A 72,089-nucleotide genomic window follows, 5' to 3' on the forward strand; every position below is an offset into this window, starting at 1 on the left:
AATAATCCAAATGCACTTTAAATTCAATTATCTTCTTTCCATTTCTTAAATTTCTTCATCCACCAAAAAGAAGAAAACCACACATACATTTTGGCTTTATGCTTTCCTTCAGTAATTTAGATATATGTAATAGGATCGGGGTTAAAACTGTAAACATATCCTTTAATTTTGAATAAAGATGCCTGAATTTTACATTACACGCATATTAGATGATAAAATAATTAACAGTCAGTGAAAGCAGATGTGGTAACTGTAGCTGGCTGAAGGTAATATTCGGTCAAATTCAGTCGGCACATCACATTGTGATTTCTGCTATAAGGGGTCGTGACCTGCTTCCTGTGCTGCCGCTCTCCCCAGACCTCTGCTGGCAGAGCTGAAACAGCAGAGCCACACTGGTAGGTTGTGTGAGAGGACAAGTGGATTTGGCATGCACATCAGAGCGTGATACCCAAGCATTTTGGTCCTATCACATGCCACACACGCTCACACACAAGTACGACACACACACAGAGCATTCTTGGTCGTGTAAAATGGATTGTAACACTGGCCACTGTAATGAAATGATGCCAGCAACCCACAGTATTCCTTTACAGCCAAACTCTCTAAAGGTTTCAGTGTACTCTCAGTGTCCAGTGATGTTGTTACAGCCTAAAAAGGAGTTTTAACAACAGTATTTTTTAAAGACATTGTAAATAATCTGCCTGTTTCCTCCTCTGACTGCAGAAGGGGGAAATAGCAAAGCAGCCATACTTGATTTCACTTATACTCAGGAGAGAGAGCGTAGATGAGTTTAAATATGACAAATGTTAAAGTATATTTTGGTTTAATTTGACCAATAAACAACATTCTGATTAATAGAAAACCCCCTGTGGTTGTTTTAGTCAAACCTTTGAAGGGATTTTTAGGCGAGTGACAAATATCATCAAGGACAAATTCTTCCAGTTTGCTCGTTCACTGATTTAGTCTCAGACGTGTTCATGCACGCTTCAGGGAAATCTGTTCATCTGTGATCTTTCACATTTAGGTGTTAGTGTAACCTGTTTATTGAACACCCAGTAGCAACATTAAGATTACTCCTTGTGTAACTGTAATGATGAGGAAACTGACACTAAACCAAGAGCAGCCTTATCTTGGGGACATCGTAGGCGGCCATGACAGGTTATACACCATTTAAAATGTTGCATTATCTCAATGCGTTCGTGCCGGTCTGAGGCGAATCATCAAAGACACGAGATCAGCGGTTGGCTATGACATGGTACCTTGTTTATGCACAACTCAGAGTAGCAGGCGTCATGCTAAACTCTCACGACCGTCCAACGCCATCCTTACATAAACAAACGGGTGTTGCATTCGAAGTGGAAGTGTGATTTCATGTGACAGTAAAACAGAAAGAGGTGCTTTATTGGTTTTCTTTTGCGTTAAACAGAAGAGGACAGGTGAGCTCTGCTGTGGGGTGATAAGAGCCTCGGGATATTCAGACAACAGGTTTCCAAACATATTGTTTAAGGGGGATAAAGGAGCACTGTTGAGCATCCCGAGACGCCGAGGAGACAACAGTCATCAGCAGTGCTTTGTCATGTGCCTTGTATTTTCTACTTATTTGTTCCCAGTTACTTCCTGGCTTCAAAGTGTTGGATCGCTCTCATTTGCAGACTTCAGATTGTCTGTCTTTGTGCAGCACATTGTCCACCATTTCCATTATCTTCCACCTGTTCCTCAGGGATCAAGCCGGATTTGCGCTCTCTTCCCTTCTTCCCCAGACCTCCATCTCCAGTGTCACGTCACTAGTTTGCACCGCTTGAGCCAAGTGAAGGTGTTATTGAGGATACACAGAATTCACACTATAATGAGCAGTGACAGGATGTCACCCACTCTGCCATAGATCAACCCCCAGCCCGCTGCTGCCACCCCTGCACCCACCTGCACCCATCCAGCTGAGTCTGCCTGTTTGCGTGATGTCACCCGCACAACCCCCCCGCCTCACTTCTGCAAAACCAATCGGCCTATTGATGGTGTTTGCAACAAGGAGGCAACATTCACGCTCAGCTCCAAGGCTTGGCTGAATATGAATGTGTTGTCTTCACATTTAATACTCCAGTTTTACCATCTTTTGTTTCTTGTGTGTCCTCGTCCAGTCTGTCCTTCCTCTGATACCTCTGATCTCTTTGGAAAATCCACAGAGCGCTGCCCTCTCTCTCTCTCTCTGTGGCCTTTGGCTGTGTTTGATCACTGGTTGAGTTATAGTCGTCTCCGTGACTCATAACTCAGACACCAGACTCAGATGTCAACATAACATATGTTGTTTTCCCTCTCCCCTGCCACACATTGTGTGTGAACAGACGATGTAGGGAAGAGTTACGTTGTTGTGGGAAGTCTTGTGATCTAAAGCAGTGGTTCCCAACCTTGTTGCCTTTGGATATCTCAAAATAAAACAATGTCAACTTGTGACTTGGGACATGAGTTGGGAGCACTTCATCTGGAGTGATTTTCTCTCCTCTGATTGTTTCATTTTGATGAATTTTAGATGCTTGAAGAGATTAAAGCTTCCAATATTTATTAAGAACAACAAAGTTTTGTGTAACTGATTTTTTTTTCCCACTCTGGGCCCCTCAGATTTGTTGGGTCCTGACTCAGATTGGGAACCTTTGCTTCCCTAAAGAACCATTTCCAAAAGAGTGCAGTGCTCAAATGGTTCTACACACTGTAGAGTCTTTTTATGAAATGACTTTCTCTGTTGTTCTTTTGAGTTTTTTTTTTATTAAGAAACCTTTCCTTTGCCTAACTTTATTTTATTGTACCTCTGTGTTTCCTATATGTACTGTATAGAGCCAGCTAGGTGGAGCTTGAACAGTGGGAGTTCAGGCAAGGTTCACACGTAGGCTAACTTGTTCCAAATGAGTGTGAGGAATTCCTGCGTCCTCGCTCTCCTTATTAACCAAACATCACCTTGTCAGACCCTCCATGCTGGTTCAGAGCTCCTCCCTGTGCCACACATAATGAGATGAATATCTAAAATCAGCTTTCTTTAATTTAAGTTACAACACAAAGTAAGCTCTTCGTCAGTCTCCTCCTAAGAGTGTGTTTTATACGCTCTCTCTCTATCGTGATAAAATAATTCCCATAAGGAAGTGATTACACATTTGGATAATTCTGAGCAGATGTGAAAATGTTTCAACAAGTTAACAAGACTGTGGTGGAAGTGCAGACCTTGTCGCTGTTGAAGCAGTTTGCCGCGACATCTTGCAAACGGCCTCCAGAGCCGTGAGCCTGGCAGTGGAGGGTAAACTGAACAGACACAGGATGATGGTAAAAATGGACAATTGTTCAGTATTTTTTGCAGGGTTGTGGCTTTGTGCACAGAGCAACTTCTTCCTCTTGAAATCTTTAGGTGGCAGTTCATCATAGAGACCAGTGTTTTATTGCATGCAGACAGATTTTGCATGCAGTTCTTTCAACTTTAACCGAAGTGAGGCCAGCCATCATGAGAGAGAGGCATGGTTCACGTAGTGAGTATTAAAGATTATTTTTAAAAACATCTGCCTTCTTGTCAACAGAGACAGAGCTTCCCTTCAGTATTAATATGCCCCTGACATGGAAAAAAGTTTCAGGAAACAATCAAATTAGATTTATGATTTTATTTTTCTAGTGTGGGCCAGTAGGGATTGGAAAACTGCAGGAGACAGAGTATTTGTCTGAGTGTTTACTGTGATTTTGGTATGTTTAAGATCTAAACTGTGTAATGTACCTTTTTGACATCCTGTTTACACTTGTGTGTGTTTTTTTACTGTCTATCCTCTCCCTTTAAAGTAGGACCTAAAAAAACAACAAAAAAACAAAAGAAGGTTATTCCTTTTTAATTTTGATTTCATAGAGTTTATTTATTGTACACAGACTGAGCAGAACAGAGGTTTATCAGCTCTGACAGGCATCTCTCAGAGTAAACTGGCCATTGTAACATCAGCTGCAAAGCAGAAAATGAAAAAATATATAATCTAAATATATTCTGCACACCATTCACCAAAGACAAGAAATGTTGTTTGTTTAGATCCAACACTCCACCCTCACAGACTGGAAGATAAAAGATCTTTTCAGATTTAAATAAAATAATGTTTATATGCACTTAATGCCTGTACGTCTCGCCTTTGTTCAGCTCAGAGAAAGATAAAACCTAAATTGGCGATGCCTCTCAACAAAGGTGTTTTCTCCTTTGTGCTTGTGAACAGCTAAATGTTGTGTATAGAGAAAATACATGTAGATAGGAGAGGGGTGGGGAGGGGAGAACAGTGTTCACCTACAAGCAAAAAAGAAACTTTGGTAATTGCCATAACACAAATAATGAGAGGCTATGTAGGAAAGTGTTTGAAGAGCGGCCCTGATCAAGATAAGATTGGAGACAGTATCATGAGAGAGAGGAAGTGTTTTTCTGTCTGCTGCAGCTGAGAGAAAAACTTAAGTGACAGAGTTACTTACATGAGCCAGACGCTGAGCTGAACCCTGCAGAAACGACCAGGATAAATGCAGCTGGGGGTGTGACGAGGACGAGTGTGATTCAGATGCCAGTTGTGGTCAGATAATACCGAAACAGAGTGCATTAATACATTACATTAGGTCTATAAGAACAGTTTAAAACTCACAGAAAGGTGCCTAATGGTGGTTTTCTGCCCTTTCAAACAAAAATCAACTCATAGAAGAAGTGAAGCAGCAGTCGCCCACTAGTGGACATGGTGCCACGGTCTTTATGGCAACTTCTTATCCCAACAAAAACAGATTTTTTTTCTTTAAAAAAGGGGGGAAAAACGAAAACACAGGCCAGCTACAGACTAAAATCAGCTGTTTTTGCTGCAGTGTTACACTCTTGGTTTTTTGTTTCCAAAACTTTTTACTTTATGACCTGACAAATAAACTATGAAAACTCTTAATGAGGAAGCTGTACAGCATCTCTAATCCCTGGATTACTGTCACTTTAACCGAGGTTCGTGGTTTTTGAATTAATCAAAATATCAAGAAAAATGCCAACATAAACAGCTGCAGTATAGTGCAGTCCAGGCAGTGCAGTAAATGCTGCCTTTGTGGAGCTTGTAGTGTTTCTTTCTGTGTCTGTGACTGCTGCAGTTCAGCTCTGAAGGAGTTTGTAGAGTTGTTGTTCAGCTGTTCTTCTCATTGTGTGCACATCCTGCATGTTTGTCTGAGAAGGAACTTGTAAATTGTGAATTTGGGAAATTACACATTAAACATCCTGCTTAACTTTTTTATTTGGAGTGCAACAGCAAATAGACTGTGAAATAACTTTAAAAAAATTAAATCCAATTGTGCAGGATATATGACACATCTCAGTCCACAAAGCTTTGACCTACAGGCGAAAAAGCACCTGTGTCTTTATGTTACAAAGTAAACAGCACCACACTTAAATTCATGATAATGTAAACGATGCAAATTTCCCCTGCACACTCTAAACGCGTTTCTTTTGGGTGTAATTATCAGCAGCTGCATAACAAATGAATATCAGGGTAATAATGATTCGAATAACAGAGGCAAGACCTGGTGGCGGTGAACCAGTGATATTTGCAAGGATACTGGATTATTAGCTTCATGTGCGTGTCTGTGTGATTCTTAAAAACATACCTGTTGTTGCATCAGAGAGAGAGAGAGAGAAACAGAGAGGTGGAGTGTTTGTAGAGGAACACGCTCTCCGTAAGAGAAATTTGCCATTGTTTGGGTTTCACATGATTGATGCTTGACTTAATCCAGTGCTCTTTGCGCCTTCCCAGGAGGGTGAGGCGGTCTCTTTGTGCTTTTCTGTCCCATGTGAAGCAAACCAAATGCGGGAGAGTGAGGGTCATAGCTATTCGGCAGGGTACCAGATCCTTCCCACCGGCACATCTGCATGTGAAATCGCCATTTCACCCCTCCACACTCCCTAATTGTTGCTAAAATTATTTGTGAAATTGCCTTCCACCAGGAGTGTTTTCCACGGCAATTGTCACACAATTTTATATGCACGGTGGGCCCACAGAGTTGACACATGCACCTCTTCTTTTCTGCCATATGTGCTCTTTTTATTCGAGTTTAATAGCGGCGCATTATTTTTTTCCTTCTAACAATTACCTTTAAGCAATTACTCTTGTGTGTACTCGGGGGCAAGTCAACCTGTTGTCATCAATAGCGGGTCGATCCAAGTGTTGTAATTACCACAGGAACTATAGGAGTGATTTAGATGTTCATGCTGCTGCGCGCATTTACTTAATTGAAAGGTTAACAAGCCAGAAGCGTCTTATAGCCTTAACCTTCTCCAAGCAGAGCCGCTTTAGTGCAGCTTTGTCCATTCAGAAACAACACCATAAATTCCTGACTCAATCATTTTTGGGCCGTGATTTTTTTTATTTATTTATTTATTATAAATTCACACGAAGCCCCGCGTGTGCAGAGGTGCATCTGTGGACGAGTAACTTTGGATTTAGACGTTTATACTCGTAGAGTTTTTGATTTTGGTCAAAGAATTCAGATATTTTTTTTTAATAAATATGATATTTTGATCTGGGTCTAATTATCTACCTGCAGATTATCTGAACATTTTTAACAACTTTAAATTAGGCTTTTTAAAATGATTTTTATTTCTGGTTTTGTTATTGTTGTTATAGAGGTAGTTTAAGGGGTTCATGTTTTTTTATTTCCTTCACTTTCTCCTGATCAAAGAAAGAAAGAAAGAGAGGGGGAAAGGTGGGCGCGTATCATCATTTAAACAGCGTTAATATTCCACAGGTTTGAACAGCTGAATATCATGGACGCAGACACATTTAGAAAAGACAGGATTTAGAATAACATTTAGATAAAGTAACATTTTGAACTGGCTGGTTTGGTGTATGGGGTCTTATGAGGGAGGCAGCAGTGAATTAAAAGTGGAATGTGTTGCTCTGATTGGTCGGCCGGCTCCTGGCTAAACCCACTCTCTTTCATCCATAAAAGAAAGGCCAGGGAGCCTATGGGAGCGCTCGGCTGTCTCCTCCTACGACATGCACGAAAGTTGGCCACTTAAACTACTTCCAACCAGCCAGCAGACATTATACTGAACCCAAACTACACCAAGGGAAAAGAATAACAGTGCAGTTTTTTCCAGTTCAGACACACAACTTTCGCTGCAACTCCTCCATTTTGCAGACTTCCCTGCTTGAAGAGGTTTTTAAATTTTATTTGTTGCTGCTTTTATTTTTTGTTTTCATATTTTGGCACATTCATCGCACCAGAGGAGAGCATCACTTTCATTTTTCCCCCGGTGGAAGAAGGGCTTCTCCGCCTGGGATTTGGGATTTGACAGCAGACTGAGCATCTTTTTGAGCATTTTTTGAAGACGTTCCTTTTTTTTAATTTAACTTGGACTTTGTGTGAGGGTAGCAGGTCTGAACCGAGTCCGGTTTGGTGTTTGTCTGAGTAGCTGCAGGATGGCTACTTTACCAGGAACAGTGCCTCGGATGGTGCGCCCTGCGCCAGGCCAGAACTACCCCCGAACCGGCTTCCCTCTGGAAGGTAAGAAAAGACACAAACAAACAAATGACAGCGTGTGTTTGGTGTTTGCTGTGACAGAACCTCGTCAGGGCTCCACTCTGTCAGCTTGTAGCGCGGCAGTCACACACAGCACAGTTTGTTACCGGCGACATGCTGGGAAATAAAACGGTGGGTGAACAAATACGACCTCCAGTCAGTGATGATTAAAGTTTACAACCTGAATCAAAACTGAGGTGTAGTTTCAGAAAAGCAGCAGCACGGAAAATCAACTAGCAGCTTTTTAAAATGTGTGTTTTGTTTCTTTTTATATATGAATGAATTCAGTCTGTATTTATCTGAACAGTGTGTGTGAACAGACTCACTCTCAGTAATTCCTGTTCATTCTACAGTATCTATATGAAATATTTGTATTAAGAACAATTTTATTTTCTAATTTATGCATTTGGTTTTTATGCTTTTAATGTCTCGGCTTTAAAATTACAGAGGGATTATATTGATAATAACACAAATCCTAGAAATTATTGTATTTTAAATTATCTTCTGCACAAAAAATGAAGCCAATCTAACATTAATTTACACTCAATAATTTAGATGACAGAATAATCAAATATTTTAAGGATATTTTTTTTACAAGTCCAGTCTTAATAGCTAAACACACACACACACTAAAAAAAGCTATTTAATTGTTAATTTTTTAAAACTCGTTTGCTCCCCCCACACACGCACACTCGAGTCGTCTGAACATATGGGCGTAAAAAAGATCACTTTGTATTTGCATGCATTTATGGAAACAGTTTTCCCATTACACCCAGTTCGTGCTCAAGTGCTCTGGACTGAAATGTACAAAAACCACGTAGCTCGCAAGTTACTCGAGCTCCGGGATTTGTTCAAGTGTCCTGCTGCTGGAAATGGCAATAATACACACAGCAAAGAGATGGCTCAAAGGATCACATCAATATTTGTACAGCATGACTAGGAATAATCAAGGTGGGAAGTGTCACCCTCTTTAGTGTCTCTTGAATGTGAAATTGGATCCTGAAGTGGCCTCGGATGCATCCTGTCAGCCAGACTGACGCTGGCTGAATTTGGCTCAACGCTCTCTTGAAAATGTATAATATGATAATGTGCGTAAACTGCGTCCCATTAACAACATCCCAGGCTGTATTTTATCTTCATCAACTCAGGAATGAGGATGTGTTAAAGCTTAAAAACATGATGTGTTTGTTGTGGTTGTTTTTGAGACTTTTTATTGTTTGTCGTGGCGCAGTGTCCACCCCTCTGGGCCAGGGTAGGGTGAACCAGCTTGGCGGAGTGTTCATCAACGGGAGGCCCCTGCCAAATCACATCCGACACAAGATAGTGGAGATGGCCCACCACGGCATCCGACCCTGTGTAATCTCGCGACAACTGCGAGTTTCTCACGGTTGTGTCTCCAAGATCCTCTGCCGGTACCAGGAGACCGGCTCGATCCGTCCGGGGGCCATAGGAGGCAGCAAACCCAGGGTGAGTGGGGGTCCGTGGACCTCAGGTTGTCAGGTTGGGTGGTGCACGAGGAGCATGACACCTGAGTGAGCACAAATCTGATGCTGTGTTATCATGACAGCCTGTTGGGATGAAAAGACCAACACAAAAAATATATACATAATAATAATAATAATAATAATAATAATAATAATAATAATAATAATAATAATGGCTTTATTCACCTGTGCCTTTTGAAGTTTCATGCACATGTACATTCTTTCTGTATATTCCCACTTATCATAACAAACTTTTTTCTGAATATTTGCATAAATGTCCAACATTATTCACAATTAATAAAAAAAAAGAGAGAGAAAACATTTAGGAAAAACAACTCTGAAAATTAAAAATGAAAAACAGTGAGAAGTCAGTTCCTATAATAATTTTTACAGGTGTTTTTCATGCTCAGAAGAAATTGACAGTACAGTATTTAAAGCATTTAATACAAAATAATTGACATATTTTACCTTTTTCTTTAACTTTCTATATTTGTTATGACATATTTTGTACTATGGGACTCACTGTGTTTCACTGGTGTTACATATGTAGTTGATAGTGCCGTTAAGACCTGTTAATGCTTGGCCTATTCTTTTTTCCCCACATACACAGGCCTATAAAATTCTCATTAAAAGTATACATAATTTATACTATGGCATATTATTTGTATATATTTCTTTTGTATTCGTTCAGATATTGTATCAGGATCATGTGTTCGTTTTTTTGCGAATTCCTCTCAATTAAAACTCTCTCTCTCTCCCTCCTTTGGTCTCCCCCACCCCCCCTTCACGTTCACACCATTTCAAACCTAAAGCAGGTGGCAACTCCTGACGTGGAGAAGCGGATCGAGGAGTACAAGAGAGAAAACCCGGGTATGTTCAGCTGGGAGATCCGGGATAGGCTGCTGAAGGACGGGGTGTGCGACAGAAGCACAGTTCCTTCAGGTGAGGCTTCATCTGGTAAGCTGCACTTTTTTTTCCCTTATTACCAGCGAACACTGCAGCATCACCTCTGAATGAACAGCACTTACTGACCCCAGTTACTGATAATAAAATGTTCCCAGTGTAGCAGCAGAAAGCACAGCTGTTTGACCCAGAAAAAAGTCTGAATTTACAGTGTAACTTTGCTCCTTTTATTATAGAATTTTTATTTTAAATATTTTTCTCAACGCAGCTGCTTCATGTAAAAAAAAAAAACTTTACCTGTGCTTTATATTTTTCTCTAATTTTTTGTATGGTATCCTTCTGGGAAAAATGTATGATAGGATTATTATGGTTCTTTTATGGGTTTTAGGGCTAATCACCCATTTACCTTTTTGTTGCCATTAGTGAGCTCCATCAGCCGCGTTTTGAGGGCCCGATTTGGCAAAAAAGATGACGAGGATGACTGTGATAAGAAGGATGAAGATGGAGAAAAGAAAACAAAGCATAGCATCGATGGCATCCTCGGTGATAAATGTAAGTTAACAGCAGAAAGTATATGGCCCTTTTGCATATGTCTGAAATAACAAAGTATTATTAATATTATTATTATGTAGAGTAAATTGCAGTCTTGTAAGCAGGAAGCAAATGTTTTAAACAGACTTCCTACTTTACGTCCTCTTGGGAAATTGTCCCACATCCGAGCTGCAGCTTAAACGGAGAAATTTATTCCTGCTTCCTTTTTTTCTTCTTCTTCTTTTTAACTCCGAGCCAGCAGTTGTTCATTTACTCAATTATTTATGAGAGCCTTGGCAGAAGGTATTTAACTGCAGAAAATTAATTTGTGTGGCGAATTCCTCCTCATTCATTCACTCATTTAACGACCCCTAAACGACAGCTGACAGTTGACCCATTTCACAATCGATGTCAGTTCACTGACATTTCACCACTTGTCAGTTAAAGAGGAAATCAATGTTCATATTATTATTTGCTCTATTAGTAATGCTGCGAGGAGGGGGGGAATAAAGCTTTGATGCAGGTATTCGCTGTCAGTATTTGTCAATAGAATTTACAAGCTTTTAATAACCTTTAAATGTATTGGTGTGTCATGTGCGTTTCATATTTTTGATGCATATTTTATATATTTAAATATATCTAATAATCATCTCATGCAGTTAGACGTTAAATTAGAAAAGGTGGCGATTTTTTTTATTCTTGGTTAACTTAATTTTTTTTACACGAGTAGAAGTGGAGTTGTTTGACAGTTTACAAGACAAACTCTTGATTTTATTGTCATATTTTATTTAGTTTTACTGGTTTTCTCGGCCTCGGGGAGTGAAAAATGCTCAGCCTCCCAACGACAGAAAGGTTGGCCCCTTTTTGATGATCAAACATGTGTGAATGGGGTTTAGATAAGAGTCCAGAGAAGACCCCCCCACCCCTCTGTCTCTTTCTTTTTTTCTTAAAAAAAAGACACTGCCAAATATTTTTCAAACTTGAAGATGGACTTCACGAGCAAAAAAACTCCCCTCCATTGACGCTTTTCTAAAGTGAAGAGTCCGAGGTACAAAAGCAAATCCTGGAAAGCAGGGCAAGCGAAAAGGAGAGTATGGGCCCGTCCATTCTCATTCAAAAATCAGGGTAAAAGAGAGAGAAAAGTTTGGACAAAGGGCAAGGAGAGACATAAAAGGAGATGAATTATTCAGTACGCCCCGCTGGTAGATAGTTTTGTAATTTTATATAATGGCGTTGGAGAAGAATCAGTTGATAGCGTGAAAACGGTCTCCTTTTTTCTGTCACACCACGCATTAATGTTAGGAGAAAAAATGTCACCATTTTGTTGCAAATATCTCCAGTGTTCGTGTAGATGGTTTGTGAATCCTGCTGGCTACAAATGACCAACATTTTTTTGGAGAGTCTGCTCATTACGCACGACTCAGCCGCGCTGAGGACACGTTTGCTGGAAAATGTGATAAATAACTGTTAACTACATTACTATTACATTATTATTGACTTTCTACTGTTGGTACAAAATATCCACATAATGTTCCTGCGTCAATTTTTCCTTAGCGCTGCTTATGTTTTAAATTGGGACTGAATTACGTTGCTATAAAAAGAGACGCACCCTCTGCGTAATGCAGTTTAGACTACCGGCATCCGGATGGCATTTAATAATGTTAATACTTATTAGAGTAAGCACTGGAAACGATGGTTGCTGAATAGGTGGCTGTGTTCGTGCCGGGTGTAATAGCTCGCAGGCATGGTAAGAAATGTATTTATCCCCAATCAGCCCCTCACTCTCCGAGTTTGAAGCACAGCCCTTATGTGGAGAGGGGTTTTAAAGCAGATTAAATAGAGCCTTTTATTTCTTTTCACTTTCATCTCAGAGCGGAGCTCACAGTGGCTCGCCCTGGGCACAAAATTCATGAGATTTTTTTTTTTCGTTTACTTATCCAGATTTTAAGACTTTATTTATTTATCTGTTTGTTTATTAGGTCTGTGTATTTGATTTTCTCAGAGGTTACATCACGGATTTATCCCAGCTCTAATCTAGATTTATTAAACGTGTATTTAAAGTGTTAACCACATTACAATATTTGTAAATTTTATTTTTGCCGCGTTGAGTCAACTGTTATTTCTCAGAAGGATTTATGGGGGAGGTACACCAACCAAAACTCGGTTTTAATGCGCTGAAAACAGTTCCAAACCGTTCACCGCCTGGTGATCACCAAGCGGAGATCCTGGTCCACCCACTATTCTGTTTGTGCAGGAGCAAGTTTCTCAACCGTGGTGCGCGCTTTAATGGTCACGTGCGGCTGTTTAAGCCTGTGCCAAAGTTTAAATTACGCGCAAGGAACGAGGGAAAGGTTGCGCTACAGGGGGCATCCTTTTTGTTTTTACGCCACACCGGTCAGAGAGAGTAGGTGAGTCAGCTGTCCGGCGTCCGCCTGCCACACCGGTGCATCCAACCTGACCGTCAGTGAGGTGGAGACAGGCGATGGACACTTCAGCAAATCGCAGGATTACCTGAGGTCCTCAATCTAATTAAACAGATGCCAGGTGGGATTATTTCCCAGCGTCAGGGAGGGAAAGTGACAGGGCGGCGGGAGAGGTGTGAGGAAGTCAGACAACCCAAAGATCCAGGTTAGGGGTGGAAGGGGGGGAAGGAGGCTGCTGTTAGATTAAATCTGAAATGCAGCGAATATGAGACGTAACATGTGACCTAGACTTTCTTCCAAACGTATTTGTGGAGAATAATTGTCTCCAGATTATCGTTTTCCATCCCCGTCTCAGTTTGTGCTACGTACTACCTGTAAAGGTTTGTAAATTTACATCATACATCAAGCAGTTACGCACAAAATGAGTTTTCCCCTCCACTCCCGGGTGCAGCCATGTTTTCCTGCAGAAACAAAAAGACAGAAAAAGAATAATTTCTGCTGTTATTAACGATAAACTGGGCCTACAGTGATGAAAAGTGTGAAAAGCTGCCCCCTCCGTGCTTTTTCCACGTCACAAACACACACATGCGGGCGCTTACGCACGGACGCACGCACACACACTTCCGTGCACACACACACAACCCAGTCTCTAAGTGTATGGTAATATAATGTAGCTATATTTCGGGTCTAAAGCCGTGCTGAATGAGAAGGACAGGGGAATGAAGCGAGAGACCACTTCAAACAAATCCATCTGGAACAGTGTGTGAGAGAGATTCAGTGAAAGTATGGGGAAGTTATTTAGCTATTAATAACGTTTTTTCCTCAGGCATTGAGAGTGACTCCATCTGCACTTTCTCGCAGCTATTTGGCTGGGTGGAAATTGAGGGAGACCCAAATGTTGGGCAGAGATAACATACCCATCATAGCCCAGACCCTGCGCTGTGCTTCACTGCATTAAACTCGGATTAACCTCCCCTGTCCCCGCAGCCACTCAAGCCACATTTCACTGGAATTTACATCGGTAGGCCTACGTTTTTTTTTTATAAAAGGGGCAGGCGCTGAAAGACAGGACATGATCGAAAGTAAAATAAAATAAAATAAAATGACAATACATTTTAAAATAATCGTTTGAGCTTTGTATTTGCAGTAGCCTAAATAAATTAATTAATAAGCAAAATATGCTATAGGCTAGTGTAGGCTACTGAATATTGAAACAAAATTCAAATTTTCAGATTCTTATTTTTAACTTAACAGTAGACTAAGCTACTAAACAGTTTTTGTTTTTTTTCTTTTGTTAACAGCTCATCTAGCCTTTATATTTTTAGTTTATTAAGTTCATTTTAGTTTTCAAGACGTCTGGACCTTTATTACTATTTCTGAATTTAAAGGAAACTTTTCAGTTTTCCTTGCAGCTAGCTACCTGTGCTTAGATGGGTAATCAGTGAGAACATTAATTATGTGTAGCTAGCTTAACTAGCAGGTGTTTAGTTGGCTGCTTTGGTTGTTAAGTAAGGCGTTGCTTAGTAACGACTGACAGCAGTGTTGTAACGGTTTCTCAGTTATGGCCTGCGCCTAAAATGCTGTGACAAATTTCAATTTTAGTTCAAGTAATAGTCTAAAACTGCAGTTCTTGTTGACACTCCTACCTCTAAATTGAAGCTAAATTAGAGACCTGTTCTTTTTTTTTCTTTTTTCATTCATTTTATTAAGGCTACTCCAACACTGAGCCGACTTGAGATGAGAAATATCGAAAAACGTTTTTTCTCTCGGAGTGTAAGTGTTTCAACCAGGAATATTTTGACGACAATTTTATTTTATTTTATTTTTAAGTTGGCACATTAACCCCATGAAGCTAGCTTAGATTGCAGTTAGCTTTGTTCTCTGGTTGTTAGGTAACGCGTTGCTTAGTAACGACTAACTATCCTATTTTAACGGCCCATCAATAAGCTTAAAATGGTGTGACAAATTTCAATATTAGTTTAAGTAATGAGCAAAAAATGTTGCTTTTGTTGTTGCTTACCTCTGGATGAAAGTAGACATTATATAGACATTTATATTAGAGACATCTTTTTCTCATTTCGTTCATTTTGTCAGGGCCCCTGCTGTACTGAGCTGGCTTAAGATGAAAATTATGTGTAAGCGTTTCAATGTTGGTGACATTTTTTTTCTCATTCACAATGTATGTTTTAAATTCCAAAATAAGGTTATGATTTGCTGTTAATGACATATCGCGATATTTGATGGCAAGAGCTACCACCAGTGTAACAAATTAGCCTATTGGTTCCAGCAAGGTAACATGAGCAAACCATGCAACATAATAACATGAGACCCTTTGCTTATGGGTAATGAGTAATGCATCAGTTTTAAGGAGTGCAGTTTAAGCTTGTAGGCCTACCAAACCGGAGAGACGTGTCAGTGTCAGGAGCTTTAAGTGTCGACAGCATTAGGCTAAATAAAAAAAATGGAGTAGGCTTAAATTCATTCTGTGCTGGCATTTGACTTTGATCACATCAGAAATATTCATGGAAGCACAAACAGTGGCTCTGCCACCATTATCCAGGCTGACAGTGATACCTCTCAAGGCTGTCTATTAATTAAAGTGGCGCTTACCATGTGGGACGACTCCCTATCTGGGCACAAAAATGGTTTTTCCATCTCTTGTGGGGCTCTTGAAAAGGGGCAATCTTTCCTCTCCAGCTTCTTGTGGGAAATTTAAAAGTGTACAGAGGAAGACATGGGGATTTCTAGCTCATTTATAAAGACGAGTTTATAATCCTTTCCTGCTTAATAACTTAAAAGGATTCAATTTCTCCCCTCATTTATGGGGTTATGATCACACATTGTTAGACGCAGATAGTAGCATTTCAAGGTTAACATTTCCTGCTCGAAAATATCAGAATATAAGCTGTAAGCCCATAGGTGCCCTTTGTTTAGCCTGCAATTTTCCTCACAAATGCTGATAGGCCCATTTCAGATGTTGTTACTATTAATGTGATAACAACGAAGAAGCCAAGGAAGACCAACTTGATAAGATGCCTCTATGCCACCGAGCATTTTTAAATGATATGATATTTAATTATAGCATATAATTTCACCATCGAGAATTAAATTCAGTAGGCTTATGTAGACTCTGAGGATTGAATGTCTGGTTGGGGGTCTCAAACCATACGAGACAAATTAAAGAGGAAGCGTTGCCCTCCAGGTATCCTGTCACAACAGTAGGGTGCTTCAGCGCGTCTCCCATTTCTGTCTGTGTTTTATTCCGCCAATTTTCACTATGGGGCTCCGGGATCCTGCGCTGTGCCTGCAGGGCTGCGGTCCAAAATAAATAGAAAATCTCAATTTTTCATCTTCTGTCTTTGCTCGAGTCTGACTTCCCTCTCTTTCTCTCTGACAGACAGACACAGACATAGCCTTCACATCAACACCACAGATTCAAGTCAACAGGTGTCGATATTAGAGACAAAAACATTGTTCTTCTAGGCAGATGAATAATGTGTAACTTCATTTTTCATGGCTGATTTGTTTTATTTGGTACATGATCTGTTGGAATGGGGTTTTGAATTATTTTTTATTTCCTAATTTGTAGGATTAAATTAATTTCGTGATATTTATAGTAGATTTTTTTGTGTTTTTATTGAAACGTGGTTAATATTTTTTATTATTTAATTTTTTTTATGTGTTGACAGTTATTGTAGGAAACACCGCTCCTATTATTTTATCTGTTACCCTATTGTTCCTGTGGCAAATGTCATTAACAACTCTAAACGTACTGCAGACAAAATATATTATCATGTAAATATTACTCGAGCAAATTTGTTTACGTTTTGTGTCATCACATTGCTATGCTAATTTCCTATTATTATTATTATTATTATTATTATTATTATCATCATCATCATCATCATCATCATATTCGTGTTGTCAGCCTATACCGACGTCGCCTCAGACATTTACATTTCCACATCAGGCGTTTAATGTTGCCTATTGCCTAAATTGCCATCGCTTTGTTAGCAGTAATGTTTAATTGGCTGGAAGAAGATGAATGAGGCTGACAGGAATCAGCTGTCCAGAGATTCCCCTGTGAGTCTGACTCGGAAATCATAACCTGACCAGCTTTTCCTCCTCTGAAACCAGCTCGTTGAACTTGTCACATCTAATTAGGGTGTTAAAACGCACCGAGTGCATCGGTGGGAAACAGTAGGTGGTTAGTCCGGGGCAGCCAATGAGGCCTTTTTGGGTCAGATGGTGGAGGTGGGGGTGGGGTGGGAGGGGGATGAGCAGCGTGGTTGGATAGTGTTGTTGTTGAATTGGACCGCTGCGGGCTTTTATTTCTAAGCAGGCTTTTTCCCCCGCTATTACTTCAATTATGGCCATCCAGCGGGCTAAACAGGCCAGCCTGCATGGACTGTAGCCTTGTTTTAATTAGGTATGAAATTAATTAGAGCAGACATCTATTAAAGACTTTTAAGTTTGGCTAATTTTTTTTTTTCCACAGAGTTTAAAGGTATAACAGTGGATTAATGGCTTACAGCCAAAATTACATTTTATTGCATCTCGTCATTCCTGTGCTGTCTAACAGGTGTCAGGCAATCTTTGACTGAACAGAAAACTTATGTACTAATATAAATCTGCTCTATTTTCACCTCCAACCTTACTTTAATTTAGAACTTTTGAAATTTAGATACAAATACTTTCATTACTTTCAACATATGTCATAATTTCTGCAAAATATTAGCATCATTTTACAGTGATAAAGGCTCCAAATGCTGCTGCTTTAAAAACTCCCTATCTGTCTTTATATACAGTTACATATATAAGCTCACATTTTAATTTTGTAAACCTTTTTAAAACTTATTGTGCTGCTTGAGTCGTCTTTACCTTCTGTGCAAATGTGAAAATACAATTGTCTTCGATTCCCATTTTAAGAGGTCGCTTTCTCCTTTTATTGAATACTCTTTTTTTCTTGTATTGGTACAAAAAAGCCCTGTGATGTCTGACAGCCTACTCTCACCATTGTTAGATGAACAGCCACTAGAAAAGGACGAGAGAAAGAAGAGGGAGGAGAAAAGGCCCTTCTGTTATTTTCTGTCTTGAGACTTGCTGCATAGGCTATTCAGGCAAGTTGATGAACTCCTCCAAAAAGTTTATTAAGGGGCTGAAAACAATAAGAACTAAAGCCTTTGGGTGCCTGGGCAGACAGTTTATAAACTAGCTGCTATTGTGCCTCAAAGGCAGATGCATGAATACTTTTGAATAGGGGCCTTCAAACTGACACGATCAGGCTGGACAGCAGCAGTTTTAAAGGGAGAGAGGGTGCTTCTGCAGCAGCTCAGAACGCTGCCTTTTTTTGCATTAATGTACATCTGCAAAGGAAGGGCGGGGGGAGGAGGAGGAAGAGGAGGAGGAGGTGCTGGGCACTGTCTGTCATGGCCACGCTGGTTTTCCCTTGGGCTTTACACTATAAGTGTGTTTTTAAAAAAACTGAAAAGAGAGATAAATATGTGTTTGGATTAATGAGCACTTTCTGAAACAGTTCTCTGATGAATTTCAATGTAGAAGCACAACATACAGGGTCTAACCACGCTATATTTCGTGTTTATTTATTCTCAAAGAGCATAGGTCGTTTTCAAGTGAACTCAAGAAAGTCTGTCTTGTGAATCATCATGAAAGCAGATGGCTTCACGCGCTGCATCATATTTTTTCTCACTGCTAATGCCATATTTTCAGTGTGGAAATTGCACAAGCTGTTATGTGCAGAGTGTGACAATCGGCGTTTCCTGTTAATGTCTACTTTTAAACAAAGAGATTTCAAATATTCCTTATCGTTTACGCGGCCAAAGCGAGGCAGAGGTCTGTTGTGTGCTTCTGCGACATGGATTCACTGTTGATATATTCCTCTGGATGGGACACACTGGTTACGCGCACTCAAGAAGATACATTATTCCCCTCCTTTTCAGTAAACAATAGACTGTCACTCTTTATCCCTCTTCCCTCCTCTGTTCCTCCCTCTCCAGCTTTCTCTTTTAGTCCTCTCTGTCTCTGGCTCTGTGCCTCACAACATCAGAGGGAGTCCAGTGATTTGTGACCCCAGCAACCCACACTTAATCTCGCTAAAGAGGGGGAGCATCCAGTTTGCAGCTTGGCGGGCCCCAAATAGACCAAGCCTGCTCTGGCAGGTGTCAACATTAGCAAACAATTGGTCCCCAGTCCCATGCCCCGTACCCCAGTGCGACACTGAACCTAAACTATTTGAGGCGCGCTGAAAGAAACCACATAATAGGGAATGTGGAGGGGAGGAGAGGAGGGGGAGGACAAGGGAGAGATTACACTCTCAGACAGCTATTAGCAGGGATGAGGCTTTTCTAAACAAACAAAAAAAAGAAGACGATCAATACTGTGTTAGTTTACCAAGTGGAGTCATCATTGTGGCTTTGGAGTATTTATTTTCTGCTCCATTGTTTTTCTCGACTTCTCAAATGTCTGTGGGCCGTATTGGCAATCCAATTTAGTTTGGAGGGGAGTCCCTGGGAGGCCTGTTTCTTCTCCCGGGCAGTTGTGTGTTTGAGCTTTTGCGGTGGGCAGTTCATTCATAGATCTGGCGTTGTAATGAATCCTGATTGGTGAGTATTACCTTGGATAGTGGACAATGACCGGGCTGTCCAGAGGGAAAACAACACTCAGGGATGACAGAGCTCTGCTCAGCCCTGTGGGATTGCAGTCCCTCTACTTCATTAGACAGGAGTGTCCTAGCAAAGAGAGCAGAGGAAATGGGAAGAGAATGAGTTGACATGTGGACTGTTGCTGCTCTCGAGTGGCAATGTGTCTTGACAAGAGGGCCAATGTTTTTTTAAAGGCCATTTATTTATCTCTCACTGCTGATTCCTTGCCATGCCACGAGGAGAGACAAGTGTTCTCAGTGGGGAAGGTTAGTTTTAGAGGTTTTAATGGAAAAACCTATAATATTTGTTATCAGACAGAAATCTCATTTAATTGCTTTGAGATGTCCTCTTGGCGTCTTTTCGGCTGCAAAAAAAAAAGTTCATGTCAGGTTAGCATCAGCTAAAACAAACCTCCTGCTGCAGTAGCTCTGTGCACAACATTAGCAAGGCTGCTATCATTTTGCCCCCAATAAACAAGCGTAATTAACTGACCTCACGACCTTTACAGACAATGGTGCCCGTTGTCAGAAAGCACCAGTAACAATGTCAACAAGCAATAAAATGATTCTGAGCATTCATGGCATTAGGGCATCACACGACACAGGAAATCAACCCCAAGACACCCAGACTGATCAGACTGTATATTTTCTTCTGCTGGTGTCCTTAAGCAGACTGTAGGTTTTCGTCTTGTCTCGACTAGGTGAATTGCCAAAGGGGACAGACAGTTTACAGAGTAATTTCAGCTGTAAGCAGTATTTAATCAAGCATGTAATTTCATAAATCATAGTTATTTTGCGTAATAAGTTATTCACTAAACAACATAAATGTCGCTGGCTCACAGATTTTGCCAAATAATGACAAAGCCTTTAAAAAATTTGCAAATGTCCACTTGTAATTGTGCATTATATCGTCTACATAAGTCACGTGTAGTTGCCTCTTTGATTTAAGCCAAGAAAAAATATTAAGCAGAGGAAAAATCAGTGCCATCTTATATTAATGGGTCAAACTGTTTTATTTCTATGTTAAATTTTGTTTTTCAACCCTGTGAAACTCAGTTTTTACTCATCACTTTTGCAAATATCACAGTAATACTCTAAAATATAGGCTTGCATTTTAATCAGTTTTGCATTGTTTCCATTGAGCATTTTATGGATATTAATTATGACGATGATTGATTATCATTCAGTCAGTAAATGTAGTTAAATTACAATTAGTACCCAACATTCCTGCCATTCTAAATATCTGTTTCAGCTAAATATTGTCTGCACAGTCTTTAAATTAGATTTTCCTCTGTAGTTTGAGGAATATAGAATATACTGTACAGTCTAATTGAATTCCCTGCCTGTCTGAGATAATCTCAGGAAAAATTTTAAGATGGACAGTGTAATAATGAGCAGGACCTTTGGCAGAAATAGATCTTTGTCTTGGTGATTAAGCCATTGTTATTCTGCCAAACAATAAAGCTGAAGGATCACAAAAATGAGTATAGAGTACATCAGGACATCTCAGGCTTTATTATGTCCATGTTAAATTGTGCAATGGATGAGCAGGTCAGAGCCACATAATTTATTGAAAGCGATGTAGTTTCCTCCAATTCGCCTTGCCGGCTAGGGTTGTCAAACTCTGACAGCTGGCACAGATCGGGACAGTGTGTTGCATTATGACCATCCACTGGTTACCATGGAGCTGCATTAGAAAAGACAAAAAGCATTTCTGGCTAATTTTATTACAATACAGGAATAGCCCACATAATGTGCAACAGTAATTACGTTTAGCACAGTGCGCCCGTGCTCTCCCTCAGTGATGAATGAGAGACACTGACCATGGTCTGCTAGTTTAAAAATCGCCATTAGCCTATGCTACTTAACGCCAGAACATTTCACATTTTATGCTCTTGATCTGCTCCACCACTGAAATATTCATTTGTTTTAATTGTGCATGTATTTTTTTTTCATACCCACAAAGACAATAAACATGTTCCCTAAGTGTTGCAAATCAGAAATGTGTTTTTTCCCCACCAAGTTAAAATGTGAAAGCGGTTGTCCAAACAGTGGGGTGGAGCTCCTGTCCTAGCCGACAAAATAACAACTTCAAATGTTGTCCCCTATTTTCAACTAATGGGCTTATTTCTGCATCGTCAGTCATTCTCTCCTTGGGGAATATGTAGTCTCAGTATAAAAAGCTTTGCTACTGTGCCACATTACAACCCCTCAATATGGAGGGATCTCAGAAATTAATGCCAAGCACTGTAACGCTTCACTGTGCCCAGAAAAAAGGTCTTTACAGGAAATATTCATTTAATTTTTGAATATAAAAGGACTCTTTGATAACAGTTTGTTTACTTACAATCCACTAAATGTCAGTGGGCCATAATACAGTGTAGTATAATGGTATTTTTGCTAATATATTAAATGATTTCACAGAGACCATAAAGGGGTTTCAAAACAAACTACATTGTTTTTCTTATTATTACGACTCAATGTGAGGATGCTTAGGAATAAAATAACATTCAAATACACTAACCAGTAGGCAATAAAGATACAGAAATTACTTTTTACTGCCCATTAATTTAACATTTACATGTTTTGTTTTGTTTTAGCTTTATTCACATAAATCCTGAGTTTTTATTAAAGTTTCCATCGTTCTTCACAACTCCTCTTTCCTTCCAAGTGTCCTCAAACTTTTCCACAATATTTGCTGCCCAGCCTTGTCCAGAAAATTAGGAAACTTCCCTTGGGCACATAAAAATGTCCGCTGTGCATTCCTATACTGTGCCCAGTAATCTCTCTTTGGCTTTGTTGAGAAAATGATTTGTTCCTCCAGGAGACCTCGGCTCACAGCCCTGAGACGTTACTGTTTGATTTCCTGCGTAGGTTTTTTAGAGCTTTTTGCTGGGGGACCGGGGCTCTGGCTCCAGTGCCATTTGGCTGAGACCCCCATGGGCTTCTTTTTACTTTCTTGTGCTCTCTGTTAATTTCATTACTTTCACTGTGACCTCAATTAGCAAAGTCTCGAGCTCAGGCGGTGACATTCTGCTCCGTAGAAGAAGCAGACGAAGGGGAAGTAACCTGGTGTAAAGCTCAGTCTTAGTGGGGAAGTGAGAGGTGGCAACAGTCTTCGAAACAAGGTTCACGTTTTGTATCCTCTGAAGTCTTTATGGGTCCATGAGGCTCTGTTAGATCCTCTGTAATCTGGCTTTGTTCTTAAAACTGCCACAATGGAAGAGGATAGCAAGTACATTCATATATGCTCTTAAAATGAAGGATTTTTCATCATCTACATGGAAAAAACTGATATATTTGTTTGTTTAAAGTGTATTTTTCCATCAGAAGAAATCTTTCAAAACAATAATTTATATTTAAAAAATAAAAAACAACATAATAGAATAAAAAATATCTGCCCCATGTAGGAGAAGAGCATATGTTAGAGCCAAAAGCAACTGATCATATTGTCACTAAATTACTAGTTTTAGTCAGTAGTATATTAAAGAAAAAGAATCCCACCCTTCAAGCCCTTCACGCTTTCACACTCAGGCAGTGCAGAGGCATGGGGAGTCAATATGTCAGCGTTTATGGATGCCCTGCGGAGCTGCACAGGGCTGTCAGGCCCCTATTCATGCTCTAATGGCCCCCTGAGGAGCTCGTCTCTCCAGGCTGAAAAGGCCGGGAGGCCCAGTGGACGCCCTGTTGTTGAAGGTGAGCGTGCGCTCTCATGGACGCGCCGCGCCTTCATCCATATGACAAGAGCCATAAAAGAGCATCGCTCTCGCTGCTTCTCCCTCTCTGTCTCCTCTGCTTTCTCTTGCGTCTCCCCCCTCTTTTCCTCTCCTCTCCCACTTTCGCCCCACCTCAAACAGAGAAAAGGGGGCTAATTGTTTGTTGTGAGAGCCAAAGATTATAGAGCCTCCCATCTTTCTTCCTCCCTTGCATTTTTTTCTGCTCTTTTTCAAGCCCCCTAGTCCTTTTCTAAAGAATGTGATTCTGTCCGAGAGACAAGGGAAGAAAAGTATTGGAATTTTCTTGAGGAATGTTGAAGTAAAAGAGTCTAAAAACTCAGACACTGGGAGAGAAAGGTTGTGTGTTTGGTAGCAAAAGCAAGGCAGCTTTTTTTCAGCATTTTCATGAGGTAGTTGTTGAGTCTTCTTAAAGTTTTCAATGCTGAAAAGCTATTTAAAAAGTGTAATTGCTGTACAGGTTGTGTGCTGTTTTTAGCGCTCTTGTTCACTTCCACTTGTCCTGTCTCAACGGATAAATTCTGGGACAGGTGCCCTTGGCCCTCAACCACCTGCTATAAACTGGTAAAGACATGATAGGCATGAGACAAAGCTGAATCCTGTGACATCTGTCCATAAAGGTGAGCTGAGAGTGATTTTATTTTCGATAGGTGGGTTTTTAATATCCTTATGTATAGTTACACATCTCATCCAGATTCAATTTCAGCTAAATGTCAAATTACTGCCCAGAGAAGGTCACTGACAACCAGAGGAAATTGATTATGCATTTTGGCATGTTACCAAAACGAGTAAACAGTTAACTTGATTTTGCCACATATACAGTGTTTTCACAAATTGTTGGTTTGTTGAGCTGAATTTATCTAATATATAGAAATAAACCCCAAACCACGCTGAGGCTCACTTTGAGAGTTTTGTTTTTGTTTTTTTGCTAACAGGGAGATAACTACAGGAGAAGATTATTCATAGAGAATTTGTCTTTAAACCATTCCGGTTATCGCTGTCGTCTATCTTGTATTCACATAAGGTTCCTATCTCAGATACATCCTTCGGTAAATGCCTTGAATCACATGCCTCTTTTAACTTGGCAACCCCTTTGGGATGAACAGGCAAGTGCATTAAGCAGAGATGCCGCACCATTCTCAGAAAAATGCAAATTGGGAAGTTGTTAGTTATTTGATGTTGCTGCACGATCCCCCCCGCCCCCGAAACATCCCTCCACTCCAGTGTTGGTGGTTGAATCGCATGCAGTCCTGGGGACAGGCAGGGCTGTTTATATGCAGGCCTGGAGCAGCAAAGACAGCACAGAGACAGATGCATGTCAGAGATAGCAGATCCCATCTCAGGCAGATGCCTCTTATCACAGGCCTGTTTGCATAATTAGGCCTTTTGATATTCACCCCCTCTGACTGACAAAAAGTATAATTGCAGTATCAACTACGACAAAAGGTAGGCACAAAATAAACAAGTCAACATAAATAGGGAGAAAAGATGCGGTGTTATTTTTGTCCTGTGGGAAAAAAAGAGGGAGGAAAAAACACCATTTTTAACTAAATCTGCTGTCAGTCACAGTCAACTGGTGTGACTCGGTGCTGGAGAGGCTGGTCCTGTGAATGCCTGCAAAACACAGAGCGTGAGGCCTGATTGTAATTATGCTGGAACTAATATGCTTTTCAAAATGAGCCATTATGAGCTAATGCTGCACTGCCAAAGCCCTGTCTGTTTTTGTCCCTCTGTCTTGGATAGTTTGCAAAGGTATGGCTGATATTGAGGCCATGGGTTATGATATCAGAGACAGTCTGACTAGTGATGAGTACGACTTTACTTTAAGCTAATGCTGCTCACAGGTGAGTCACCTTACACCTGCACTGCTGCAAAAGCAAGAATTTTTTTTGTTCATCTTTCTAATGGTGAAGTTTTTGATTCCTGATGATTGTTGCAGTTTTTCTCTCATGCAAAAAGAGTTGCCTTTATAATTTGCAGTGTTTTATAAAGCTTTTATATTTTCAGAACAGAGCTGACACGGTGCTTTATCATTACTATTATTATTTGTTGTTGCCGTTATAATTCATATAAAGATTTGGACGCGAAGCATAAATGACATTTTTCCTCGTGACAGTAATGTCTTATGATTGCTGACTTTAGGGCTCTAGTTGTTGTTTTTCATTCAAAACAACCTCGCAGTATCAGATGTTCTGATGTAGTGTTTTCAACAACCTGGTAGACATGAAGTTTATTGCTGTTGTTATGCATCATAAATCTGTAACCTCACAGATCACTTGGTTAATTGCCGGTATTGAATGGACAGCTGTCTGTTTAATCAGCATTACCTCAGCGTCTCGAGGGTAAAGGTGGAGGACTGGAGGAGTCCGAGGGGTTGAAGGGAGAAGAGCAGGAGGACTGGAGGAGTAGGTGGGGAGGGGGTGGTCGAGGAAGCAGGGTGATGATGAGGATCCCATCTGCTTGTAGTCTGAGGAGTCTGTCTGCGAGGTCAGCAATGGAGCATCAGGGGAGAGAGCAGGCTTTAAACCTCAGAGTAACCTTAAAACTATTAACTAGCTCCTCAAGTCCTTCAAGAGGAAGAGCTCTGTTTTATCTGAAAGGTCTGGTCAGAATTAGAGCATCATTAAAGCAAAGTCACACCAGGGTGAAAGGACGTAATGTGGTTCATATAAAGACATACGAAGTTCTGCAGAACAACACCCACATCAAAACATGACTTAATTTGATCTAAAATAACAACAGCAGTATTCAGTAGTAAAGATAAAATTCCCTTAAGTAAGACACTTCATTACAATCCTAAGCTCTCACTTTTCCATTCACAGTGGAAAAGTGAGAACATAAAGTAGCATCAACCCTCTTAAAGATATACAACAGTTGCATTAAGTAGTTTCTACTTAAAGGTGTTATATGTGAGTTTTTGCCATCATTATACAGCCAACGTTAGCATTCACAGCTATTTGGGTACCAGTCCAGAAGAAACCTTGCAAGTTAAGCATCAAACATCATTCCATAGCTGTCTCCAGCCGTGGAAAACTACGCCAATGTTAGCTCTTATTTTGCTTCTATTTCTATCTCCTCTTCTCTTTGCCATCAAATGTGGTTTCTTGCCTGGAGTGGGTGCTGGTGATAATGGTCGCTTGCCAAGAGCTACAGCCATCGCTGCGTTAACTGTTCCATTCACTGACTATGTTTCCTTAAATGGTCTAACCGGGTGGTATTATGGATGGGGGCTAGCTGGTTAGCATGCTAACTCCAGTAGTGGTCTGTGACGTAACGTTAAAACTGTTATTTCTTCACATTCTGTTCATAATTTTAGTTTTTTTTTAATGTTTGAAACTAAAACACTTGCATATAGCACCTTTAAACAACACCTAGTGTTATTGTCAGTCTTAATCGAGCTCTCACCTGCAGAAAGCAATGTGTAAACCTGATTAATTCCTATTTATAATGGGCACATTTTTAAATCAATATCAGGGCAAAACCTCAGAGGGCCCCTGGAGGAGAGTACACGGCAGTAATCGTGCCCACTGGATGGCACATAATTAGATTCTAATTGGACAATAACTAATGAGACAAGGCATGAGTAGTTTATCGATATCTCATGAACCTTTGAATGGAAATTACAGCAGGCGTATTATACAAAGGCCTAATCAGAGTGTACCTTTTTGTGCCGAGCAGACCATTAAGGAATTGACCTTGACAGGCCTGCAGGGATTTTGTTCGCATATTTGCTTATTTTGTCTCCGATTGTTAACATTGGCACATCAGTCAGGGGGAAAAAAGAGACATGAAATTTACAGTTTAAAGTGTTTTTTTTTTCCCCAGAGAAGAGACAGAAATGTGGTTTATTTTGCAGCCTGTGCATTCTGACATGTATTCAGACCACTTTTTAAATCCTCTGCTGCCTAAGGACGGACTAGTCCTTTACTGTAACACTATTGTATATCAACCAGAAATCAGTGTCAGGCTCTGTTTTACATCAGCACGGACAGCAGCCGTGTCTTTTTAGATGTTTTATGTCTTCACCAAATGTACTCAGCATATAGATGAGTTTTACAGCCAACCCCAATCCCAGTTGGCCCCATGCAGCGTGTGCCATTTTCCATTTTCCCTTACTCATTACAGGCAGGGCTGTTGACCTTGTGCTTCTGGTTCATGTACAAGAGCAGATGTGTTGGCTCTGTCGGGCTTAATTGAGTGCAGCAGTACAAGCTATTGTCTGTTGAGGTTTATCAGTCATTAGCCTGATAGCATGCTAAATGTGACATAGATTGCCGCAGTGGGTTTACTCGCAAAAATAAAGTCTGCGAACGCACCCTCGAACAAAGGGGGAGGAAAAGAAAATAATTTGAGGAGGAGAAGACTTTGGTGCCTTTCTCCGAGCCCCTCGAGTATGAGTCGACTCTGGCCCCCACGTCTCCCTGTAGGACATAGAGGTGACTTTGGAAAGTGATCTGTACACCGCTGGGTTGGTCTCAAGTGTCGTCATGGCAAGTTACCGGGCAAATGGATATACGCATCCTCATGAAAACCAACAAAGGGATATGTGGTGTATGTACATATCCAACTTTGTATGTTCAAGGGTGTTCTGCAGCGGAGTGAGCCTGTGCTTCAAGAATCAATCTTTATTAAAAAGGATAAGACTGAAGAATTGATTTAATGAATGCGGCCTCATGTCCTGCAGCCACATGTAATCCACAGAGAATCATTGAGCATGAGCTCAGGGGGACAAAAAATGTTCGTAGAAGACTCATGGAGTGGCCTGTAATGATAGTCTCCATATAATCCCATAATTCCTTGTTTAATTAAACTCTGGAGCTGGCCTTGAGACTCCGCCAGCTCTGTTGCTCTTTTGTTCTCACAGTTGTTATTTGGAGGCAAGGTTTGAGTATTCTTTTGTCCACTTATGTCGAAAGATCTGACTGGAGAGAGCTTTAAACAGACGTCAGAGCGGTAAAACAATGAATTAGACGGCAGGAAACTCACTCAGGCGAGACATTCAGGTGAGCATTATAGTTTTCATTTGAGCTGAATAGCGAAGGGCCTCTGTCAGAGGCAGAAATCTCTTCATACACCCTCTTCTTCAATATCTCCCTTTATTTTCCCTCTCCCACACTTTCTGGACTGGGCATGATGCAATCCAACTAGGCCTGGAGCAACACTGGCACATCACGCCGCCTTGTCAATGTCTCAATGAGGAAATTATGAAAATGTGAATTTTATGACATGAAATGAAAAGGGCCATGTAGTTTGAATAGACATGCAGAGGAGGTGAAAATGATGCAATTTTCTAAATTCAGTTATAACGGTAATGTGCAATGGTAATGCGTATTTGCTGTCAAAAATTTCCCTGTCGGCCTGGATTGTACAGCTTTGTGCTGTATCTATATTCCTCGAGCAAAAATTCAGCTTAGTTGAATGCCTAAAAAGTAATGTAAAATATGTTCTAATTCATTTAATGACAGCAGATGGAAACACATGGGACTGAATGGTTTTGGTGTGATATTGTGTTCTATTTTATACACTTTGGCTGCGCTGTGTATGAGCAGTGTGCCCTGGGCCAATGAGAGAGAAAAGCAGGGTGAGGAGCAGCAAGGTGGCCTGTGCAGATTAACCCCTCTACCCACGAACACCCCCACTCCCCCTCAGCCCTCTGCCTTCACAGCCTCTGGGGCCCCTTTCAGAGGCGGGATTGTGTATCAGGGCCTCTTCTATATTAAATAAATATCCTCAGATTAAGATAATATTCTCCCAGTTGTATATTGAGAGAGGAGTAGCTGTCATTTGAATCCTCTGTGTTGCCAGTCCTTCTCCCTTGAGCAACAAAGGAGGCTCCAAAATGCAGATAGAGCGAGTTTCTGATCAGTTTCAGCTCACATTTGATGCTATTTTCTACAAACAGACCTCAGTTAATTCCCACAAAAGACTCCTTAACTTGTTTCCACTCCATGGCCCTCTGTCCCTTCTCTCCTCACCTCAGGTAACCGCACAGACGACGGTTCAGATGTAGACTCGGAGCCCGACTTGCCCCTGAAGAGGAAGCAGAGGCGCAGCCGCACCACCTTCACCGCCGAGCAGCTGGAGGAGCTGGAGAAGGCTTTCGAAAGGACACATTACCCAGACATCTACACCAGAGAGGAGCTGGCTCAGAGGACAAAACTCACGGAGGCGAGAGTACAGGTCAGGCATCCAGCACGGTGATAGTACACACATCGTTCTGTAGCAGTCCTGCATGAAAACACCTTTTCTCACTTACCTCTAGTGGTGCCTCGTCATGCTCAGTCTGTCCATGTTTTTAGGCAATCCATGTCCAAGAAACCTTAAGGACAACAGGAGGATTTGACATTTTAAAAAATTAAACAGCAACATGTTTTCCCAGAGGCAACAAACCTGATATTCTGGATAACTCCCAGAGCATGCACTCAGTTGTTTTTATTGGAACTAGTTCTTTGGTGGAAAGTAGCTCCAATCAAAACTGTTCAGAGTGAGATCTGTGGATTATCCACTGGGACAGTGATTTAGAAAGACGAGTTGCCAAAACAATTGTTTTTCTTCAGTGTTGTAATCACTGCAAACAAAATTACACTTACCTCCACTGTACTAGAGCAGTGGCAGAAACCTCAGAGTTGAATATTTCAGAATGTGGACAAAACTATCTGCGTACCGAGATACCAGAAGAGATAAGGAAGGAAATATGTGGTTGTAGTTTCTTTGTTATCTGGATGCACCTCATATGTAATTGAACATTAGATATGCTGACTTTAAAGACTCCACCTGTCAATGTGCTGCAGTAGCAAGAGAGACAAACATGTGGCTTGCACAGTAGCATGCAGCCTGTTTTAGAGGCTCACGCTCTATTACACCTTATCCAGGCCTGACAGGGCTCTGCAATGCATGAGCACAAATACTGTAATTCCCCTAAACACTCCCCTAAGAAGCATAACACCCAACTGAATTCACACGCACTTACATAAAGTGTTCCTGATGAAAATAATAGTATTGCTCTCTCACGGTGCATGTGAGGGAGTTTGCTGCTTGCCGTTAGCCGTCATGTTCGAGTGCTTTGACAGTGATACTCCCCATCTTCACACCTCAGACCCGGGAATCTGTCTGACAGCCCGGGTGCCCTGCGGTCGTTTGTAAGATTGAAGGAAGATATGTACAGTAGAGTTATAGCAACAGCTGTTCTTCCAAACACTGAGAGAGCGAGAAAAAAAAGAGGAGAGGAGAGAAGGGGAATGCATTCCTGATGGATTTCTCATTTCGGCCTTTGGCCAGGATCTCATCCCATCACTTTCAAGCTCGCCGCTGCTTGTAAAACCCTCCACATATCACACAGGGTTCCTCATCCTCTCTGGGGACCCTATGCCCCGACAACAACATTAATCAATCAGCCGCTAGTAAAAAAAAAAGAAAGAAAGAAAGAAAAGAAAAGGTCTGGGGCACTGTTCTCCTCTTACCACAGTCGTTCACACTCCCTCTGACCCCCCCACCCGAAAACTCCTCACCGCATGCTAACTGTTCATCACACTACAAACATGCAGTCGGGGTAACTGATTCCACACATGTCTTTGTCCATCTTGAAACCCCCCAACACGCAAGGATGTCCTATATGTCTTAGTGTTTAATGCCTCACTCAAGGGAGGAGAAATTTATCTCGTGTCTGTTATGGGGCAATATATTAGTTTTTTTTTCTGTGTGTGTATGTGTGTATAAGAGGTAAATGTGGACAATGGGTGGGAGAACTGAAAGCTACATCAGTACTTTTTATGGAAAATCTACTCTAACACATTCTCATAATATTAATTTAGGAGTAAATTCAATTTTGCCCTTTGTAGTTTGGTTCCAACAGTCCTAATGTGGCTTAATTTAGCCACACAATTGCACAAACCAAATATTTTTTTAATGGTAAACGGCATGTACAAATGCACCATCCTAGTGAAATTCACAGTCATCGAGGAGGACAGTAACACTTCAGGTTTGAAAGAATAATCCATGTCTGTATTAGCACCTGTGTATTTATGGAGACTGACAAAAATATCTAAACATGAAAGCCAGAGAAGAAAGGAGACGGAGTGACTGCTGTCTCTTTGCTGTTAGATAATAGACTTAAGTGATGTCATGTGAAAACCTGAGGAATTTGAGTCATGGCTATAATTTGTTAATGCTGTTTTCCTCATAATCTAATTCTTAAAGGCTTTGAAAGTCTCAAAAGGTCAACTCAAACTTAATTTTCTGAGAAGGTTACGACGAAAGGGGGTCTGGAAGCCAAAATAAATAATGCCCAAAGTTGCCCTGCAGTTTGGTGAGCGCGTTTGTGAGAAGACATGAGTCCATAGCTGGAAGTTTTTATGATCTGATAGTGTTGTCAAAGCATTTCTCCATACATTTAACTCACATTTAGATAAGGAATATAAAATAAATGTGGAGAATCTTTGTGTAAATGTGAATTTTCTGGGGTGTGCGTGTGTGTGTTGTTTGTATCGCAGCTTTCTGGGAATGTCCACCAGCTGGGCTTTCACATAGGTGCCCAAATGGCCCATCACAGGGCAGGAGAGAGGAGACCCTTTGGCCTGAGAGCAAAGATTCTCCAGCACAGCTGCAATGACGCATCTTCCAGATGTCGTTCAGAGGCTAACCAGTGTTTGGAGCTGAGAAAGAAACTATAGGCAGTGGGGGTGGGAGGTGTTGGAGGGGTCTCACAGACTCATATTTTAACTTGAATTTGTGTCCACGGTCATGGTTCACCGCTGTCCGTTTGTCATTAAACATGGCGATAATGTGGAAAGTCGTTTTCTTTTCAGGTTGGGTGCAGAGGTAAACTGCGCTGGTGCGGCGCAAAACATGGCTGCACTGACGCTCGACCGCCGCAGCCCAAAGCTCTGTTGTAAATTAAAGTGCTAGATTCTTGTGGAAGTGATGAGTGTTTGGCTTAGCGCTGACTCACAACCTAAACTCATAAACAGAGCTAACTCCCTTGTGTCTGCCCTCGCCTGCCATTTTAAGACCCTTTCACCATCCATCTTTATCAGCCCTGCTGCCCCTTTCAGCAGAGCTACCAGCGCTCCTTCACCACCACCACCACGAGCCTCGGCAATGGTTTTATCACCCCGACTGACAAATTGTGGGATATGATCCATATCTCTCAGCAATTAGTTCCAGGCTGTCTCAGTGGGAGGGGGATACTGCCAAGTCTACCTTCAATATATGCTCCGCTGATGCAGTGCGCGCTGCCACTTTCCATCTGATAGCCGCTCAGTTTTAAGAGGAGCAGGCGGCAAAGCCATTCCATGAGCTATTAGAGAATAGAGCATCATTTGTGCCCGTTCCCTCTGAGGAGTGGACCAGGAAGGAGGGGGGTGGCAGGCAATAGGCTGCAGGCCGCTGTAAATCAGCGCTCACAGATGAAGCAAATTACATTCTCCTCTATTTAGACTAAAGTTTTTAAGAGACTGACTCCTGAGTCTCGGCTGAGGCTCATCATCTCAGCATGCCGCCGCCGGCTCGCTTTACCGAATCTGTCACATAGATCCTCTTTCATTACCAATAAACATTCTGCATGTAGCTATTATAGTCAGTGGAATCTAATAAGGTATAAGCATTGCTTTTTACGAAGCGTGCAAATCAATTTGGTTAAAAGTTTCTCTCTTTATCTGTGGCTTGTGCTGGCCTGTTGATGGAATGAGCACTGGAATAAGACCTATATGAGAGTCTGAACTGGCCCTCGTAGCTTTATGTGAAAGAGCAGCACAGCCACATTCAACATTGCAACATAGCTAGTGAAAATATAATCCCATAGGAGGGTATCAGGAGGTAATACACAGTTTCCTGATTGTTATAATATCAGTCAAGTACCAGCGGCAAGAGGGAAAATCACAATGGAGCCGAGTGGTGACAACCAAACCCAACAGGCAGCTGTATTCCCGCCAGTGTGGGTTTATGTTTCATAAAGGAATAAATAGGATTTGTGTAGATTGTAGGGGAGAAATTGTTGCAATGCATCAGTGTGAATGTTCTAACAGTTTCTTATTATTAGAATTTAAATGACTTTGGTACAGTGCTTCTGTACTCCTGATACTTATCAAGCTAATCCCACTCTCCTCTCAAATTCACACTCCTAGCTACTTTAATTAGCATAGTGCCAGTCTGGAAGGCAAGCAGGGAGGGAATCAGAGAGAGAGAGGGAGAGTGAGGGGAAGAAGCGGGGAAGGAGAGAGAGGAGGAGGAGGAGGTGTGAGGGAGTGGAGTGGAGGGGGGGGTTATTGCGTGGTATGAGACAGAAGAGGATTTGTATGTTGAGGCTGGTTGCATCACCCCACTGTGTTTTTGTGGATATGAAGTCAGCAGCACATTTTGTTTTGTCATTATCTCGGCTCTCGCTATTCATCTACCGAATGTTGCAAATTGGCTCCTGAAAGGCGTCACATATTCAGTACTTGTCTTTGACAAAATGATTCATGGAGGATTGTCTGAACGGAGAAATTCTGAAATATGAGTGATCCTATTTAAGAGAAACAACACAGAGAGGTTTTTACTGCAGTGCAGTGTCACGCATTTACAATGTTTTGGAGCGCGTATTATCACTGATCGGCGATAAGAAAATGCAAAATGCCTCTAGATCGCTAGGAATCGATTCTTTTGGCCGAGAGTGAATGGAAGATTAAAGGCAATGAACCCATGCGAGCAGCCAAACTTGAACTGGAGACCAAAATGTGTCACTGCTCTGAATGGTCGTGGTTGCAGGTTTGTTATCCGATTGCCAGGTTTGACGTTTGCATCTAAACCGTCTTCTGGTTGTGCTGTAGAACAACCTTCACCCTTTGTCCTCCTCCAACTGTGTCTTCCTTCAAGCCTCCTCTCTTTTGTTTCACAAGCAGGGCTAAGCTTGACTTCTATAAGATGGGTTCCTGCTCCTCTATCCCGTCTTTCCCTCCCAAAACTTTCTCCACGATGATTCAGAGCTGCAGCGTGGACGCATCCAAGTGCACTGGATGCGGGGAAACCTTTTAGTGCGTGAAAACGAGACAGAAGTGAAGCCACATGAATTCGGCTGCACACTTGTAGGTAGAGAGGGAGACATGGAGGAGCGCTGCAGCTCTCTGTACTGCAGAGAATTAAACCGGATTGGGGGGAAAGCAGAGGGAGAATCTGTGGTCCAAGGTGACTTTGTGATCAGGTTCCAGAGCACAGCCTCAAATCCTCAGCTTCAGGCTGTGTGGTGTTAGTTTGTGTGAGAGCACACGTGTGTTTATGCACAAGCGTGTGCTCGTGATGCATGCGTGCGGGTGTGATAGCGTACAGGCACTTGTGCGCATGTGCGTCACCACTTGTGCACTTGTTTATCCCAGTCTGTGCTGAGAGCCTGATGATTGTTGGAGGAAGCACTCAGTCAGTGACACGTGCTGCTCTCATACATGTACACAGAGTTAAAGTGGACACACTGCACCTGGCATCTGAGCACAATAACTCAGTGAGGCTGCAGCCTCTTTGGTGGTTCAGTGTAGTTTATTAACGCTGCAGCAGGCCTGTTCAAAGCCTAAGAATACTGCCGGTTCCTATAAATTAGGAGCATTGACTTTTCTTAGTGTGAGTTTTCTGGTGATCAGACATTTTAACTGCAAATATGTTTTGAAAGAAACCGAATCAGCAAAATGTTTGCTGACAGCTTATTTCACTTGTCCCCCCCGCTGTATCCGCTAATAGCAAACAAACCACAATTAAACTTATTTATGGCTACATTTAGCCACTTGGTCAGAGTCGAGGAAAGATTGTGGTCTTGGTTTAACGCTGAAACAATCAACAGCGACTTGAAGCACGAGACACAATAAATTTACTTTATTACATTTAAACGAAACCATGATCTTTCCCTAACCTCAACCACAGCACTTTTGTTTGCCTTAATGTAACCACAGATGGGACTCAGGATGTGGTCCCATGGCTCTGGTGTCCTGTGCTCGCCCCCCCTCCGCACAACTTTCATGCTATAGATAAACATGCACTTCCTTCACTGGGAGGAAGGTTACCACTGAACGTAATTCAGGCAGCAATTGCATTTTCTCATGAAAAGTAATTTGCAAAACATTTCAGTAATATAAAAATTCATTTTCAAGGAGTCAGTAGTTTTATGATTACCGGCCAAAATGAAGATGAAAACACAAAACAAGCTCAGTGTTTATGATGGATTTTATTAGCCAAGAAAATGTTGCAGCCATAAATAAATGTATGTACTGGAGAGACTGAAGGAGGAAAGAACTGAAAATGGAAAAAAAGAAAAAGAAGCGACTTCAGCGTTTAAGTGTTTTGTGTCTGCCATGATGGAACACCTCCTTCCTAAGCTTGGGTGACAAAGGGGGAAGGAAGTGAAAGTGAACATAAAAGAGGGGTGGGGTGAGTGGATGAGGTCGGAGGTGAAGTGGCACCGCGGGGTGGGGGGTGGGCGAGGGGAGGGGGAGTGTGTGGAAGGAAGGGGTGTGCCCCCCCTGTGCCCCCCCCTCCCCTGGGCCAGGCAGCTGTTTGTCTGGCCCAGTAGGAGCTTAGTTCAGACCTTGGACCACGCTCCACTACATCCCAATAGCAGAAATTTCACTGGAGCCACACACCACATTTGTTTTGGAATATCTGATTGAGGGATTCAAACGGGGTCTTTGGAGGCGATCGGGCCTGAGATAAAGATTTCCTGTTGGTTTTCCAGTTGCATAATTGAGGTTTGCCCGACAAAGTCGTCGCCTGTTGCGTCTCGTTTTCGTTCTAGTGGGCGCTCACAAGTAAACCAAACTATAAGGAAAAAAAAAGATCACCAGGTCTTTACAGAAGCAGAGACTGTGTGGGAAAAGAACCACATTCAAATTAAGATCTCTGTTGGGCTGAGATCCCTTGTAGGCCTATACGAGTTTATATGTATGTTTGTGTGTACAAAAAAAGAGGCAGCCCCCGAAAGGCAGTGAGTATGTCGCTGTGTAAGTCCCCTTGAAAGTGTCCCCCTTTAAGACCTGTTTAAAAGGGACGCCCCCTCTTTGTGTCCACTGTTCTCCGTGGCGTATGGAGGGGCTTTTGTCCCCCTCTTTCATGTGTCCTCACAATAGCCCGGGCCGTTTGAAACACAACAGTAGATGAACTGCGCTGACAGTGTATTAAACTCTGATGAATTGCCTGTGCGAGGCATAGATCAATGTCCTTCAACCCTTAGCACACAGTGAAGCCCGGGCCTTGTCTTGGTTAAATGGAACAGGTTGCTGGCTCTTTTCAAAGGGGCCTGATTATATTCGTGTTTTGTTGAAGCAGAAGCCTTTTTAAAATGTGTAAATCTTTGCGGTTCAAAAGAGTCCTATTTTTTCCCCTTTTCATTCAGGGAATTGACATTGTGTGTCTGCGCTTTAGTGCTGCTCATTTTGTGAGCATTTTGCCGTTTGCAGCCTCAGAACTTAAAGTCGAAGCACTCTCCTCAAACTGACTTTTAAAGCTTTAAAAACAACCACGTTAAAACAGCACAGCAGTAGCGTACCAGTCAGTGTTTCTCTGTATCTCCAGAGAAGTGATGGCCTCTAACAGTTCCACAAACATACCTGAGGTGTATGATGCGGAGACTAGTGGCCTACCTCTGACCTTTAAATGACTTCTCCCCTCTGAAGGAGGCTTAGGGCAGCCTGTTTACACAGATCACAGCCTCAACCACTTAAGGACAACAGGGACAGACCACTGAGCCTCTATGGCAGCTCCCACAGGGACTGCTGACTCTCAACCAGCACCAGCACCACCACTCACACTAACCAGCAGATTAATCACAGGTGGCAGGAGCCGGCACACTCCGCAGAGGGTCCTCTGCAGTCAAACGCTCACCGCACTAGCATGAATTGAGTTTCAGTGAACGCGGGATAAAACAAAATCAGTTTGTAAACTGCAGGAGGTCAACATTTTAAAGCTGAAAATGAAGAGTTTGATCCGTGCTTTGTTGTTGAAATCGTGCGCTTTCATTTCTCCCGTAGGTGTGGTTCAGCAACAGGCGAGCTCGGTGGCGCAAACAGGCCGGGGCCAATCAGCTAGCGGCCTTCAACCACCTGCTTCCTGGAGGATTCCCACCCACGGGCATGCCGACTTTACCCACATACCAGCTACCAGAGTCCAGCTACCCCAGCACCACGCTATCGCAGGGTAAGACCGACTCTTTCTGAACCCACACTCTCACGAAACAGCTCCATCCCAAACATACAGTATGTTCTGAGTTTAATCTAATTTGGGGTAAAGATTTCATTAGTGCTATTTATTTGTGGCATTTATTTGTGGTATGCCATCCATATTTTATGTTCATCTTAACATCATTATGAATTATATATGAACCATGTGCTGCATATAAGAACCACGCAGCAAGTAGTTATCTTTACAATCACAGCTTTGTCACAGTGGGACAGAAACAAGCCCTCACTTCATTTTTCTTGCGTATTACAAGCCAGGGGTCATTTCTGTGCTTTGTGACACTTTTAATAAACAAAGATGTGTTTGTTGGGTTAAGAATTTTTCAGGAAGGACATTTAATGTATGACTTATGATCTTCTTAGGTTGGGGATTCCTGTTAAGCTTTATTTTTCCTCGATTAGTTCTCACCTGTGTGTTTTCCGTGTTGTTTTCCTGGTGTCAGAGGGCAGCAGTACGTTGCACAGACCCCAGCCCCTGCCTCCATCCTCCATGCACCAGGGAGGTCTGAGTGCCGACAGCAGCTCTGCTTATGGCCTGTCGTCCAATCGCCACAGCTTCTCCAGCTACTCTGATACTTTCATGAGCCCCTCAGCATCCAGCAACCACATGAACCCCGTCGGCAACGGGCTGTCCCCACAGGTCAGTCCAACAGCTTTTTACCTCACCGTACTGCATCAGTATCCTCCCCTATAGGTGGTATTAGCATCCTTCCTCCTCCTCCTCTCACTGTTCAGAAGATGTAATTGTATTTGACTGAAATTAAAATTCAGAAACAGCATGTTCAGCAAAATAACTGCCAGTGTGGGCTTTTATGTTCGCCTTCCAAAGCCCTGGATTTATTCTAGCTATTCTAAATTGCTACATTTGTAAAACAATTGGATTAACATCAACAAATTAAAATTCATCTTGATAGCACCGCTAGTACTCAAGCCGCTCCAAACAGCGGTTTCCGACTTTCCTGGGACATCTAAATCCTGCGCAGCGCAGTGAGAACACATGCAGATGAAATAATTAGCTAAAGCTTATAAATGTAGACCCATAATCTTCTTCACGTAATTGTCTGCAGCTGGAAGACTCCAGCGCTATGTCTGATTTTGCCTCTTGTCTTTACTGCATGATTCCCAGGCAGCTCAATGTACAGAGAGACAGAGGTGCTGTGCTCCTTCTAGTCCTGCTGGTCACTTCACCTGCTCTCACACTCAGGTTCCCAGGTTTCCTAATTGTGGTTTTGATCTGTACAAAGACCAAAAATATCTCCCTTCTCCTGTCACGAAAAGTAGAATTTCTGCACGTGTTTGCTGTGTGTGCAGGTTTGTTTGCTTCCTTTTCTGAAAAAGCGCTGGATTTCACATGTTAATCTCTCTGGACACCTCCATTAATGAGTGTTTAAATGCGTCTCTATGGTAAGGGTTGAGCTTTACAGAGCACAGAATGAAAAATGATTTGTATTGATGCACATCGTGTGTACGGAGTGAATTATACACAATTACCCATCAATACTGGCCAGTCCTGCCCACCCTCACCAACAAGATGTGGTTAACAGGCAGAAAATAAGATTGAAATGGTGTGTAAAGAGTTGAAAATGAATTTCAATGCTGCATTTGTCCACAATTACCCCGTCGTTCACACGTGTTTTATTGGGAGTTTTTTTTTTTTTTTCTTCTTCTTCTTCTTCAAATATTTCTCAAAGCAGATTGGAAACATTCTTGGTATTACCCTCTTTCTTCAGAGAAGAAAGAATTAAGGATTTTGTGACAAAAAAGAGATTTTCTCTCCTGCTGGAGCGACGGAGGATAACATGGAGGCTCACAGCGTGTTTGATTGTTAATCGTGGCACAGGGGCTTTAACTGCTAATGCTCTCACTGCAAACCTGCACAAAAACACCAGGAACATGGAGTCGTTTTTTTTTGTTTTTTTTTCATTAATGGCTCTCTCTAATACTGGCATGGGGTACACTGTCGCTTTCTCTCCCTCTCTGCACAGGCATTCAAGAATGTGTTAGGATATTAAACATTTCCTGTCATAGTGAGGATTAGAACAGGAGCCTTTGGGCAACTGTACAGCATGGATTTTCAGTATTCAATTACTCTATCAAGTGGGTTTGATGAAAGTCTTTATAAAAACCCACCTGAAATGCAGTTTATTTGTTTTCTTTAAGTCGTTTATTTTATTCTTAAGTTAAGTTATTTATTTTTTTTTAATCTTTTTTATAAAGGAGGGAGGGTCATATGCATGTGGAGTGGATGTTTTGATGTGTCACACCATGTTTGCACTGCACAGAATTGAAATGTATTGAATGCATGCAGAATGCTGTGTGGCATTCCTATCAGTCTCTCAGCATGGAGATGAATGTTCCCACTGACAGCAGAATCAGAGTTCACTCTGTGGTGCAGCATCCTGCTGGGCTGGGCAGCCTCTCTCTCTCTTTCTCTCTGTGTCTCTGTCTCTCTCTCTCTCTCTCTCTGTCACTTCACAAACATGCAGCAACACACAAAACTCACACAATAAACATTCAGTTTTCCTTGTTCAAAGTCACACTTTGTTTTGTCTCTGCGTGCACTTAAACAAATTTTACTCGAACAGCAAATCAGCTTCAGCTTCAGGAAAAAAAAAGATCGCCACACATTCGACACCTTACAGTTTATTTTTCATGACTTGCAGCATGTTTTTCCTCCCCTGTTTTCCCCTTCCCTGTAATGGAAAAAAGCAACACAAACGGACTCTCTATCGAGATGGAAATGAGAATTTGATATTGTAAGTTACAGACAGCATCTGTTTGCGGGAGATATGCTTGTGCATTGGTATGTGTGAGCTATTTCTTCAAGTGTCTGGCATTGATGGCCTAGCGGTTGCTGTAAAGATTGACAAAAATTCTCTGATTCCCAGTAAATGGGCTGCGGTGGCGAGGTGCCAAGTCTGTAATGGAATCCTGCAGCGTTCAGCAGTCCCGACAGGAGCTCGCGTCCATCCCAATCCCATAACCTATCCCGACAGCACACATTTTCCCATTACAGGCGGTGGAAAAGCTATCCACACTCAAACTGGTTGCTGTCATTGTGGGATATACAACATGTTTGGCTGGTTGAGGGAGGCAGTATATTAGAGGTGGTGAGACTGAAGCTGTGCATGGCTGGGCAAAAGGTATGAAACCAGAAGTGTGTTTTGTTGTTGGTCTTGTTTCATTTAGCGGCACAGCAGGTGTTGGAAAGAGGGAAAGGCAAGGGCACGGAGGACAGGCATTCCTGTATTTTTCAGCCATCTCTACCTGAAGATTTAAGCTTACGTCTGCCTTTTCATTTTAATACTTCATTTGAAATGTGTCAGCCTCTTTAGTTGCCATCATGATGCTTCAAATTTGAATTTTTGTATAAAAACGAATATTTGCCTTGGACAAACGGCGCCGCTTTCACTGAAGAGGTCACGCTTTGACAGACAACGCACAGTCATCTCTCAAGAATATTGTAAATTTCCAACAAGGCCTGATAATAAGAGACTCAAAAGAGCCTTGTAGATAGTTTTGAAATGATTCTCTGAAGCGGTGTTCATGGTCATTGCATTTGTTGGGGAGACATTTGGGCTGAATTCCTCATTACTGCATGACAGGGACACCTGCTGGGTGAGGAAAGAAAACAACTGAACTGCACTGGAGAGCTGGAGCCATGCAAGAGGAGCTGAGTGGCACAGAGCTTGGGTTTTCGCTCCTCAGAGAAATGTCTAGAGATGATAACAACAGGGGGAGAAAAAGAACAACAAAAAAAGCATTTCCCCTGCAGAGTAAAAGTGGGAAATGCACTGTTGAGTGCGAGCAGTGATGTGGTGTGGTGTTCACAGATTATTCGAAACGATAGGGAGACATGATAGGACCAGTTGGAAGTCAGTGAACTCTGTAGGTGTGGTGGATAAAGATTTTATTTCTGTTTTGATGAAGGAACTTTGCAAAGTTCTGTGAGGAACTTTTTTTTTCTGTTTTGCAGTTTTATGAAAGTGTTGTGTGTTTTGGAATGACAAGGATGTGTGTGTGTGTGTGTATCTGAGGAGGGCCTTTGGGCTGTGTGAGTGGGCCGGGCCTCCACACACACACACACACACACACACACACACGTACACGGGATCAGAGGCAGAGCGGCTCTCACCCCTGCCTCCCTTTGATCTGTGTCCCCAGGCCTGCCTGCCCGCGCGGCGCTGCACCGTACCACGCACGCTGACACCATGCTCACCAGCGACTCCCCACAACTGTCTGAGAGAGATAAGCCAGGGGAGACTCCAAACTGTGCTGCTGCTCTTCCATTAGCTAGCGCAGACGCTTCTTTTAAAAACGGGATGAATTATTTTTAAGAAGCAAGCTCTGCCGTTGCCAAAAAAAAAAAAAAAAAAAAAATGGAGAGGGGAAAATGTACGGAACAATCTGGAGCTCTGGCTTCATTCTGCCTCCCTCCCTGACTTCTAACAAGACATTCTGCACCTGAATACCAATGAGAGGGGGAGATTCATGTAGTCCCCCACATTATTAAAACTTGGGCATTAAGCCTCTCACCGGGCACTGTGTCAGCTGGCAGGCTCCACTGACAACAAATCAAAGGGGATGAGCACATAGCCTGCATTCATAGCTCAGCCACTCGCAGCGCAAGAGGGGGAATACATACTGGTTAATTAGAACTCCCATTAAAACAAATACTGTTTCAATTTGGCAAGTATAAAAAAAGATGTAAGAGGCTTTCAGAAAAAAGAGACCTGCTGCTGGCAGCTGCCAAGAAAATCCAGGGACTGTAAATCATATCCACTGGCTATACTGTTTCTGAACAGATTATTAGTGTTTGCTGTTGTTTTGCAACACTTCTGAACTCTGAGGAAAGATTCTCCATCTGTGACACCAGAAATGTACCTCTGCTCGCACTGTGGTCGTCGTGTTGCGTTGGCCTCCGTCCTCCGTATGATAACCTATCTTGGGTTTGCCTCAGCAGTTAGCAGGCAGTCGTATCTGCCCAGCCTTTATGAAGTGTGACAGAACTAACAGCACTTTTATTTTTTTTTTCTCTTCCGTCAAAACTCGAAGCCTTTATGGTACTTTTGCAGAAGCAAAGAGCGCCACTTGTGGAGCACATCACGGTCGTAGCTGCTGCTTCACATGCAGACAGCGCTGCAGTTTACCAGCCGTCTGTGTACCTGAGCCATTTGTTGCTCGCTGCATCTTCTAGGTCTCTCGAGCACCCGAGTGAAGCCATTTCCCTTTTCATTCCAAAATATTTTTGGTCGGAGCTTTGTGTATTCATAATCTATTTTTCACCTACCAACCTTCCTTCCCTCCGTTTGGCTTTTTGTCATCCCATGATGCCTTGCCAATAGTGCTTTGCTCTCTCTCCCTCTCCCTCTCTCTCCCCACCTTCCTCTCTTGCTCCAACTCTCTCCCCTGGAGAGGCAGCTCTTCTCCCTACGCCCAGATGAAAGGCTATGGCGGACAATAAAAATGCTATTTAAATGCAAGGGTGTTTGTGTGCGGGTGAGAGATATTTCCTGCTGAAAGTGAGCTGCTGCATCCTGATAAATAGTAAATATAAGGGAATGTGATTTACATTTATCTTGCAGAGGCAGCCAATATGAATTTCAGTAAATCCTAGAAGATGGGGATTTAAGGAGGAAAATGACTGAGACTGATTCACATGCTGTGTGTCCCACGCAGTTGAAATGCCTATAAGGTGGAGAGTGGTACTGCCTTTATTAAAGTATAGGCACAGACCTCGATCCTATCTAAAATACCTATTACACACACAGGCATACACTGTGTCACAGGCTCATCTGCGGAGATTTCCAGCCTCATGCACACACAATTTGAAGGTGACTTGCACAGAAATAATAATAATAATAATAATATCTACTTGTGATAGCAGGCTGCTGGGCAGGTGAAGTGTCTGCGGGGCATACGCTGATTGACCTATCCCCGCGGGGTCGAGGGTCAGGGTGCACAGGGTTATGGGACGGCCGGGGGAAGACGGAGGGCCTGTTTGCTGTGAACCTGCCCCGCTAGCCGGAGGTTTGGGATGTTGTCTAGCTGCATGTGGTTCCCGTTAGTTCCAGATGCCACTCTGACAGGTGCATGGCTGTGATTAATACTCTCGCTGACTTTTTCTCTCACCCACGTTTTCTCATTCGGTCCCTCCTTCCCCTCTGTGTCTTCTTCCTGCCGTGTCCCTCACGGGTTTATTGACTTTCTCCACCATACTCCTCTCATTCACTGTGGCCTCTCTATATGTTCATGACCCATTAACAAAGTTTATCCAACACTCAGTTTTCTTAACCTTTGTTTAAAAAAAAAAAGAGAAGGTATGAGTATCTCCTGCCAGCGTGCTTCATTTCACGTGCCTCCTCTTTTCTTCCTCCTGACAATAAGATGAGAATATGGGAGGTGGTTGGGTCCTCAGCTGGTTGTCTCATGCAGCAGCTCTCCCCTCTCAGTCTCCAGCTGAGAGCTATTTCACTATTTATTTACATGTAATTATGGCTATGAGGTGCAGATATTAACACTGTCAAGAACAATTTGACCTGACATTTTTCACTAGACCTGGCCCCTGCTGTTTTTAGCAAACAACCCCCACCCCTCTCCTCCTCTTCCTCCTCCTCCTCCACCTCCACCTCCTCCCCCTTTTCTCTCCTTCACTCCCCTGATCCGCCTCGCTTTCCTCCCGGAGCTCGCTCCCTCACACACACGCACACACACACACACACACACACACACACACACACACAGGCCCTGCCTCGCTGAAACCACTCTCCTGGAATCAGAAAATCTGCCGTTTAATTTAGAAGAGGCACTGGTGCAAGGTGCAGAGAGTTGAAGTCTCTGTGTGTGTGTGTGTGTGTGTGTGTGTGTGTGTGTGTGTGTGCCCGCTTTGAAGGGGCCTCTCTTGTTCCCAGTGGCTGAATCCATCCCATAGTTACTCAAGCATATCACTAGCAGAGAATAGAGGATTGCTCCCCACACGTTCTCCAATTGCAGTCCAATAGACGGCATATTAACCTCTGGTTAGCGCGGGGCCAAGTTTATAGCTTATACTGTGGGATGTTTAGGACGGAGACAGGGCGGGGGGGGGCCTTCCTCCAGCTTGAGCAGCTGTGCTTTCTTGGACACTCATGCTAGCATGAGCTAAAGTGGGCTGGAGAGGATTTAGCGTAATGAAAATTTGCAAAGAGACACAGGAGACGTGTGGATAACCCTAAAATAAATATGGATTCTGTTCCCATTTCCGCTTGTTTTAGCTTCCTTTGTATACGCGAGCAGCTTCACAGGGAGAGGAGACGCAGGCGCAGGGCGGCTAACACGCTGTGAGGAGTGACAGCTTGTTCCAGTGCCCGCTAATCATCCTCATCTGTGCCTGACTTGTCAATGCCCAGATTCTGTCAGTGCCAATCAGCCACTTAATTGAACACAATTAGCACCCCACCCCAACCCCCCCATATGCACCACATTCTTCAAAGGCCCATCTCTCTCCCCTGCAGCACCAACCCCCCTCCTTCCTCCCATTCTACCTCTCATTCTGCTCCTGTCTCTTCATCCTATGGGCGCTGGTGGAAGACACTTTTCAGTTTTTATTAATGTGCCGCGGCCAATTAACACAGTGGCATGCAGGCCAGAGCCCGTCATCTGCTGCCTGCCACCGTCCCGGCTGTCTGCTTGCAGCCCCCACGCCACCCCTCGCGCCACCTCCACCGTGACCAAAACGCTTTAATTCAATTTATGCAATCACTGTTATTTTTAAATAGTCATTTTGTCTGCTCAGATGAGGGGCCTTACTGCCCGCTGGGCCGGCCCTCTCATGTGAGGGATGGGGGGAAGGGTGGGACGTTGTGGGAGCAGGAGTCAGGAGTTAAGGCGGGGGTGGGGTGGGGGGGGGACTCCCTGATATTTTCATTTGTTATTTACTTCCTTCATTTTTGTTTTGTTTCAGGTTATTAAGTGTTTGATTCAGATTTTATAAACACAGATTTGAGGCAATGAAAATTTTTATAGTTATCAAAGAAAATATCTGAATTTTCTCTGAATACACTCATATTTTTAAGAGGCTATATTTCGGCTGTTCTCAAAGTCAGACTCTTTCCAGTCACTGGATCTGTGCGACTCCTGGGTCACAGAATTAAACAGTATTCTCTTCCTGTAATCACGCCCTCAGGACTGGCCTTCAAATATTGATCTGAAATTCAGTGTCATCACTGTGGATCTTTAATCATTCTCTGCTGAAGCGAGTATCAGCCGGGCAGATCTGCTAAGGTGCAAGATGCTATTCTGCACCACTCAGATAACTTACAGACATTTGGAGTGCTCATTTTTCCCTGTCTGCCCCGGTGACCTCTGCCTAACTTAAAGGTACATCTTGGGGGCATTTTGATTTGGGCAGAACGGGGAGCTATCGGTGACAGAGGAACTAATCCAGTCTTGCGCAGATTAAGAGTATTTGTGGAGTGGGGTGTGTTGGCGCTGGCGCCGGGAATGGAACAGAAGGGGCTCCTATCAGCTCTCCAGGCAGGCTAGCCCTCAGGCCAGTGCAGTCCTACAGGAGTCTTTGTACTTCCCAAAGCCTCCACTTTTCCTCTCACTCACTCTATATCACTTTCTCTTCTCTCTTCTGCCCCCCCTCGCCCTCTTTCTATAGACTCTCATATTTTCATTGCTGTGTTTCCTCTCTTTACATTCGCAAATTTGTGTTGTTTAACGTGCCCAGTTATTATCATCACCTGCTTGAATGTGGACAAACAGTTGCAACATGGTTTTTGTGAGTCACATTAAGTCTATGCTAGTAAATATAAATGCTGCACATTTCAGCAGTGCACAACATATTAGAGTTAAATTGTTAAAGAGCAATAACACCAACATTTTTAATAAAAAATGGTCTCGCAGAACATTTACATTCCGCTCCTTTCCTGACTTTTTTCTTCTTGTTTTTGTTTTTATTTTTCTCTCGTCTCATTCGCAGTGTTTCTCTCAGCTCTGCCTCTGTCACATTGTTTTATTCTGGAAAGAAATCCAACAAAGAACAACTCGTCAAACATTCACGCAGACAAAAAAAAATGTAATTTGACTGTTGAAGAAATTAGGGAGGTATGAAAGGGCCTCTTTTTGTGTCTCAAGTGCACTATTTATTTATCTGAAAGGATGCACATTGTATCAATTTACACTTCCCCATTCACTTCGCCACAGGCTGGAGGGCTCAGAAGTTGAGAGAATTAATTACTTTTTTATTATTATTTATAAAGTAATCTATCTGTAGAGAGGGAGCGGAAAAAGAGAGAAGGAGAGGGTGAGGGGAGGGGGGAGAGAGGGGTGTGTGTGTGTGTGAGAGAGAGAGAGAGGGAGGCAGGGAACGCCCTGGAGCATTGTCCTTTAAACTAGGTCCTGGCTCACATTATCTCCCAAACCAGCACTCACACAACGTCAAACAACAAACGAACTCTGGGCTGCTGAGGACGCTGTATGCAAGGGAAGAGAGGGGAGGGGGGGAGGGAGGGGGAGACGCAGGGAGGAAGTCTTCTCCATGAGAGTATGTTAGGAAAAATAATGTGGTTAAGATTTCTTCTCTCAGCTCTAAACACTTCTACTAATTCAAACTCCACGAGTTTTATCTCATGTACCTGTGTGTGCACTGAGATGTGAATGTCTATCAAGCTGTGTGTATTTTATATGTTTAAAAGAAGCTTTTTATTCCTCTGTGAGAGTGAATACGCTGGCTGGAGAGTCTGAGAGGGATTTTGAGTCAACGCCACCAGCAGGAATACAACACTTCATGCCAGAATTTAATATCTATAAAGTTTTGTTTTACATAGCGCGTAGCAGCAGAGATATGCGAAGGTATCCAGCTGCAAATGTGTGTTTTTTTTTTACGAGCTTATGCGACCAAGTATCATTTAACACTTGAATGTGAAGTGAAAGAACTTTATGTGCACATCAAAGCAGCAATTAAAACCGACCTGTGGAGAACATGAGAGATGTGGTCGGAAGAACCCGTCAGACAGTTTTGGAGTCGTGGTCGGAGGCTGATGAGTTCATCTCTAGATTTGGTGAAGCAGCATTGATTTTTATTCGGCAGTGTGAGCAAAAAAACACAACTGACACACAGCTAACGAAAACCTTATTACTCCAGGAGAGCTTACCTCTTCCCCTCTAGCAAACTCAAATCATCAAGACAGGATCCTCCTCTTCTTCTTCTCCTTCTTTTTTTTGTAAGAAGGGCGTCTGAAGGATAGCGACACCCTCACAGATGACAACACTTGTCAGACTCTGAAGTGGCCGATTCCTCTTAATTCGCTAAAATGGGAAAACTGCAACAGTGTCAATGATAAGAAGTCATTTTCTTTTGAAGAACTTTTATGAGCATGAATAATAATCGAGCCAATTGTTGGCTATTCTGCTTCATAAGGAAGCGATGTAATCAAGCTTCAATTAACCAATGACTAAAATGGACTCGTGCCCTCCAGCTGTCTCTCAGGACACTTAACAAGCCCCCACCTCCTCCTCCTCCTCCCTCCCTCCCTCTCCATCACAGACCATCAGGACGTGGACTCCTCATCTTCCTCAGAGCGCGCAGCTCGGCTCCATATGGGAGGGAGCATCACATGTGTCCAGCATGAAGAGGGCCATGAATCTCCCTCTTATGGATACATGTCACATGCTCTGTCCGCAGATGTGGAGGGGACGATGGGGGTTTTCCATACTGATAGAATTAACATGTGGAAATGACTAACCAGCCTCTATGTTTCTGATGTGCTTCGAGTCCTTCAAATTTCCTCAGAGGCCTTTTCTAAAGATATGATTAATTTGCAGAATATGGTTAATTTTCCCTCTGTGGGATATTCCTGGCTTGGTGCATCATTTGCGTACTGTTTGGCTCGCCCCTGCATCGCCTTTATGGTCGTGTCCTGAGTGTGTGTGTGTGTGCATGCAAACATATGTCTGCATGTGCATCACCCGTGTGTAACCACCTCCATGATGGGCTAATTGGTTTAGCAGCCAAGGGGCCAAAGGCCAGTGCAGCATAGCGAAACTCAACATGAACCTGATGTTGAAAGGAAGGCTTCCCTGCTATAGGAGGGAAGCATGTGTGGGACAATTCTCTTTTTACCACCCCCTCACACACACACACACACACACACACACACTCACCACTTTCCCTTTTCCACTTAAAGAAACTCGCAGCATAAGAAAACAAAATTCTTCACAGTGTTCTGGGCCGCTGTGCTTCAGACTGGAGGAGCACTAGAGGTAATCTCCTCCATTTCAACATATTTTGAGACCTTCTTCTGACGAATGTCACATGCTATTACATTAATCTAGAATATTGAATTGGAAGCTTTTATGCTCTATGAATAATATACACACTGTAATATTAAGGCGAGCCCCAACCTGCAGTATCAGCGGGCCCCTCAGTGAGGTTTGTGGAGCCTACTTTGTGTGGGGATCTGAGGGGATCATTTACCAGTTCCAACTCCATTACTATTCATGAGATGGGTAGGCTAGGGGCGAGGGATTAGGGACTCCCTTGGTGCTTGTTGTGCTGTAGGCTCGGGCTCAGGCCTCAGGCTCCGGGACAGGGGCTGTCTGGCAGGGATGGTGGGTCTATTATCACCCTGGGACCCTTCTGTCCCACAGCAGAACACTTACTGGCAGCGCCAGCTAATGGAAACAGTCTCTCTTGTTCCCTTTCTCCTTTTTCTAACCTCATCGCCCTCCTTGTATCCTTTCCCCTGCTCTTTAAAAAAAAAAAAAAGATGGGGGAAGTTTTTCCCTTTCCCTATTTCAAAGTTGAAATGGTGTATTTCTATCGGCATCTTTACCGTGAAGTGCTAGGATGGCACTATATTTGCAGGGAAAAAAGTACTTTCCCTCAACTCTGTCAATGCTTTGATCCTCAATTTTCCAAATTTCTAACATCCTCCATTCCCCCTTCACCCCCCAGGTGATGAGTATCCTGAGTAACCCCAGCGCCGTACCCTCCCAGCCCCAGCACGACTTTTCCATTTCCCCCCTGCACAGCAGCCTGGAGAGCTCCAACCCCATCTCAGCCAGCTGCAGCCAGCGCTCTGACACCATCAAGAGCGTGGACAGCCTGGCTTCCTCCCAGTCATACTGCCCCCCCACCTACAGCGCCACCAGCTACAGCGTGGACCCCGTCACCGCGGGCTACCAGTACAGCCAGTACGGCCAGAGTAAGTAAAAAAGAAAAAACCCTGCATTAACATTTACACACTGAGTGCTTTTGTGTTTTTGTGCGTCCAGAGAGAGCAGGTCATTTGTTTCTATCCTCCTTTTAACTACATTCAAAAAGCTCTGTGAAGTGATGCCCAACTCCCAGGCAGGAGAGCCTCCTGACCTTTGCACCCTGGTTGGTGGAGGCAGACACGTGCTCTTGATAAAGACTCCCCTCCTCCCCTCCTCTCACCCCACCACCACCACCACCAATACCACCAGCACTCTCCTCGCAGAGAGCTGCCTTAGTCACACCCCACTCCACTTGGATGGGAAAGAGGAGAGGGCCACTTCAAAGAACGGCACACCCTCAGGGGCCACAGTGTCCTCTTGCCCACCTCTCCCTTTCCCTCTTTCTTTCGTCTCCGTCACACACCACACACACACACACACACACACACACACACACACAGAGCCTCAGGGCAGGAAAGAGTTTGCTTTATTAGATTAGCATAATTGACTGATGCTGTCACAGCCATTCATAAGAGGTAAAATGAAGCACACTTCCCCAACAAGTCAGCCAGCGCCAGCAGGCCGACATTTGTTTGTATTTATATGCAGGTTCTAGAAGTGATCTGCTGTGTTGTTCATCTGCTGGTTTTCTTTCTTTCTTTTTTTTTTTTTTAGCGTGTTTGTGTTGTGGTGTGTGGATGCATGTGAGTGTGTGCCGATCCACCACATTCGGCGTGTGGTGTGTGTGTGTGTGTGTGTGTGTGTGCACCAGTGTTTTGTCAGCAGCACGAAACTGATGGCAGTGCGGATGTGAGCTGATGTGAGGTTAATTAAGATGGTGATTGAGCACAGTGGATGGGTAATGAATGGAGGAGAGAGGAGAGAGCTGCTGTCTGAGGATGAAAATGATCGGCCATGTGGAGTGTGGAGGGCATGAAATCAGAGATGCCAAGTGTAATGAAGACTGGCACATCGAACACACACGGGGACCCGTCTGAGTGACAGCATGGAGACTTTACCAGGATGCACATGCTCCGTGCCAGCGGCGTGCCAACCTCAGACAAGGGACAGGGGAGGGGTTTTTATCTTTCACTCTCTCTCTGTGAATTGTTTTTCATTTGACTCACTGGCTTCTGCCACAACTTATTTCAGCCTTAATCAGAGGAGTGAAATGAGAGTGAATGGGACATATGTCTCAGGAATCTACCACCTGTCTGACGAGTGTTTGTTTTCCTTCTTGTCTTTTTGTCTCCACGCAGCTGCCGTAGACTACCTAGCTAAGAACGTGAGCTTGTCCACCCAGAGGAGGATGAAACTGGGCGACCACTCGGCCGTGCTGGGACTCCTGCAGGTGGAGACGGGACAGGCCTACTAAAAGCCCCCAGGACCTGCCTCTCCTCCACCCTGTGCCACACCTCCTCCATGCATCCATCAGGTCTGGACTCCCAACTCCAGCTCGCCTCTCTCCGCTGCTGCTGCTGCTGCTCCTCGATCCGCAGCCCCCCCCCACCACCACCATCCCGGCCATGACATCAGCGCGCAGACACGCGGCCTCGCCGTGTGTGTGCGCACCAGAGGAAAAGTGACGCTCGCAGGGTGTGTGACACAAGGCTCTTCTGGGAGTGGAACTAAACTTTTCACACCATCGTCAACCACCAGGCGGCTCCGCACCCTCCCTTCTCAACCTGCGGGGGCACCCCACGCCTGCTCCCTGTACTCCTAACCCCCCCAAAAATCCTGTTTCGTTTTGCTCAGAGGGGCCCAGACGGGACCCCAGACGACCCGAGAACGGTCGGCTGCCTTGGGCCGGGTTCCTCTTTGTCATGGCTGCAGCCCAGCACACATCTAGAGCCATCAACAACATGTACTTTGACCTTGCTGTTCATAGTAGTTAACAAAGCCAATATCATTTGAGCGACTCTTATTCTTGTTCCTTTTTGATATTGTTAAGATTATTGTTGCTGTTATATGATTATGGTTAATGTGATTTATGTTGTTCTTTGATTCCATTCGTATCTCTTTTCTCTGTTAGATGTTGGTGTGTAAAACACAAGTGGATGACTGAGACCATTTGGGAGCGAGTGTCTGTTTTTGCGTGTGCATGTTTGCGTGTCGGCGCGGTCACACAAGAGAGGATGATTGTTTTCCAAGCTGCTGTTCCTCTGCCTGTTCCCCGAGCTCTAATGTTCGTGAGCGATTTGACCTTCCCACTTTCATATTCATCTTGACATTCCTAAAGAACTTGGCCACTCGGTGGGAAGTCTGGCTGGATGGATTCTGCAGGGAATTAAAGCAGCGTTTTTGGCGGCCAATAGCTTTCCCCTTCTAACCTCCATCCCATCCTTAGCCGCGGTCCGTGGGGAGGGGGGCATTGTTTGCAAAAACAGGATTGGGGAAATTAATGTATTTTGTTTAGAAATATGGACCTTGCCAAGGAGGGCTAACTCAACCCACCCCCCTCCCTCCTCTGCTCCTCCCAAATCCCCATCTGCCAGGGAATCCTGTGTGACTTAAACAGTGTAAAGCAGATTAAATCACACAAATATAATGTCAAAGCTAATTCACAGTGACCCTTCCCATTACCAGCCAGTCTTTCGGTTTTTATAGCGTAATTAGCACGTTCTGTAAATGCACCTTCAGCCGCTTTCCACTCTCAGACTAAATAAGCATTCCTTTTCGAAACATTCCTCGGGCTCCGTTTACGAACGCGCTCTGAGCATTCCAGCGCTTTTTTTCTGTTATGAGATTAAAAAGCACACAAGCTGCGCCATTCACATGCACTCTGGAAAATCATATAATCCAGTCAGTTGTGAAAGGGCACAGGTAACACCACTGATTGGCCCCCCTCTCTGGTTTGGACTAGAGCGCCCCCCCACACACACACCTCCTCACCTCCCTCCCCACTCTAATCCTCCACTTTGACGTACTCACCGAAATGTACAAAAAGAAGAAAAAAAATGTAAAAGAATAGTGAATATGAGACATTTGTGTAGCGCTCATAGTTGACTTGACTCAATCCAGGACCAGCTGTTCCCTTCACACGTGTGTGATTTCTTTTTTTTTTTCCACTGGCATCAGTGTGATATTGATGATGTACACAGAATTGTTAACTTTATCTGGAGACAGAATTTGGTCCGTAGTCGCCTTTTAAAAACTGAAAACCTGTACAGTAGCTGGAGCAGATTGTGTATTGTTTGTTTATAAAGAGTATGTTTTATACTAAAACAAAACTACGTTGAGTGGTAGGTAAGCAAGGGATCTGTGGAAGTAAATGTTTTGATTTGAGTTTCCTTAACCGGCTTGTTTTCTGTTGGTTTTTCTTTTTAATTGTATTTAATTGGTTTACCTGTTTTGACCAAAAGTTTCGTTCGTTTTGGGCCCAGGTAAAGAATGAATTTGTATAAATTAGTAAATTCCATTAAAAAATGTTACAAGTGAAGCTGTATAATGGAGGATCAAACTGAGCTCAATGGAAAAAGGAAAGCTTGGTGACACAGACAGACTCCCTGGACCACAGGACCACTGTATATTTGAACAGTTGGCTTCACGTGTCCGAGCGTTTCGAGGGTGTTTTTGACCACCTGATCTCACAGACTCGACTGGACCCGTGGACCTGACACACCTGAACTCCTGAGCCCTCGGTGTGGGACTCCTGCCAGCAGGTTCAGCACGATAACGACGATGAAGATGAAGCTGGCGAAGAAGACGGCCTCACTGCTCTGGGAAACCAAGTCTCGTTTTGATTTTGTGGACCAATACGACTTCAGGAGGAAGAAGTCAAAGAAACGTTGACTCCGCACTGAATCGCAGCAGCTCCCGCTGCTCCGCTTAGACGCCTCACTCATGTGTATATTTTAAAAAGGAAGAATTTTAGAATCGTCTTTAGTGTATCAAACCCATTTCTAACACTTGCGTCAATAAACATTTGGATATTTAAAGCATACACCTCCTTCTCCCCCCTCCCCGTCTGTTTGACCCTTAACCTGTTTAGTTGCTTTCTGACATCTGTGCTTTGCTTTACTCCTTTTTCTGTTCCGCATGTGTGTATATTATCATGGTATAATTTATTCTGCTGTATGAAGTATTAGAATAGTGGGAAACTTGTATTGGTATTTACTACCTTCAGCCTGTTGGTGTGTTTACTGTAACACTGGCGTAACTGTTATCAATTAAAGATCCAAAACTGAGCTCTGCCGTTTGTCTCTTTTTTTTTTTACCATGTGTTTCGATTGTTTTGGATGTTTTCAGTGTCTTACTGTTATGCATGTCTGTGTGAAGTAGTGCTGACGGAAAATTAATAAACAGCTACTTTGATACCTGGAGAAACATTTCAGTTATTCCGGCTCCAGCTCCTCAAACTCTAAGAGTTTGTGAATCGGTCACCTCGGGCTCTAGGAAATAGTGATGGGTATTATTTGACAAAATGTGATGATTAAAGTAAGAAAACAGTGAGCAGTTAATTCATAAGGAAAGTAAATGTTAGTGTGAAGTTTATCAGTGCATCTGTGCACATATACATACATACATATAGTCTTTTTGCATGTTTGTGTGTGTCCTCCATGTGTGTTCAAGTACATTGGCGGAGCCAGCCGAGGAGGCCACCGGTGACTGTTCCAGTGCTGGTGATGTGATTAGGGAGTGATGAGAGCTCAGACGTCCCAGACTCAGAGGACACAGAGCAGAGAGTGTGTCTGTGTGTCCATTTTGCAGCTGTAGGAAGTCATTCATTCTGCCCTGCTGACCACCAGCTCCCCAGACACACACACACACACACACACACACACACACACACACTGCTGCTGTCCGGGTGGGGGGGTGGTGGGGGGGTGGTGGGGAATGTAGTCTGCAAATCTCTGTGGTATGGTGTGAATGCAGGGGAACTAACCGGTGTGGTATGGAAGCATCCGCTGTGCTTTATATTACACGTCAGAACACTGCAGCTCATTCACTTTCTTACCATCAGCGCCGCTGGAGGTATGTCAAACACGCCTTAGGTATGTTCATTCAGTCCTGACTGATTTTAAACACATTTCAGAACATGTTGCCACTGCAGCTATAAAAGTGTGTGCACATAATCTTGTGCAATTTAGCAGAGACAGCAAATGATGCCAAGCTGCACTGTGAGAGATGTATTTACATTTTATATACCACAAAATAATAAGCAATACTTTACTGTTCATTTGCAATTAAATGAAACTAATTAAAGGCATCACTAATCACAATTATTAACATCATTAACATCAAATTGTATCAGGAGATAAATTTGATGCTAAATAAAGTAAGTACTGATCTGAATAAACTTCTATTCAGGCTGTGTTATCACGAGGTAACTATCATTCATATTTCATACTTAATATCTGAGAGATGTGAACAGCTCAGTGGGTATAAATAGATGCAGAGTATTTAGTATTCCCTTTAGGTTTACAGATTGAAATCAACTACAAACTGCAGTGTTATCACGACGTTATATCATCAAGGCTCAGTTCAGTTTGATGCAAATGGAAATTCTCTTCGATGTCTAATTACAAAACATTTTTTTGCAGGGTGGGTGGATCAGGCAGGAATATGGTCAGTCACTGACTCGAGTTCACTCTGAGGAGACTGAGGGATTTCACTGGATCCTCTCAGTATATTTAATATGCATTGTTATGTGGCTTTTCGCCTGCCGTGTGTCATCCCTCATATATTCCTCTAAAAGTTTGTGTTCTGGTTGTCCAGATTAGACCTTGGCATGTGCCACGGTTGTCCCCTTTGCTCCAGCTCGTCTCCTGAGGTGCCGGCCTGGGAGTTTTGTCTCCCTCCTGGTCCGCTGTCACTCAGACTGGACAAGGTGGCAGCTCAGGCGCTGCTGTGTGGGAGAGCTTTGTGACACTTCCCTCATCTCCTCCTTTGATCCCCTAATTGATTGACTACAGGAGCAGAGGATAAACAGAGCCCACAAGAGCCGATTCCACTCGCCTCTCTGGAGTGGTTTAGATAAAGTGCAGGGGCCCGAGCTCCGCCGCTCCTCCTCTCCCCTCTCTATATGGACACACGGCCATTGAAGGTGGCTCTGTGCCACGGTAGCTTAGCTGTGGGCTGTGTCCTCAGGCCCGGGGCCTGCGTCCTGCCCCTGTGCATAAATGGCTGACGGTAATGGGTTTGTTTAGATCACAGGGATGGAAATGAAACTCCTGAGCCTCGCTGTAGAGACCAGGAGGCCCTATCGCTCAGGAGGCAGCGATAGAGAAGTCACAACCTCAGCCTTGGTCATACTCACTTTCAGAATGAGCCGTGGAATAGAGGCTCTGATTCAGATCTAATTTAGGACCAGGCTCCTCAACCTGACCATGCTGTGATAAATAACTTGGCTGCTGAGGAGTAAGAAAAGCCATGAAGAAGAAGGGAGAAGGAGGCAGAACACAAACAGCCAGTAAGGGCCTTGAGTGAGGAAAAATAGGCCAACAAATGTTTCCATTTTAAAGAAAACGTGTTTGAAAACATGACTTTAGAATGATTTATCCCAGATATGATAATTATATTCTAATTTTACAAATCTGTCTCCAGAAACTGAGTTCAGAGCCGTGTGCAGGTATGCTAAGAAATGATTAAGAGATGCTCTGGGGGTCTTGGTTTTATTCTTCGAGATTATGTGTCACAGGGAGTAAAAAGCTCCCAGCTGTCGCCATGAAAGCACTTACAGTATAATAATCCCCCAAATCCTGTAATTATGCCAGCATACGCCGTGTACCTGAGCCTCAGCTTTGTGCTCGTCACCTCAAGGATCCCACTGACACAGACGCACAGCTTGGTGTGCATATATCTTCCTCCCAAATGTGTGTTTTGCATAGGGAAAAAATCTTATTTTCAGAACACTTTAGGTATTTGGAATTTCACGGTTACCCCTCTCAAGTATTATAGACAGATAATCTGTCATGTATAAGTAAAAAGTAGGAGCTCAAATGGGGTATTGTCGTAGCTTAAAGTCGCCTGATTCACCAGAGACTCGGTCCCGATTGTAAAATCTTTTACCTATATTGCACTTGATCAATTTATATTTAGTTCATTTTAAGAAAGGACTTGATGTATTTGTCCAGTATTGCAAACGTGCGTGTGCACATCCATGCACACGCACACACACACACACACACACACACATCAGTGCACACCTCCCTTAAAGCAGTTTTAAAATAACAAAAGCAGAAGGAAAAAAAGTCTAAGTAAAGTTGTAAATCTAAGAAATCAGAGTGAGATAAAAATCACTGTGAAGCCAAGCTTGATTTACATTTAAAATCTGAGCTGTGCTCTCAAACTAATTAATATTAATAACAAAAATGGAAATGAGTGCAGTGGCGGCCCTAAGTGAAGAACAAGCTGGGTGCATTCAGTCAGGAGATTCGTATATAAGCCCTTTCTCAGGAGAAGTGGGCTCTAAACTGGCGTGACGGCAGGGCATAGACCGCCATACACAGAGACAATTTTTCTAGATAATAGCCTATCACGCAGGATACAATTTAAATTAAAAAATGCAATTTTCACCTTGAAATGAACAAATGATTACAATTTCTATACAAATTAAGGCATCCAGGCTGTGCCTCAGTACTGTGCCAAGGCCATGAAACCTGACATAATTACCATGAAATACATTTTCAAATATTTGTATTTTGTCCATCGCTTTAAAACATGCCACTCTGCCTTCTGTGGGTTTGTGATCTCACCTTCTGGGGGAAATACATAAAAAAGAGAGAAAATCATCAGAGATGAAAAGCTCTTCAACAGGAGAGATAAAAATGTGGAAAAAAACAACCTCCCATACACACAGTAAATCAGCGCAGCTCAGCACAGCGGCCCCCGAGCTATCTCTAAAAGCCAAATTACTGCTCCTTATCTAAGGAATCATATCTACTAGTTATCTGCTCCTGAGATAGGCTCCTCTCTCTCTCTCTTGTGCCTTGTGCTCATCGCCAGAAATGCTATTTATTTGTGATTACAGACACCCTTTGAATAAAAGATGTTTGTGTTTGAGATCCAAAGTTTTCGGCAGATTCTGAACTCCTCAGATTCTTCAGAGGGGAGAGTACTGAAGGCAGAACACCTTATTTGGGCAGGGCTGCTAGGGGTGGTCTGCTGCAGAGAGAGGGATGAAAGTGTAGCCGATGGGAAATATGAGACAAGACCTCAAACTTCTCTGACGCTTCATATCACACATGCTTTCGGAGGGGATTCATACTGAGATGAGGTGTCGAATTGACTTTAAATGCAGAACCTTATGTTTGAAACACACGGAGACGGGAAGTTCTGGCATGTATTTTGTAGAAAGCTGCCAAAAGCTGCAAAGTTTGGAGGTTTTTTTTTTTTTGTCTGAGTTTCTCTACTCAGAGGTTTAACTGCCCTCAACTGGGAGGAAGAATCTGAAAGTAAAACCTGATGTTTTTAGCAAATAAAAGGAGGTTTAACATATCATGTACTGCAAACTAATCATGTGTTAACATGAGTGGGAGGGTTTTAAGATGAAAACATGGTGAAAACATCCAAATATTGAACATGACCTTGAATAAATGGAAACAAATTTTCATTATAATATTCAAATTCATCTTCTCCTCTCTTCACTTGTGCCCACTTCAGTCAAATAAAGGCTCAGACAGGAATGTTTTTGCCGTGCTTATGAAAAAATGCTAATTTTAGCATCATCTGCTCTCGTGTTCTTCTTAAAATTTTTGATTTCCTTTCGAGGAATTTTTCCAACATTGAAACAAACCAGGACAAAGCAGATCACTCAGTGAAAAGCAGCTCGCCTCTCTGACAGATTCTTTAACTTATTTCAAGCAGAGTAACTCTAAGACTCAGTGCTATGATATATACCTTGTTAAGATCATTCTCTTTCCCATTTCTTACCTTCCCTCTCTTTCCCTCCATCTGTTGAAGTCCCTCAGCCAGAGAGGCGCACATCAGATTTCAATAGTTGACCTCTTAATGCTGAGGTCAGTGCTGCACCGGCAGCGATTTCACACTCAAGATGAAAGGGAAATGAACACTGAGGATGCTGGGGGTGACATGGGGCCCTGACCACACCAGCCATCGCCACTCTAACCGCTTCACTGCACCGGGCTGAGATGTGAGAGGAGCTGAGGAGGAGGAGGAGGAGGAGGAGGAGGAGGTGCTAAGATGGAGGTTTGCCACCTGTACAACAATGGCTAAAGTCACTGACCTAAAACAGATACGTGCTGATTGGTTTTCAGTTAAAGTTAGAGGCTCTATTGATTTCTCATGCAGCACAAGAAAATAGAGAAACTAACAGAGGCAGACATATGTCGAGCAACTCCACCATCATCTGAGCTCCCATGTGTCTGAAACTGAAGCTCTCGGTGTCGCAGCCTCCACGAGCTACTGAACCCTGACAGATTTTTCTCCCCCACCAATGAGCCTGGCCCCGTCTTAAGAGTCTCCTGATGCTTAGCGTCAGGCTCCCGGCCTGCCTGCCCAGTTACAACGGCTCATTACTGCCGCATTTCTCAGAGGCCATTATTGAATGAACACTGAGACAAGGCTAGTGGTGAATGGACAGTTTGGTTACACCGCCGTGAGGCTTGAGCTCCTCAGAGTAATGTACCGCTTAAGTACCTGTCAGCTTTATAAAGGAGGGAGTAGACTGTGTAAATGTGTGTGTAAATAGAGTGTCAGATCAGGACCCCAGGGAGCGGAGGTGGGGAGTGTGTGCATGTGTGTGTGTGTGTGTGTGTGTGCTCTTTTGTCCACTGACACATATGTGTGTGCATGTGAGTGTCACAATAATGATCATTTAACCCTCCTCAGCATTCCCCAGGGCTCCACATTCCCCTTTCGACTTCATATTGCTCCAGGCCCCCCTCCCCTCTCTCCCTCTCTCTCCCTCTCTCTCCCCTCTCTCCCTCTCCCCCTCTCTCCCTCTCTCTCTCTCTGCCTCCTCTGTCTGCTCCTCACGGCTGGGCACAGTTGGGGAGCAGCTCTTTATTCATTCATGAGAGAAGCACCGGATAAATAAAAAGGTTCATTACTGTGCTAAAGTGTTACTAATGACATGTACCTGCCACTGAGCACCTCCGAAAATCTAATGTGACACACTAGAATGGAAAATCTATTCTGCCGCACCAAGGCCTCCAATGGCGCTAGCACATACTCTATGGAAATTTCTCTCCGCTTGCCCTCCAATTGTGTCTCTCTAAAACCAATATTTACAATCCCATAGCCATTATGTCCTACTACGCCCTCTGCGCCTGCTGTTGCGACCTCCATATTAGCTGAAAATTGGACTTTGCAAACTTAGCAGGGGAGGAGAGACTCTTCTCGTAGATGAGAGGGGGCAGCACCAGGGGACTCAGCGTGAGGCCCGCGGTGCCTCTCAGCTCCCCGCCGCCCCCGACCCCGAACTGACAACACCCACCAGACGACAAACACAACCACGGACAAACTCACAGTGCAGGCAACGTCTGTGGCTGTCAGATGCTAATATGCTAATAAAATGCTGATAAAACATTAACTGACCTTTTGTAAAGAACCCTATATAAACACTGGAAATCCACTTTGTGTGTTTGTATTGTTTTACTTGAGATGTGAGTTCTCTTTCACCACTTGATCACGTCCCTGCAGACGCCGGTTTACAGGCATTGAAAATAAGCACTCCAGCAAGAGTGAAGAATGCTTTCACAATTATTTGGTTAAAATAGCAAAGTTTACTGGTTGGGAGAGGAGCTGGGTGAAGAAGCTTCTCCAGCTTCTACAGTAACAGCACTTCATGTCTTTAATGGAACACTTCAGCACCACTGCTGTTTAAAGTAATGCCAACAATGACTCTGAGATCTGGATTTTTTCATGATGTTAAATAATTTCAATCAGATTCATTTATGATTCTCAACAACAACGTTTATTTAATTGTTCAATATTACTCAAAGCAAAATATATATATATATTTTAACTAAATCAGAGTAAAGGCTGCTGAGTTACTGAGAAAGAACAGACACTAAGACGAGTTTCAGTGGCGTCCAACACGTTTCTAAATCCATGTCATTATAAATTTTGTTACTTGTAATTGAAAACATGTTTGAAAAGTAGGAGCAGCTGAGACAGGAAGGGCAACACTGCAAAGCAGTGATGATGTAGTGGCATCTCATGTCACATGTTACATTACTGGAAATGTTGATGTGTTTAAAAGAAGTTAGTGAGTTTCTGATGCAGCACAGAGCTGCAAATGATTTTGCTTTTATTCCAGGGGGAAATGTAACATTTAGTAAGATATAATAAAGTAAAAAAAAGAAGAAGTGAGATGATGAAGTTAACAGGATTTCCCATTAGTCAGGCTGTATACCACCTGAGTTCCCAGCATCACTCGGGAGCTGTGCAGAGGTGTGAGTGTCCTCCCTCCTGAGCTAAAAGACTTGTTGCATCTTTAAAAGCTCAGTATGTAATTGAATCATGGCTTCCATCAGTGTCTCAGCAGAGTCCTAAATGACTGTTTGCTCAACATGTCTGCCCATTTCCACTGATTAATTCATACGAAGCCAAACGAAATGTTCTGCCTTGTTTGTCATGTTATATCCAAGCTCTGCAGTCTTTCCCCTCTCAGGATGAGTGTTTACACACTGGAGGGAAAACACTGGAATATAAAGTAGATCATTCATATAGATAATAATAGAATTCAGATTTATATTCAGAATATATAATTCATACATGAGTCATACATTTCCCTGTATTATTTGGTGTGTGCATAACGTCTAACTAAAAACAGCAAATCAAATCCGTTCAGATGATTTTGATGTTTCCAGATTAGGAACAGTCACTATGATAAAACTCCCTGTAGAAACAGTTTGATTACAACATCAGGTGAAGAAGTTTAACTCTGAATTCAGTGGTTTAAAAAGGTGTAAAGTGACAGAATGTTGAATTTAGCAGAATAGTTTTTCAGCTTCTTTGACAGTGATATTGTGCCTATTAATTTAACCTGATAAATATTCGCTTAATAAAGCACAGCACTGTTCCAGCAGGTTGATTTGTGGTTATAATGTGTGAGGCTCACGCAGGCGCTTCGAGCAGCTCAGAGGTCCTTCGGGACGGAGGCAGGAAGCACGTGCGCTATTTACGCAGCCACGTTACAGTGACGCACCTGTCCTTCTGTAACTCCAGGTGAGTAAAAGTGATGAAAAAATAAAAGTATAAAAGTAGTGACACAGTATGTGTAACGAAGGCGTAAGACTCTCAGAGATCAGAGTGGGAGGAAACTGATCCAGACACCGCTAAAGTACGGCTGCAGGTTGGAGGGAGTGTCGATGTTTCCAGGTGCAGTTCAGTAGACAGCCACGCTGCACTGATGTGCTCGTCTTTATGTTTTTTCCAGAAAAGAATAAAGGGATTATTTGAAACTTGCACATGCCTGGAAGTCAGTTCTGTCGCTCAGCTACAGGTAACAAGCAGCTGAGGTGTCAGTGCTGGCAGCAGGTGTCCTCTAAAGGTGAAGAGTTATCAGCCTGTAAAACACTGATTTAAATCTGCTGTTAATGGCTGCCGTGTGTGTGTGTGTGTGTGTGTGTGGATGAGGTGTGGTGTCACTTTACTCTCAAAAGCATGTGTCAGTGTCATTGTGATTAGCAGGAGAACAGAAATTCAAAGCTCATTATTTTTGTGATTGATCATTGTGTGGGTTAAACACTCAGTAGTGTTGTTGTATCACAGACCTTGTGACAGCCACTGTAATTATCTGCCCTCCCGATGCCTCCCAAGGGGCCCATAAACCACATTAGCCACTCTAGCCAGGCAGATCATTTAGACTTATTTGAGGGGGCCTCCTTCTCTGAACATCGCTCCACCAATGCACCGAAGCTTCTACATCCAGGATTTGACACAGCTGTAAATATTCAAATATGATGATTTCATTACGACGTGCTCCCGCTGCATGAAATCTGAGCCTATTGGAGTTACTGTTTGTTTTTGCTCTTTCTTTGGTGAATTTAAAACACAAGACAGACTTGTCATTTACGCCTTCATATTGTGCAAATGTAAAATTAAGGCTTGATTGAGCACACATTTGTTGCACTGTGTCTCTTTGAAAAGCCAGCTCAGTTCCTTATTCAGCAACCTGTTCAGTCGGTGATTGACTTTTCCCTCAGCGCCCCTCCAGCAGATGAAGGAGCAGAGCTTAAACCTGTTACTGTCAGCTTCTCACCTGGATCATAAGAACTCCTGCTCAGAGCATGCAAACCAATATCCTCCTATTCTTTGCTCAGCCGCCCAGGATTCACAGCAATAGCTTTTCACAAAGACCGGGGCAGAGCGCGCTCCGTGTTATCTTATTGAGTTACCTGTAGCTAAGCTCTGAGCGAGCACACACAATGGCAGGCAGTTAATGACAGCGCAGGGCCTAACCCCTCGTCCCCGGCCTTTCCCTGCGCCTCATTTCCGCGCGGCGGCTGCCATTTCACAGCTGTTAGCCACAGACTCTCTTTGTCATGATTAAGGACAAATTAATAGATGCCTCCTGGTAATCAGCTTTCATTAGGGCTGTCAACCCGTCAGTGGCGTTCGCTCAGTGCACTGGACACGGGATGATCACCTCCCAGTTGAGAGACACTGCAGCTGGCTGCGCGCGGCTGCGGCGGCGCCTCTCAGCTGCTGTATTTGTGTGCTTGGTGTGGCTAAAGTGTGGGTAACCAGTGCATTAGCACGCTCCTTCGTGGCACAAGTGCTTGTAGTTGGTGCATTAACAGTGCTCCGTGTGGAGCTGCAAGATGGAGGTCATCGTGGGAATGACATAAAGAGTAGTCTTTCTGCTGGGTGTAATTGGCCCCAGCATGCTGAAAATGGACTGTGAAATGTAAGGGGGGGTCAAATAATTGATTTTCCCCCGAATGCAGAATCCAGGGCAGGGCTGTTTAGTGAGTAATTTACAAGAGCAGTTCAGCCCAGGCTGACTGGCATATCTGTTGAAAGTTCCCAGGGGCACGGGAAGAGATAACACACACCTGAGACCCTGGAGCAGATGGACAGCAGTCACTGTGCTACTCAGAGGGCAGAGAGGATCCACATCAAACTTACCTCCACACATCCATGTATGCAGAGGGGATGTGAGTGCACATATACGCATGCACACACACACACACACACACATGCTCAGGGGATGATGGACACAGGCTATTGTATGTAGAAATAGACTCTCTCCTCTCACTCTGTCCATCTCTCTTTCTCCGTCCGTCCGTCTCCCTGCCTCTCTCTCTCTCTGCAGCATTTCTGGAATTGATGAAATAAACTCATCAGACTTCCAGCAAGTTTGGCATTGTGCGAGAGAGCTGAAGTCATTTCAGTATGTAGATTTCAGACTTAAACCCATAACCGTGTTGCGTGGTGCATGACCACCCCCACCTGCTGGAGAGAGAAGGCTGGGGTGTGCATGATGGGATAGGGACGTCTGTAAGACAGGATATAGCCTGGCCCTCTGTATGTTCAGTGATTTTTCTCCACCACAGCCTAAGGGAATTAAGACAATAGCCTTATGTCAGATAGCATAATCTAGTGGCAAAATGGCATTTTATTTGCTGTGCCAAAATTGGGCTCAAATACATGTGTAAGCTAATTGAGAAGAACCAGCTGCTTAGCCATCTGCATGGGTAAAATTGGTTTCATCTTTGATTTGGAGAATTTCTCGTTAAGTAAAAAAGATGAGTGACGATTGTCAAGATCCATGATCTCTATAATTTGAATTTATGGAAAACACAATGACGAGCCATTGTTGTGTTGCACCAGGGAGTCATTGCTGTCAAAAATGTAGATGAGCCACCTAGAGCTTGCATATTGTGCTCATCACAACAAGACATTTGTATGGTGCACAGTCAGTGCTCTTCAATTTTCTTAAGCATCTTGGTAAATTGCACCAAACAATTTTCAAGATCAATTCCAGCATCAAAAACAATGCACACAAATCCCATTTCTTCAACCCATATTGTGTTGGAGAGGGCCCCTGTGTTTGCATGAAGGTAATTACAGTGGGATTTGATGTTGTGGTGTGCCCAGAATTCTCCAGCTTTAGATCAGGCTCAGGGTGCTCCACCCCATTAATACTCCATATGGGGAACCCAGCTGTGATCAGAATTGGAAGAGCGGGAGGGGAAATCGATTTCATTTGCAGGATTATTGATGTAACCGAGATGCCGTTTGTATGAAACATAAAGTCTCATTTCAGAGGTTATGGATAAAACTGGATTGAGGGGCTGTCTGTTTGTTTTATTCAATGAAACATTACAGAAACAGAGAAGGCAATATACACACTGCTGTACAGTCCTCACCCGCATTGCACCACATTAAAGCTTTGGAGCTAGTTTTTTTTTAAAATCTTCTATTCTCTTTATCTACCTGCCTGTACAGACACAAACAACTTACAGAGCACGTGAGAAAATGTGGAGAAATCTAAGGTGAAGAAATAACTGTTTAGAATAATTTTAAAGGGAGAACATGGAGAAGTTAACAAGATAAAAGTGATTTTACTGCATTGCAGGAGCTCAAAGAAAGGGTTCAAAGCAACATATAATGTTGGCAGTGAGAAGTGACCTGGCATTCGGCCTCTTTAACCCTCTGCCAAACTTCGCCCTCCACCTGTTCCCCTACATTTTTTAGGGGAGGCTTTATAAGTCAGGCTGATGGGCTCACCCATACATTAAAAACAATATCAGACTTTCCCAGGGTTCGGATGGTCCCAACAGCTGGATCTTTCAACTGAATCCATCCTTCTCTCCTTCTATTCCTCCTCCTTTTCTTCCTCCTCCGTGCCCAGTGGAGACTCATTGTAGTTCCCACATGTCGTACAGCAGCAGTTGGAGTGATGGCGAGCCAGATAGGAAAGTTTTTTTTGGGGGTTCACAGCATTCCCCTGATGACAACAGCGAGGTCAGAGCAAGGTAAAATCCTCTATAAAACACTCCCCCCATACTTTTGATTGGGTTTTATTGAAAGAGAAAGAAATTCTTCTCCTCATAACACAAAGACTTAATGCATATAAAACTATTGTAACATGTGCTGACCGTACGTTATCATATAAGTTCACATAAAGTTCTTCCATCAAAGGGATTTTTGTTAACAACTGGTCCTGGTCGTCAGATTAAGGGATGGAGGTGTTAGTGGGCAGTTTTCTTCTTCCTCTTCTTCTCCCCTCCACCCCGACTTACTGTCCTTGTTCAGAGCAGATGTTCATGGTGTTCTGGTGTCAGTGATGGGCAGTGTAAAAAGCAGGCTTACACATGTTCATGTCACCATATCGTTACAACTGGAGGAGGAAGTTATGTCATCGGGCCAGCTGGCTCTAATATGAGCTGCTGCATTGTGTGAAAAATATAGAGCTAAGGGGAGGGGGGGTCAAAAACTGAAATTTGGCCTCAGTTGCTGACAATATTTCTTACAACAGGGTTTAACAAGTTTATCATTAATTTTACACTGAATATGAATGTGTGGCCCCCACCACCACCACCACCACCACTGTAAATACTCCCTGCACAGTTTTGTTTTCAGTGACAATAATTACAGGTTTTAACAGTCGCGAATTGGGTTTGTTGCAGATGATAAAGGAAATTGCAGAATTCCATCACAGAGCATTTGTATTTTGACAGGGAGGAAAACTGAGCCAAGTGAAAAAAGACAACATGCCATTTTTGTGCGGCATGTCTGCGAGGGTGGGGGGCGGTGGGGTGTTTTGATATGGGCCCTGCGTGGAGTGAGAGTGGGGGGAAAAGTGGGGCCCTGTCTGGGAGAAAGGGCTGAAGCTCTGTTATGGAGCTTAGGCCTCCATCTATCCTAATAAAAAACACTTAAGCCAAACAGCCCCCTCTTGCTCTCCCTGTGTCTGATCCTGGGAGCTACCTGCAGGCCCTCCACAGAGCACATTTAATAATGGTCTCCACCCCGAGCGATGGGGTAGTCGTATAGACTGCAGGCTGGAGTCTGCGCTTGGAGCAGCGGCAGCACGGCATCCTGGGAAGGCTGAGGCTTTGTCGTAATGGCATGAAGGGTGTGGTGAGGGTCTCTGCCGCGTCTGTAGCCTCCTCTGTAATGATATTTTTGGCCTTTTTCCCAAACTTTGTTGAATTTAACTGCACTTTAACTGACACATTCTCCGTTTATTTTTCCCCCCTCTTCATTCTTTTTCACCCAGGCTTTTCAAGACACTATTCTTTGGTGTTTGTGGAAGCAGTTTGAAGTGGTTTTTCCTTTGCCACCGTAATCCCTGTTTCTGTTCCATAAAGACCCTGATGTGAATGAGCGGGAACGTAATGAAAGACTTGTGCTTTCGACGGTGTTAGACCTGAATAAAAAGTGGCATTTTTTATTTGTTTTGCCTCGTGTTTGATTCTTGGTAATGCAGACAATCAACAGGGTAGAGGAGTTAAGTGCATTATAAATTACTGAGAGGGAGCCACCTCGCTCTTGGAGCTCATCCTGATGCTGCTGCTGCCACTTTGGGTTATGTGAGGAGTAAAGTACTTTAGCAGAGACCGTGGAGCTGCTCCACAGCACTCCTTTGCATATCAAATAAACAGCAATGCATGATGGCGGTGCCAACCCAGACAGCTATGTTATATGTACCCGGTGACACACATGCACCCGTCTGTAAAGGTGCCACTGAAGTCTATTGAATATCTCCTGTGATACAGATCATGGTGACATGGTGTCTGAGGTTGAAGTGGTTTGTATGTGGGGTGTATAGGGGAGATGTTTCAATTGGCGAGCTTTACCTTCAGGATGTGACACTTTTGATTCGAAGCACCTCAGGTGAATATGGTAATTAAAACGAGCCCATTCACAGAGAATATAATTAGGAATTTTACACACGAGAGATTTCATATTAACACAAACACTGTACCTGATCATTCGCAGTGGTTTCGTGTTTATAAATTACATTGTGTGGATAAATAGATGCATTTGAATAGTGCGTGCTTTCATTTACTGTAAAAAAAAAAAGAAAAAAGATCAGGATTTTCATGCTGAAATCCCATGTTTATAGTCCCCTTTTCTGTGTCCTCAATCCATAAGGTGACGATCCATGACTCTTATTTTCATGACAAAACGTTCCAGGGTCCAGCAAACAAACTGTTGTATGGATGTACTATTGATTTCACATTCACACGTCCGGACTTAAAGGGACTATGGGATTGCCCATGAATCCCAAATCTGTGTGCTACTCACAGTCTGTCAAGTTGACATCCACTCTCTTCTGTAAACTGGCAAGATTATTCACTCAACAGGATCTCCCTCCCTTTCATCCTGCGAACTACAGGCCAATCCGGCCGCTGACAGCCAAGTGATAGCATACAGATGGAAATGAAGGCGAGCGGGGGAATGGTGCTGTTTGTCAAACACTGGAGAAAGCTTCTGGGTTCAGGGAGTAGACTGCTGCGCCAAACTGGGTCCTCTGCCTCTGACTTCGCTTACTGTGAGGTTTCAGCACCCGAAATCTTATACTTTACAGATGTTGTCATACATTTTTTGTGTAGGCTGAACTTAAAACTCAATATGATCTGATTACCACAAGATATATATGTTGCACAGCCCTCAGAGTGACAGAAGAAATCCAATTTTTTACCGCAAGCTTGTTGTGAAACAGCACGGTGCCCGTACAGTTCTATTAGACACATACAGATGTGAAGCACTTCAATACAAGCAGTGATAAAGTATAATGTTACAGTGCCAGTGGATTTTTGGCCCACAGGGTCTGCTGATGTTTGCACAAGAATTTATTTTCTCCCTGAAATGTCCTTTTTTTTTTCTTTTTTTTGGAGCAACCTATTCAGAGCGAAGAAGAACACAAGAGCAGGAAAAAACTGACGGTCCGCTGAGGAGATGTCATTCATGTCAGTTATTTGTGGAAGTAAATTACGTACAGCCACTGCAGTGATAACCATCATATAACAACTAAACTGGCCTCAGAAACTGATAGGAGCAATATGTGCTGTGAAATGTACTTCCTCCTCCTTGGGCAGAACAGATAATATGCATTCTTCCCTGTAGTCCACCAAGCAACACAAAGAATGTATTCTGCCTGTTCAATCATAACGTTGGCTTCTGCTTGGAGATGGTCATTGTGCTCTCTGGATCACAATTCACAGTCACTGGAATGAAACCAATTTGAGCTCCTTTCAAGATAATGCAAATAAATATCAGCCCTGATTTGCCAGTTTTTTTTCTTCTCATAGCTTCTCCTCTCTTCACTCCCTTATCAGCACACAGAGCACTTCTCTCTTTCTTAAGGGTCGAATGAAAGGTCTCTCTTTTCTTGAGAATCAAGGCAGAGGAGAAGCCTGGTCCAGGACTGATTCATGTCGCACACACTGGTGGGATGTTATGCATGGATAATTGATTGTCGGAGCAGCATGGCCACCGTTGGATCTTGATGGTGCTGCCGAAATGTCACCTTACTGATGTTACAGCGGCGCCGATATTAAAAAGGCCGGTCTCAAAGGCTTCCATCCGAGCACACTCCTCTCCCACTGTGCCTGGGAGAGACAGCACTGTTTGTCAGGCTTCTATTTCAGAGAGACAGATCTTGCATTCGCAACCTTATCTGCACAGGACAGTGCACCCTCTTCCAGAAGTGCATTCAACATTTCCAATCATAGGAATACATCACTCTGCCTTTAAAGTGGAAATCAAAAGTGTGGGAATAGTGAGTGGGGAGGAAAAAAACAGACATAATTGAGATTGCATAGGATTTATTTATAGGTAGTTTGTCTCCCCAAAAACCCGGAAAAATTACACTCCCAGCTGCAAATATCCCCTCCGACAACAATAAAGAAACCATCATTTTCGTGGGAATGTTTTCATTCCAATTCGAAGAAGTTTTAAAGGAAAATTGTTTGGAAACGTCTCAGACATTAAGTCAGATAATGCGGTATGCATTTGTGTAAAAAGTAAGGGATTAAGTGAGTGGAATCCGGTTAATTTCAGAGTTAGGATAGTGAACCAAGAGCTGAGCAGGGACTGGTAAACTGTGTTAATCTATAAAGGCTTATACAGGTAAAAATAGACTACACCTGCATGCCTTTTTGCCTCCATAATGCTTTGCAGAGGGAGACTATTGAGCATCCATTTCCATTACCAAGGAACGGAAAAAGGATATTTTACCATCAGTTTTCAGTGTGGCTTTGGTACTTTGTTCAAAGAATGAGGCGTACAGCTGCCATCGTTTCAGAGGCCTGAGCGAGAAAAACCTGAACAGAATTAGAATTTTTTGCTGCATTTGTTGCACCATGAATTATGCTGAGTTGCAAACACATGAAGGAGCAACACATGGGAATAAAGCTGCTCTAATCAACACGTGATATGTTCATGAAACAGAAGTTCATTTTTTAAAATCACCTAAACCATGTTATTGTCTTCTGCTCTTTTGTACCAGAAATATAAGTTCCAACAATGGTAGCTTAAATTTTCTAAATAATATTGCAACATTTTTTTTGTTTCAATACTGTATCCTCTTTGTGTATCTACTGTTAAAGGGGGAGCCTTTTTCCCTTCTCTGCCTCTCTGCCATACTGAACCCATTCAGAACACAGGGCTTCCCCCATAATCAAGTGTGAATGAACATGTAAACTTAGCCAAGTATTAACAGAACTTGGCCTTTCTTCCAGACACAGCGGTTCATGCTGCTGTGTGAATCCTGGTTGGCGTGACAGAGGTAAAAGGCAAACAGCTTGAGGAGTGAAGAGGACCCAAAACAGACAGGCGGGAACAGACCATACCGTTGGGCAGAGGGCTGCAAGCTGAAAGAGGGAGAAGGGAGCATTAATAGCCACCATATGTCTGCATATTCTGGGGGTCTCCGGCATAAATTTCATTACCCAACGCACAAAATGGAGCATCTAAAAGACGTGTGTAACGTGGCCTGAGACAGCTACCGTGTGAAAAGCGGGGCCGTTCTGTGTGAGAGCCATGGCCCGATCTGTCACGCTGGGGGTTTTTAAGGAAAAACGGGGGTAGCAGCTGTTTGGTTCACCTGTCCTGTCCTGTACACGGCTCTCCATCAAAACCAGAGGCTACTGTCCTCGCAGGCCTGCACCCGCAGACGTGTTCCTCCACAGTAATCTCAGATGAAACACTCCTATCTAACATGACAACACTTACAAGACCACAGCCCCTCTGTTTATCAGACTTGTACAATTATATGGTGTTCCATTTGTATAAGCACACTGGTTAAGGTGAGAGAGATATCCATAAACATGGTGTACGGCCTTTAGCCTGCCTGTGCTCTGCATCAAACCACGTTTTTCCACTGGACGGTGAGTGGGAGAAACCAACACAGAAAGATACTGTACCCGCCTTGTTGTGGACCATCAGGTTGCTGTGTAGGCTACGCCACATGATCATGGGTTTATTGAAGGTAATTTTCAAGCGCCTACTCGTCAAGAGTTGGAAATTTCTCCTGAGTTCACTGTGGGAAAGTCTTTAGTGAAAAAAACGCACAGCGCGAGTATGTGATTGAATTAAATTTAACTGTTTGCACATATGTTCCCTTGTTTAAGGGGGGAAAGTTACTACAGCACTGCTTAAGCCATGGATTATCTGTCTGCGTCCTCTGCCTCTTTAGCATCAACATGAATTCACCCACTCAGAGTCTATCACACATCCACAGAGCTCCCTGAGAGAGAGCGGACCTTAGGGAAGCCCAGGCAGGGGTGGGGGGGACCTCGACAGAGCTGAGCGGAGCTGAGCGGAGTTGTGGTTGAGCCCATGGGCATGGCCCTCTCACTCTCTGGCAACCACTTTGTTAGGCACACAACACTAATCCTCCTTGTGTCTTTATTGCCCTCTGTGTTAGAGGAGCAGGCTGGGGCTGTGGGGTGGGGTGGGGTGGGGGTGGTGGTGGGTGTTGTTGGGGGGGGGGCACCGCTGCAGGGCCAGTATCATCAGCATTCCTGTTTGAAGATAGGCCATGCTGTACAGCATTAAGGCATCTAATAGACGCAAGCTGAGAGCAAAACAAACTGATACTCGCTGAGACAGAGAGGGAGAATAAAGGAAAAAGGAGAGTCACTTTTGCCCCCTCCCACCCCCCACCCCTTCTGTAAAATAATATGGGTGGGGGCATAATTTGAGGATAGGCAGATTATTGCAACCAGAAATGACTGTGAGGCAATTCTGGTTCATGTTGTTACACATACTCAATAATCTAAACAACACATTAATGTGCTGCCTTAATTTGTAATTCTGCCTCTGTGGTTGAAAACAATTTGTCATGCATTGGATTTGTAGGAATCTCATTTTGGATAAAGCATTTAACACAAATTGTTAAATGAATGCTCAGACATACATCCAAACATATCTTTGTTCAGTTTATCTGTCAGCGGTACATCCTATACATCTGAGAACTTTTGATGATTTGACAAAGAAGACAACAGACTGCCGTTGCTGCGGCCTCACAAAGTCAACTTTTGTGTTATTTTTCTTTTTATTATTTGCAGTGATCA

General features: G+C 43.2%; 1 protein-coding gene across 2 annotated transcripts; it reads left to right on the plus strand.

Moving 5' to 3' along the window:
- The first annotated feature begins 7,059 nt into the window (after positions 1-7,059).
- pax7a (paired box 7a) lies at positions 7,060-53,831 on the plus strand. Of its 2 annotated transcripts, none has more exons than XM_018700656.2 (9): positions 7,060-7,521; positions 8,768-9,003; positions 9,833-9,977; positions 10,347-10,475; positions 29,253-29,452; positions 37,255-37,420; positions 37,905-38,101; positions 49,403-49,652; positions 50,904-53,831. In XM_018700656.2, exons 1-9 carry the CDS (start codon positions 7,437-7,439, stop codon positions 51,017-51,019), a joined length of 1,524 nt encoding a protein of 507 aa, XP_018556172.1. In that variant the 5' UTR covers positions 7,060-7,436; the 3' UTR covers positions 51,020-53,831. The 2 variants fall into 2 exon arrangements, with proteins under 2 accessions (XP_018556172.1, XP_018556173.1); XM_018700657.2 differs by having other exon boundaries at positions 9,833-9,962.
- The last annotated feature ends 18,258 nt before the right edge of the window (positions 53,832-72,089 follow it).

Source organism: Lates calcarifer, linkage group LG20, assembly GCF_001640805.2.
Source record: "Lates calcarifer isolate ASB-BC8 linkage group LG20, TLL_Latcal_v3, whole genome shotgun sequence".
Taxonomy (NCBI): domain Eukaryota; kingdom Metazoa; phylum Chordata; class Actinopteri; family Centropomidae; genus Lates; species Lates calcarifer.

Bases quoted from the DNA above. Each gene is read 5' to 3' on its own strand.
- pax7a (XM_018700656.2), top strand. From the start codon at position 7,437: ATGGCTACTTTACCAGGAACAGTGCCTCGGATGGTGCGCCCTGCGCCA. The intron at 9,978-10,346 runs GTAAGCTGCACT...TGTTGCCATTAG, and splicing joins TTCAGGTGAGGCTTCATCTG to TGAGCTCCATCAGCCGCGTT. The intron at 49,653-50,903 runs GTAAGTAAAAAA...GTCTCCACGCAG, and splicing joins GTACAGCCAGTACGGCCAGA to CTGCCGTAGACTACCTAGCT.